A 51,753-nucleotide genomic window follows, 5' to 3' on the forward strand; every position below is an offset into this window, starting at 1 on the left:
CCACAGTAGCTCTTATAAAGGAAATCATTTCATAGAGTGGCTTATAGTGCAAAGGCTCAGTCCATTATCATCATGGAATTCCCTCACATTGTAGTTTCATTATCAAAACTTTCTTTGATAAAGAGCCACCTAACATAGATTTTTCAATGATTCAAAAATGTATGTCATGTCATAACATGTTAATTAAAATGACATTGATAATGATCATAGTCCTACAAAAAACTAACTTGAGAAAGTGATATGGTTTATTTGTACAGTGGTCTTTTAGAACCTTTGATCCTCCCAGTGTGTTTGGGGGAAGATGATCTGTATGAAGGATTTATCTCAGCAGCAAACACTCACTTGTCTCATTAGAAACTTCATTTTCTGGGCAGAGGATGCAATCAAAACAACAGGCTGAACTTCCTTCCCACATGAATTTCTTCAGTCCAGGACCACAATCAGCACTGCACACAGAGGGTGGCATCTGAGGCAAATTAGACATACGCTGATAACAGGAGTTTTATCTTCTTCTTCCATAACAAAATTATGTCAGCATGTTTAAATATTAATAGGCTTATGTTATATATACAAAATGAATGACCACATTAAACTTATTATATTTTATAAAGTCAAATATGTAAATGTATGAAAACAATCTGATGTAACTTGAGTAGCTTCCAAATCTTAGAAATTTAGGAAAAGTAATGGGTTGTTTGCTGTAGGCAAACAACATAGAGCTTGCAAACTGATTTTTCTAGTTAATTTTCATCACCTTAACAGAAAGTACATTTAAAAATTTAGAGGGAAGCATAACTAAAATATTTCTCTTCATTGAATTAGCCAGCTGTCATATTATTTATGCATTTTATTAAGAAGTAATTGATGTGAGTCCCCAGTCTACTGTGGGCAGTGATATCCCTAGGCAGGGCTGTAGGAGAAATCAAGCAGAGTACAGCTGTAGACAATGTTCCTTCAGGTTCTGTGCTTTAGTTGAAGGATCCAGATTCCTTCCTTGTCTTCCCCTTTCTGTAACCCATGAGCCTAATCAACTCTTCCTCCTCAGTTTGCATATGGTCAATGTTTAATCATAGCAGCAGTGCAGCAAACCAGGATAAATGGATAGCAGAAACATGGGAAATATCTCTTTAAAGCTCTGGTAGCAAATATGATTTCCAATAAATAGCACTGAAAAGCATGACAAACAGAGTGTAAAGAGAAAAATAACTAAATAGACAGAGCCTGGTGTATTTCTGGTAATGAGGTACTGAACTGATCTGTATTGAACTGGAAGGTGGAATGGTTCCTGAGGTGAAAGTGCCTTAAAATGGCTGCAAATATTTGGGGAACTGGAATAAAATTGAGATTGTTTAAAGTTAATTATAGGATTTCTTAAAGTTTAAAATATAGAAACTTTACATTGTCAAAAACCTAGTGATGGGGTCTATATACTGGTTAACACAGCTGCTGATGGTCAGATATTCACTTTAGATCCTTTGTTGAGTATTGATTTCTGTGTCAAAACCACGGTACCTACTATGCATGGGCTCTTTCATGTTCTCCACAATGTGATCAACTACAAAATTCCTTTTTTATTGTGGTTTTCTTGCAACAGGGTTTCACAATGTATTGCTGGTATATCTCAACTAACTATATATAGTAGGTTAACATAGATTACACAGAAATTTGCATCTCCAGCCTCCCGAATGCTGGAATTAAAGGTGTATGCTGCCAGTGAGAACATTTCTTCCCTTATTTCTGTATTTCAAGTTCACCATGTATTTCTGTAATGGACCCACTTGACAGTGTTACTGCTGTGTGACAGAAATAATTACTGTTAGGTCAGACCCACCTGTCTACTTCCTGTGGACAACTCTATCACATCATCATATAAATGGAGCTGTTGACCATTTGGAAAATGTGGACTAAACTCTCCTATCTTCACCTTAAATCCAAATCCATTTGGGAAATTCCAGATCTGGAAAATGTCATACTCTGCCTGCAGGTTCTCTCTCTGGTTCATATTCACTTTTTCTCCAACAGGATTAGTGAAGTGAGTCTTCCTCAGAAAGGAGTGCAGCTGAAAGAGAGGCAGCATTCTACAGTGTATGTGACCTTTCTTGATGTCAGAAAACATACACTGATTTCTTCTTAAAAGCAATGTTATTGAAGGTGTCCACAGGACAAATATAATAAAAAGTAAGTGGATAAATAAAAGTATCATAACCTTCCTAGAATTTAAGTTCTTTCAGAGGAAACTACCAAACAGAAACACAGACATACATGCAGACACAAAACATTGGTAAGAAAAATACACAACACAAATAAAGAGAGAGATACACACAGAGAGAGACTCACATCCATACAGACAAACATACATAATACAGATATGCAATAAACACACACATATATATGTCAGATACACACATAAAAATAAAGTCAGAAACAGACAGTCATGCTAACCCAAACAGACACACAGAAACAGAAACATGAAAAACACAGAGGCTCACACTAAATGCACATTTATAGACAAATACACACAAGGAGACATACATATATTGAAACACTCAAACGGAAAAACATTGACATATACAAATTTATGCTCACAATCAAAGACAGATTGACAGACAGAGAGAGAGATATTCATACGTGCAAGCAAACACACAAAACACACAGTACTGACATTTATACATATGTACAGAAAAATACACAGGAAGGTATACACAGAAAGAAATACACTAAGACATTGACACAAGAAAAATTTATGCTCAGTTCCACAGATGTAAATGCAGATAGACAGACATACAATATACACAGCAACCGAGATAATTAAGGATACATATAAAATAAGATCATGCTCCCATACATAGTGAGAACTATTCATTCACAAACATAGAGACATATATGTTATGAAATAAATAACACCACCACTGTTTCCTGTGTAATTACTCACTGAGTGTCAAAGAAGGCCCCTTGAGCCTAGAGTAGGGTGCAATCAGTTGAGAATGCTTCTGAAAACCATCTCAATACACTGATTAACATATACTTGACAAATGGAGAACAAGGGCTCATCTTCTCGTCATGGAGAGGATTAATGAGGAAGGGCTGCTACGTCTCCAGTATTAGAAGAGGTGAAATGATAGTCAGGTGCGCTGTAACGTATTCACTGATATTCCTTGATAAATTGAGTCCTCCACTCCATTGCTTTTGCATTAAGATTTATATCACACTCTAGCTTTAAGTCCTTACAAGGAAAAATTTTCAGAAATATTTCTATTTCATTAATATTGGCTAATCCAGTAAATTTGGACTTCTGAAAGACTCTTAAAGACTATGGTATTGATAACATATAATTTCATCTAATAGAAGAAACACTACCTTCAAGCAGTTACCATGGTGTGCATTCCCATTATCCACATGTTGAGGAAGCATCTCATGAACAGCATGGGCTACAGTATACACAGCATTATATATGTCATAACTGTCCTCACTAAAGGCCATGTTAAAAGTCTGTCCCATTAGCCACTGTAATGAGGCATTGGATGAACAATTCTTCAGTGTCTTACACTTAGAAGCTGAGACTTCACAGTTAAAGTTCATCCATCCCAGCCTTGCAAGGTATTCAACTGTGTATTTCAGAGGGTTCAATGTCTGGACAAAAGTTTTAAAACCAGAAATCTCAGAATAATGGCGTGCAAAAGATAGTGTCCCATGGGATGAGCCAACTGTGAGTCTCTCTTACTTGTAGTGACATCCCATTGTGAGGTAGTCACCCATATTCTCTGTATACCTAGGGATTCCCACATTCTAAAGCTCACAGCTAGAGTACTGTCTGCATCACCATAAATGATAACTACATTTGCAGATGATGTTATGATTTGGTTATAATATACTTCAGCTCTTCTAATGTACAAATGTGTATTGACTGGGATTATGCTCACAAAAGCAAAGCAGACTTTACTTCTTTCCATCTCTGTTCTCAAATGTGAGAGAAATTGAGTACCCTGATCACTGTCAGAGATGGCCAGTCCAATCCAGTTCCAGTTGATGTGAAGCATCAAAGAGACCATGGCCAAGGGTAGAGTTGTGTCCTTGGGGGCCATCTGATGTATATAAGGAAATTTTTCATGATCACTCAGGATGGTTTGGAAAGGTCCAAAGGTAAGCTGAAGGATCTAGGACACAGGTAGCAGCATGAGGTAATGTGCACTTCTAAGAACTTGTAAATACACTTTCAGCAAAGAGTTCTATAAAAACTTCTTATCTATTATTTTTCCCTCATCTCAACTTCAAAAAAGGAAGGAAATCCACATCATGTCTCTGAATATTGCTCTTGAACCACACTGTTTCACAATCATTCCACTCACTCTTCTTAGCATCTTGGTATTGTACCAACAGACTCACAATTTCTTGCAAACCCACACCCAAACATCTCACCTGTTGAGATCTGTAGGGCTCCATCAATGTCCCAATCATCACAGATGTTTCCCAGTTTGGTCCTGTCAGCACCATTAAACACATAATCTCTTCATTACATTCATAATTAGGAGGTTTATATTGATTTTCTTCAGATTACGGCATAAAACTGTATAATTTTGACACAGTCCTACAACCACCTTTGGGCCACTGAAATACTAATGACATATTTGGCAAAAGATCAGTGTTCCTATTGACTTCATCCATGGAAAAAGTTAAGGCCAATGGAAACTTGTTGTTTTAAGGTATAATATTTATTATGGACAAAGATCTAAAGGTAATCCTTTGTAGTACATAGAAGGAGCTTCCTGAAATGGATGATATTCTCAAGCAGCCCCAAATACTGAAACAACTGTCCAGTGCTGTGAAGGTGAATTGCCTAGTAAGCTAGATGTGGTGAAATGTGGTAATATTTTATTTGTATGTTAATAAATAAAGTTTGCCTGAAGATCAGAGGAAATATTAAGCAACCCATTTAAGCAATCAGGAAAGTCAGGCAGTGGTAGCACATGCCTTTATTTGATCACTTGGCAGGCAGGGTCTCTCTGTGTTCAAGGCCATACTAGGAAACAGAGCCAACATGGTGACACATGCCTTTAATCCCAGTAGCAACCATAGAGATCTGGAGGCCTGAACAGACAGGCAGTGACCAGGAAGTGCGGTAACAAGGCTAAGAGCCAATGAGAGGGCAGAACAGCAAGGCAATAAAGGTGCAGATAGACAGGAAGTAGCACACAGTTTGGAAGCTGTGGTATGGTGAGGTAAGGTTAGAATGTGGTCCTCCCTATTTGCCTGATGTCTCAGATTTTCACCACTATATTTGGCTCCATGTTTTATATTTAGTAAAACTGCTTAGGAATTCAACTACATTTGGTGTAACAGGAATCTTAAAAGGTCTTATTAATGAAATCAAACCTGAGGCCAGTTATTGGGGTGAATGCTGGACAATCAGAGAAGCGGAACAAGCCACAGTTTCCTCACCTTGCTAGTTCCTCAGGTGATCCTGTTTCCTCAGGCTGGAAGCTTCTCAGTCCTCCTCCACATGAATCTCAGCTGAACTGTGTTGCTCCAAAGCCTGAATGCTTTTCCAGCCAAATGCTTAACTAACAAAATGCTTAACTAACTACATGCTTTACTTACTTAGTTCCTGGTCCTCACACCTTATATACCTTTCTCTTTCTGCCCCTACTCCCTGGGATTAAAGGTTGGGTTTCTGGGATTAAAGGCGTAGGTCAACATGCTTAGCTACATTCTCCGTTAACAACAGAGAGACGTCAGGCTTTAACAGAGCTGATACAGGAGCAGTTATATGCTAGGCATATTGAAGAATCAACCAGATCTTAAAATTCTCCTGTATTTGTTATTTAAAAAGAAATTTGGTAAATGGAGAATGGTAACAGACTAAGAGCAATTAACAAAGTAATTAAACCAATGGGCTCTCTACAATCTGGAATTCCTTTACCTACTCTGTAACCTTAAAGGGGACTTTTGTAGTTACCAATTTAGGAGACTCTTGCTTTTTGATACCCTTACAAGAAAAAGACAGAGAAAGATTTTCCTTCATGGTGCCTACTTATAGTAATTCTCAACTAGTTATAAGATATCAATAGTGGGTTCTCCCACAGAGAATGTGGAATAGCCAAACCCTATGGCAATATTTTGTACAATGGCCAGTAGAACTAATATGTAAATAATTTCCTAAGTCTATAATTTATCACAACATGGACAAAATTTTACTAGCCAATTCAAATGCTGATAATTTAGAAAGAATATTTGAAGAAATAAAGAAAATTTTGCCTAGATGAGGATTACAAATTGCTCCTGAAAGATATAAAGATGAGATTCTATTAATTATTTAGGATATAAAATAGGTCTACAAAAATTTAGACCCACAAAGGTGCAAATTAGGAGAGATCAATTGTGGACTCTACATGGCTTTCAAAAAATAATTCCCATCTATGAACTGTTGTTGAGGAAAAAAATGATGAACTGGGTAATTTTTTCAAAACATTAGAAGGTGACAAGAACATAAGTAGTCCAAGAGAATTCTCAGCTGAAGCTGAGAAAGAATTGGCCTTGGTGGAAAAGAAAGTACAGGAAGAAAATGTGGATCTTGTGCATCCAATGCTTGATTGCATTTTGATTATTTTACACTCTGAGCATTCTCCTACAGGAGTTTTAATCCTGAGGAAAGACATATTGGGATAGATATTTCTACCAAATATACAGAGTAAAAAAATTTCAAACATAGGTAGAAAAGATCTCTGACTTGATTTTAAAAGGAAAATTGAGACTTCATCAATTAGCAGGAATAGTCCTGGCAAAAATATTCTTACCTTTAACTTAAGAACATTGATAAGTCATGGGTAGAAAGTGAACCTTGGTAAAGATCTTGCAATATTTTGGGGGAGAGATTAAGATTAAATATCCCAAAAGTGATAAAATTAAACTTATGAAGAGAGCTGATTCGATTTTGCCTCACATAGTATGGGAAACACCCATCTATGGAGCTAGTACAATTTACTCAGATGCAAACAAACAAGAAAATGGAGGTTACAAATCAAAAAAATTAAGTAAAGTGGTTCAAAGTCCTTATAGTTCCTTAAAAGAATCAAAATTGTGTGCTATTCTGTTGATATTAATGGATTTTTTAGAAACTCTCAACATAGTTACTGACTCTGAGTATGATGAAAGCATGTTATTACATATTGAAACTCCAGAATTTATCCCTGATGAGTCAGAAATAACTTCACTATTTACTCAGTTACAAGATATAATCAGAAAAAAGAAGCATCCTTTACATATAATTCACATCCAATTCCATGTGGGTCTGCCAGACCCTCTAGCACAAGGTAATGAAAGATTAATAAAATATTGATAGGATATGTGCTGGAGGTCTCAGAATTTCATTAAAAAATCATGTCAATATTAAAGGTTTTAAAAAAGAGATTTTTCCATAACGTGGCAACAAGCCAAGGAAAAATTAAGTAAATGTTCTTCTTGTTCTTTTTACAATCAGACTCTGCTACCAGCAGGATGTAACCCAAAGGGTACTCAGAGGAATGAAATCTTGCAGATGGATGTGTTTCATTTTGCAGAATTTGGAAAACTGAAATAGGTACATCACACTATTGATACTTATTCAGGATTTCAATGGGCAACTGCTCTGAGTTCTGAAAAGTCTGATTCGGGAATCAAGTATTTCCTAGTAGTTACAGCCATCACAGGTATACCTACACAATTGAACCTAACAATGCTCCAGCATATGTCTCTGGTAAAATAAAACAGTTTTTTGCTTATTACAATATAAAGCATATTACAGGTATACCACATGATCCTACGTAGCCAAGCAGTCATAGAAGGTCACAACAAATTCTAAAGTATATGCTAAATAAAGAGAAAGAAGTAACAAAAAACACAGAAATAGATTACATAATGCTCTATTAACACTGAATTTTCTTAATGCTAATGAGAAAGGAACAACAGCTGCAGAAAGACATGGGATAATAGAAAAAAAACTACAGAATTAAATCAGCCTATTTACTTTAAGGATGTGCTGGCCTCAGATTGGAAACCAGGATATGTATGATGTTGGGGACAAGGTTTTGCTTTTCTTTCTACAAGAGAAAATACACTCTAGATACCATCAAAATTGATAAAGATTCAGTTTGAACAAGAGAAAACTCTTAATTGCAAGAGGTGATAGTTCAATAATTAGAAGAGGTGATAGTTCATCAACCAGCATGACCATCCAATTTAAACTAACTTGCACCACTAAAAATGCTTTTCATTTAAACAGCTATAATTGACAAAAGAAAACCTCCCAAAAGTTAGGCATGCAGAAGGGTTTTTGTTTTTGTCTTTCAGGAGAATGAAGGCTAAAGAATCTGGAGAACACTGGACAAATGAGACATCTGAAGAAAAAGGACAAATCATCTACAAAAATTTCCCAAGAAAAAGAGTAAATTGGCTTATTGGTATGTCACATATAAAATTTCATAAGTCTTCCCAAATCTTTGTTTCTACTCTTCTCTAATGACATTTAACACAGATGGTTTTTTGTAGTCCCAGTTCAATTAAAAATTAAAGCTAGCTTTGGAATTGGACAATGGCTCTCTCCTTCTCTAATTCCATGCATGTTGTCAAAAGGAAAATGCAAAATCTCTGTACCATTTCAGAAGAAAGAGCCATCTTCTGATATGGGAAAAAAGAAAACATGAACATTAAAGGAGTATTCTATTGCCACTGATCTCAATTCTTTGATTATATTTTGATTCTTTAATCTTTTCTTAAGATATGAATTTCATATCAAAATTTATAATATTTATATTTTTTTCAACTTTTGCTTTGATATTGATGGTCATATAGAGTACTAATTAATTCTAGTAAAAAGGCTTCATATAGGTGCCTATAAATGTTTTTGTGTTTGAGTCTCTATCAGTTTTCAGCAGGGAATAATATCCAAGTCAAATATTGTATATGAAGTCTCCAGAAAGTTGATGGGTCCCCACAACATCAGTTCCATGTGGACAATAATAATACCACTAAGCTGATAAACATCACCCAAAGATCAGCTTTGGACTACAAACTTCTCAGAATGATTTTGAGATGGCTAGCTGAGATGATCCAGCATCACCAACTACTTGAACAAGTACTTCAGATAAGCCCTGCACTTTGCTATTATGCAGAGACTGGACAGCAAATGATACAGCTACATCTCCCAGAACTTGACAATTAATCCAAATGTTTTCTTTTAGCACCCCCTGAAGATACCTTCTCTCACAACAAAAGAAAACAGCAGGAAGCAGTTTTAACAACACAATACCCACATTCCCAAGTGGTGATAGGGGGAGTGTGGTATTTTTGGACTTTCTGTGGTTTTGGGGATTAGGATAGTTGTCATTGATTAGGGGTGTTGGTTACAAGTTGTTGTTAATGGTCAATAAAAGGGCTGAACAAAGGAGATTAGATTTAAGGTTCTTGTTTTTCACAAAAAGAGGATATAGATAAGAGGTAGATATCTAAGGCTTACATCCCTGTGTTTGGCTCCGTGTTTTTTTATTTAATAATACCAGTTATAAATTGGTCTAGAGTTGGAAGCTTAGAAAGGTTTAGCAGTTCTTGAGAGTATGTCATAAAATGAGCCATTAGTACTTTCCACATAGATTAGTATCTATTTTTATTTTTAGAGATTTACTCAGAAGGTAAAGTCAATAGAACAGGCTTTAACCAAACAGCAAACCTGATATATCTTTGCTTAGGGATTATCAAGCAATATGAAAAATCCATGTGATATGTGAACCAATGAGTCTATGGAATTTTCTTATGAAAATAACTGAATTGGCTAAGGCAGCCAAATAATGTCTGGTGAGCACACAATAGTCTGGGAAACATTTGGCTCTTGTCCCTACATATTTTATAATCAATGGATAATATACTTAACACAAACCATCAAATACATCTTTATCTTATTTTTTTATTCTTCTGGTTTATCTGATGAAGGCATAAAATACTTTTTAAAGATTTATTTCCAAATAAATTTAAATACAAAAGATATATTTGGCTGAGATACAAGTAAGTATTCATCTGAGTGTGTGTACAGGATTAATGCTTACATAGGCCATAAATGGGGAAAGGATTACATGGTTTTGAATGATACTTTGCTGTAGTGGAGAATGGCCTCAAATGTGTAGAGAGATAGCTGCTCCAGATTCAGAGAGTAGAGATTAAGGGCATATACTATCTCCCCACTACTGTTCATGTATTTTATGTTTATGCAAGTGTGTTATATATTCACACTTGGAATATCAGGTCAACATAATTATTCTTCTAGAAAACATCTTTTCACTACATTTCCATTTACATTAACATAGAACTGACAGTCTACTGAAATTTGTATATGCCAGTATTACATCTTTTTTAAAATAGAGTGTACATTTTATACTATAAAGTATAAAGTGTCAGAAAAATGTTCATTAGGTTTTTTTGTAATAAAAAATGGGTAACAAGTCAGTTGTAAGTGAATAATACCAGTTTTTATTACTGTTTATGGGAAGAATTATAACTTGTGTTTCTTTCTAGTCATTTCATATCATTTGACCAATATACATCAAATATATACCTTCACTCTGAATGATTCCCTCTGAGTTAAATATACTCTCATTCCCAATTAGAATTTGTACCACTGTGGTATCTTCATTTATAAAAAAAAAAAAGAGAGAGAGAGAGAGAGAGAGAGAGAGAGAGAGAGGGAGAGAGAGAGAGAGAAATTACCCTGTCCATTTTTAAAATAAAAATGATTTTAGATTATTCTGTATAACCATGCAGAAAAATGTCATTGAAAATTTCATATCACTCAACAGGAATTCATAGTAGAATCTATGAAGCTCAAACACTAACTCCTGCACACTAAACATTCAGAAACATCAAGGACCTGAGCAATTAGAATGTCCCAGTGGACTAAAGGGCTGTGTATGAAAACAGCTATCAACAATCCACAGAATGTAATGTGTATTTTTCACAGTTTAGCAAAATATGCAGCTATAATTAGTAAAATTACTGAAAGCAAGCATAAGAGGTAATTGGGATATAAGTGTCAGAGAATAAACAGCTTAGATACAAAGAGAAAAGACAAATGCTTCTTAAATAATGTCAAAGATGAGCTAGTGGGGACCTTCTCTATCCTTGTTCTCATCTATTGTCAACTATCACATGCCACAGATGTCATTCAGGCAAGTGACAAGGGAAGTGACAGCCTCACTTTTCAAAGAATACAAACATATCATTTACAGTTCCACAAACTACTCCTTTACTAAAGAGAGAGTGAAGAACTGGAATTTGAAATCAAAGGCCAGTGGAGAAACAGGAACACTTAAGATTTTCACAAGGGTCAGGTTTCCTACTTCTACTTTTGAAGGATCTTTGGAAGGCATTGCATGATCACATGCAGAGCATCTAAAATAGTAACTGCATGTCTATGTGAAAACTCTCTGAGGCTAGGATTGCCATAAATATTACTTGCCCTAGCAAATGCATTATGTCCTACACACTAATGGAAGGACCATCAGCTGTCTCTACTCTATGGCTATTACTTATACCCACTTAGGATAAAACTAATTGATACAGAATGTGGTTTCACATGATTAGTCATCACCTACTCCTGTGCTATAGAAACTGTGAAGAGGAGGGCTATATGTGATGGAACTGGGTAGAGTCCTTTCTTAACTCAGGTTCCAGCATTTTAAGTTAAAGTTGTACTTGGGAGAAAAACAGAACACTATCTGGGCAAATTAAAATTAGAAAAATAGCATTGAGTCTGTAAAATAATTTTGGGTGTTTGTTGGTGTGCAGATTGGGAAAATGGGGGAGAAGATTCAAAGTTATGTGCTGATCCTCTCCCTGCAGGACTCATGAAATATTCATGATGATATTTCACAGAACACCCAAAGGAACTTATATATAAGTTGTTGAAATTCTCTTTTTCCACTGGCCACTGCACTGTTGCAAGGGCGAAGACACAACTTGTCACCAATTCTCCATCCTTATCTTCTTTCTGCTTTCTTCTCCAGGAGCATCTGGGAAAATGAAACTGGACACAAGAAGTGGAATGCTCACGAGCAAGCAGAGGAAAATCAAAGTGAACATATTTGTCCAGCTGTATGGCTGAGCAGTATCAATTGTGAAATGCCATGCAGACAAGCTCATCAAAAGGGCAGCCATGTATCCCCATCAGCTTTTATTTCTATAGACAAAGAGAAGATACTTGTGCATTTATGTTTCTTTTTGTCTTTGCTGGTGTTTCCTCACCCCTTGTGAAATTTCTGACACTTTCTACTCTGTGGCTCTGCATCTGGTATCTTCAGTACATGTGATTAAATAAAAAGGAAGTGAGTTCAGGAAGATTTATTTCCACTCATCTAGAACATTTCTACTCATTCTACAACAATGGCAGGTACAGAACATTTACCAAATCCTGTGCTTCCATTATCTTGAGATCCAGTAATCAAGGCACATCCAGATATGTCCTGAATTCTGCCTTTCCAAAACTTTCCAGCTCCTAATAAAACCACACTTCTATTACATGCTAAATGTTGATTCAACAAGATCCCAAGAGAATACTAGACTACTATTCCTCATTTCATATACAACATAAGAAACATCAGTTCTTCTCCCAACAAATGATTATTAATGAAAAGACAAGCTGAATATTTGATTTCTAAAACATGATATTGCTCCATGATCCTGAGTTCACAAAGATCAATACACTGTGATGATGCATTTCTTCTGGTTTATCCACATTTCCTACATTTTTTGCTCATTTTACACTCCAATAATGACTGCAAAGACTTTTTTTAATATACTAGAAGCAAATAGAAAGTGAGATGTGGCCTTCTTATAACATTTTCCTAGTAATCTATTTAGTTTGTATTCTAGAATATGTACTGCCATTATGAGAGTGTTCAGATAAGTATGGAATGATGAGCCTCTTTTAGTGAATTTGTAATACACAGAAAGGAGGAATATATTTGGCAACTCTTTGCTTTGGGTCATGACAGGCCAGTGTGAGAGTGTTCTGATGAGCCTCTTTCAGTGTTCATGGACTGCTGGGTAAGTAGGTATATATGGGCAAAGTCTTTCTGTGGGTGTGGTATGTCTTGTATAGTATTTGAGATGAGGCACACAGGACTATTGTTCTCTTCTATATTTTATTGTACATTTGAAAAAAAACATTTAAAAAAATAAAAAGTGGGGATGCCACATATAGTTGGTGCTGATAAAAAGCAACAAATGAGGGTACAAAGATGATAGGTGAAAGATCTCTGGCTTGCATAGTTGATAGGAGCAGATGGTCAGTGAGCAGGCACCTCGGGTTGTTCTGCTGCAGATCTTAGGCTGAGTTGGGGAGATTGGATATGGGGGAAGTATGGGAGGAAAGATTTATGGGAAACCTTTCTGATATTTGGGGAGGAGTGGACTTTGTTTAAGCAATATATTCCTGCTGTATTTGGGTGCTCTAATCCAGCAATCACTGGTAAAAAGCAATGTAATGGTAATTTTAAAAATGTAAATGGTATAAAGACTGGGAAGATCTGTGGGATTCACAGAAAATGGGAACAGTGGGCCTGTGAAGACTGCCACATGACATCTGTTGCAAAACTTATGACAAGAATTTGGTGGTTGGGTCTGAGGGAAAGAAGGAGAAAATAAGGACTGCGGGTATTATAACTTGATATCTGGCAGGCATGGCTTGTTGGTTACCTGGGAATTTTTGTAGGGTTCTTTCTATACTTTGGACAATAGCTTAGGTCAGGTGTGTAGTTGATAAAACCTTTTCCACATTCTGTAAGCTGAATGTTTTGTCTAACTGTATTGTCTGAATAACACCTGGGGTTATTTTTGGGGTCATTTACGTATTGTTTCATAGCATTAGCAAATAATTACTTTAATTCTTCTATTTGAATTTTTCCCCTAATCTCACTCAGCTTTCCTGTAGTTCTAGGTAAGACTTCAAATACTATTTTTAACAAGTATGTAGAGATTAGGCAACTTTGTCATCTTTCTGATTTTAGTGGGAATTCCTTTAGTTTCGTTCCATTTAAGTTGATGTAGGCTACAGGCTTGCTGTAAACTACCATTGTTGTGTAGAGGTATATCCCTTGAATCCCTAATTTTTCCAGGATTTTTGTCATGAAGGGTGTTGGATTTTGTCAAAGGTCTTATCTTCAGCTGATGCAATGAACCTCTGGGTTTTTTAGTTTTGTGAAATACACTTAATGATTTTCATATATTGGAACATCCTGGAAGCTCGGGGAAGGAGCCTACTAAATATAATAGTAAATATTTTTATGTATTCTTACACTTAGTATATTATTTTTGTATCAAAAGGTAAATTAGTATGTAATTCCTTTTAGTTGTTAATGTCTTAATATGATTTGACTTTCACTGTGATGTTGGGCTCATAAGATTAATTGTTCAATGTTCCTTCCTCTCTGGCTTTTGGGATGATTTAGGAGTATTAGCATTTCTAATTTTGAAAGTCTGGAAGAATTTTCTACTAAAATTATTTGGCTCAGTCTTTTTTGATTATGAGAATATTAATGGCTGCTTCTATTTCACTAGTTCTTTAAGTCCTGTGCAAATTATTTATATGAATGCATGAGGAAATTATCCATTTATTTGAATTTGCTCTTTGATGGTGTACAGATTTTTAAAGTATGTCCATATGATTATCTGGATTTTCTCATTGTCTGTTGTTAAGCCCCCTCCACTTACATTTCTGATTTTGTTAATTTGAATATAAACTCTCCTCATTTTACATAATTTTGAATATGTATTGACCATATTGATTTTTCACTTTCTGTCGATTCTTTTTGTATTATTCTCATTGATTGTATTTTACTGGTTTCATCTCTAAGTTTGATTATGACTTTCTTTCTACTACACTTTGGTGTGATTATTTGTTTATGTACTAGAGCTTTCTAGTGTATTGTTAAATAACTAATGGGAAAATACATCTTTTCTTAGGTAGGCACTTAATGTCATAAACTTGTCCCTTACAAAGTCTATCATTATGTCCAATATGTTTGGATATGCTGTGTGTTCAGTTTCATTGAATTCTAGAATTCTTAAATTTCTTCATTTCTATTTTGATCCATTTTTCATTCATTAGAGAATTTTTCAGTTTCCATGCTATTGCAAGCTTCTAGCTGATGCTGTTGTTTTTTTTTTTTGTATCTAGCTTTAATCCACAATGATCTGACAGAATGCAGTGAGGTTTGTTTTTTTTTTTTTAATTTTCTTGTATGTACTGTGACTTGCTATATGTCTAAGTATATGGTCAATTTTGAAGAAAGATCTCTAAGGTGCAAAATAGACTTTATATTTTTTGTTTGTGTGAAATGTTCTGTAAATATCTGTTATTTCTATTTGGTTTACAAAATCTGTTAGCTCCATTATTTTATGAGCCTGACCTGGCCATTGGTGCAAGTAGGTTATTGAAACCTCCCACTAAAAGTATGTGAGGATCAATATGTGAAACTATAGTAGCAATTACTTTGCAAACATAAATACCCTTGTTTTGAGGGTATATATGTTAAAAATTGAAATGTCATCTTCATAGGTATTTACTCTGATGAGTCTATAGCATCCTCCTCTATTTCTTCAGATTAGTTCTTATTTGAATACTATTTTTTATATTTTGAAGTGAGTAAACAAACATGTTTTCGCTTCATTTTCTAGGAATATATTTTTCCAACCTTCTAAGCTGAGCTAATATCTGTCTTTGACATTGAGGAGTCTTTGTTGGATGCTATAAACAGATGGGTCATATATTCATGACCATTCTATTATACTGAGGCTTTTTATAAGGGATTTGAGACCATTACTATTAATAGATATGAATGAGCATGTGCAAGGTGTGCCATCATAAGTATTGGGCTCCAAAAATCCGGCTCATGCACCAGAGATGTATGTTTTTCTGTTACTTTGATTTTGTAACTTTTTTTTGGTGGCTGTATGTTGCTTGGTAGAAACATTTCTGCTGTCCTGAGAGGCCTGTTCACTGAGGTTCCCATGTAAAACATATTTTTATGTACTGGGAGCTGAGACTGATTAATGAAGAAGTACCATGTAGGGTTATGGGATGGGTTGGTTCCTTTGAAGCAAGGAAATTAGGTTTGTCCTCCAGTATGCCTTAGACCCCTGGAATACAATAGAGAGTCAGGAAAGGACAGGGCAGAAAGTCTGTTATAAAAGCGAGGATGGTCATATGTGTGATCAGAATCTGTGTATAGCCAATCTGCTTCTCTGGCCATGGTTTTCTGAGTGTTCCCTAGGTATAGTTGCTCACTTTGCATGACTCTGAAAAAAGCATAGAGTATGGAGAAGGAAGTTTGGTGAGGAGGATCTGTGTGATTCACTGGAGCATTTGATGTGACTGGCTGAAGCAGGTGACCTGCAGCAGAACTGGGTATATGACATGGCATTGTTTTTTTTTTTTTTTTTTGGTTTCTTTTTTTTTTCTGGAGCTGAGGGCCGAACCCAGGGCCTTGCACTTGCTAGGCAAGCACTCTACCACTGAGCTAAATCCCCAAACCCCTGGCATTGGTTTTTTAAGAAACTGAAGGAGAAATGAACATTTGCAGTTAGGTGTTATGCTTCCCTTCCTAGAGTGAACCAAAAGTGTGCAGGGAATGTCTCCTCGAACTTGGGGCTGTGTTAAAGCAGTGAATGATAGGAGGAAAGTTAGGAAGGGAAGAGTTCTATGTTGCATTTTGGCAACAGGGTCATTGGTAGAGAATTGAGTGCCCAACATGTACCCTGCTACTGATCTGGGGCAGGGATTGTGTGATTGGATTTGTTGGAATGGAGGGAAAGGTAGTGATCTGCAGTTAGTCTATTACCATGCATGATTTAAAGGAAAATTGGTGCAAAGTAAACTTGATGTGTGTTTATAACAGAGGTTGTAACATAATCTCATGATGCAACTTGTATAACAGTGTAAGAAGCATCTGAGTACTTTCACTTTTAATATTTACTTACTTTTTGTAATTGACTGTTCAGAAAAGTTGCACAGTTGTCACATGTGCTTTGACAATTGTGGGTTCTTCGAAGATGAACAAATGACTGTTCACCACAGATAAGGCACCCGAGACAGAGCAAGTCAATGATTCAATCCAAACATACACTTGTCAATCAATTCTCTACCCTGTAACATGTCCGCCAACAAGTCTATGTAGGCCACTTGCATGTGGAACGCTCCAAGTCTCTCTCTTAGTGACAGCCTAGTCTATCCCATTTTCCATACCTGTTTCTACATTATCCCAGACCCAAATGGGGCAGGGTTTCCCATCTCTACCAGAGTCGACAATGGCCACCAGAATTCTAGGTAGGCCACCTATCCTTGAACGACTTCCACTGTTTTTGTCCCCCAAATGCTATCACCCATCCATAACTCTCCAGACCACAATGCCCCAAGGACTCACTGAGAGTGATACTCTGCTCAACTGAAGAACATGCAGAACTATAAGGTATCCACATTGGAGGTCCACTTCGATACTACATCACATTGTGGTGTCCCACTCTATCCACAATCACAAATCCCTGTGTATCAAAGTGTGTCAGCTCCAACCTGGGTAGAGGCCCCCTGATGGGCCAGAACACAATCCCACCACTAGAAATTAAGTGGAGATGCCTTGAAGAGCCTCAGGCCACAATGGAGGGAAAACAGAAATAGGAACAAAACACATCCAAATAAGAACTTATAAATAAGCATCTAGGCTTATATTCACTACAAACTTAGAAGCCTAGACACAAGTGTAAGTATACAATCAACAACAGCTGAGGTACTGTGTCGCTAGCAATGCCAGATATCTTACTACAGCAAGCCCTAACTGTTCCAACATAGCTGAAGTAGAATAAAAAAGACCTTAAAACCAACTCCTTAGAGATGGTTAAGGACCATAAGGAGGAAATGAAAAAATCCCTGAAAGAAATAGAGGAAAGGATGAATGAAAAAGTGTAGGAAATTATTAACTCCTTCAAAGCCAAGCACCAGGCAGAGCTCGAGGAGTCTAATCAAAGAATGAGAAGAAGGATTCTATGAGTAAGAGGCATCATGATCATGATGGGGAAATCTACAGAGACAGGCAAACCAAGGTAAACTTTAGACTAACAACTGTAGATCCTCCATGGGAATCAACTAGGCCCTCTTCATAAGCAAGGCAGTTGTGTACCTTGTCTGTTTAAGGGGCCCCTTTGCAGTAGGATCAGGATCCATCCCCGAAGAATGAACCAGCTTTGTGGAGCCCACCACCTAAAAATTGGACACCTTGCACATCCTTGATGTGAAGGGACGGGCTTGGACTGCCTCAGCTGAATGTACCAAGCTCTGCTTACTCCCTATAGGAGGCCTTAACTTGACAGAGGAGAGAATGGGAGATGGGCTAGAGGAGAATGCTCAGGGGCAGGAAGTGGGAAGAGAGGGCAATCTGTGGGCCAATGGCTTCTGATAAGCAATGGAACAGCAGATGAAACAGTTATTCTTGAAGAATAACTAAGATCACCCCTCTCAATAGTAGACTGGAGTTTAATAGAGGGATGTGGAGAAGAACTGGATGCTGAGATGAAGCCACATATACACAGCCAAGAAAAATTGTCAGCTAAATTGAAAAAAAAACATCAATAATTTCCAGAATTTAAAATCCTGAATCATGGCATGACACTAATGGAATTCAGGTGTTTCTGGTACATGGACTGATCTCACCAAATGTGAGGTCAAACTGTTGACCTTGTATACATCCTAGTTCACAAATGAGTCTGTTCGATACGCTAAGCCTATAGGCTAAAGATGATGCCCCAACACTGTGGAGAAAACTTAGGTGACTGTCCAGGCAGCTGGCTGTTTCTGTCAACTCACATTTTTTTTTTTTTTGGAAGCTGCTTGCATGCACTTCCTGTTTTTATTTTGTATTCGGTAGTATTATTTCCTTCTGGGTTCTCTTAGGGAGTTGAAGATCAGTTAGTTATAGTTATAATTATCTTTGTTAAGGATTTCAAAAAACTCACGAAGAGCTATAATTTGAAAGACGTTATAAGAAATTTCCGTTAGTAATATAAGTTAGGATAGAAAGTGAATCAGGTACATTTTGGACTTACCAAAATAGGATAGATAATGGAATTATTTTCTCTGAATTTGTCAAATGAAAATGGACTAGACATTGTTTAGGTATTTATTGTTTGTATATATGTGTATATATAGTTAATGTACTTTTGTATATAGTTTTTCTTATATTAGTTATAATTTTTTCCTTTTTTTCTTTTTATTAAAATAGAAAAGGGGAAAATAGTGATATTTTATTTGTATTGAAATGTGATTTTATTTGTATGCTAATAAAGTTGCTTTGAGGTCAGAGCAAGCCAGAGGAGAAGCTGGGCAGTAGTGGTGCACGCCTTTAATCCCAGCACCTGGGAGGCAGAGCTAGGTAGATCTCTGTGTGTTCAAGGACACAGCCAGCATGGCAGACACATGCCTTTAATTTCGATACCAACCATGGAAGACCTGGAGGTCTGTACAAACAGGCAGTGACGAAGAGGTCATGTGGCTGGGTTTACAACCAATGAGAAAACAGAACAGAAAGTCTATAAAAAATATAGGACATACAAAAGTAGGTCTCTTGTGGAGAGGAAGGACAGCAGAAGCAGTGAAGGGTAAGGTTTTCCGCTCTTGCTCTGAACGTGAAGGGTAAGGTTTTCCGCTCTTGCTCTGAACTCGTGGATTTTAATTCTGCAACTGGCTCTGTGTTTCTTAGTTAACAAGACAGTTACATCTACATTTGAGAAAATCAACAAACCCAAGTTAAATCAAGATCAGACAGACAATTGAAATGCACCTACATCCCCTAAGGAAATAGAATCACTCTTTTACAGTCTACAAAACAAATAAATCATAGAGCCAGATGGATTCAGGATAGACTTATACAAGATTTTACAGTAGGAGCTAACATCAGTTTTCTTCAAATTATCCCAAAAATATATTAACAGAAGAATGTTTGCCAATTTCACTTTATGAAGCCACAGTCATCTATTACACAAACCACAAATAATCTTCAATGGAAGAAAATTAAAAACAAATTCCTCTTATGAATGTAGATGTAAAATACTCAATCAAATAATTGCAAATTGAATCCAAAAACACATCAATAAGATCATCCACTAAGACCAAATAGACTTTATTCCAAATTAAGGGATGGTACAACATATGAAAATCAATCAATGTAATCCTCCATATAAACAAACTGAAAGAAAAACACCACATGGTAATCTCATTAAATGCTGAAATAGCCTTTGACAAGATCCAACAGCCCCTCATGATAAAAGTTTAGGGGAAAGGACTACAGGGAACATACCTCAACATAATATAGGCAATGGAAAACCATTCTATTGCCAACATTCTAGTCAACAGAAAGAAACTCAAAGCAACCCAACAAAAATCAGAAAGAAGACAAGGATGTCTATTCTCTCTATATCTACTCAATATAATATTTGAAGATTAAGTAAGAGCAATAACATTGTTGAATTAGATCAAGAGGTTATAACTACACACATACACACACATTGCTACACACAGAGATACTCACATCCATACAAAGATACATTCATAATGCAGTAACATACTCATTTACACTCACTCCTATACATGCTAAGACACACAGAGAAACATACTGGTACATATAGACAGAGAGGCATATACACCCAAATAGACACACCAAAAGGGAAACAATCAAAACATGCACAGGCCCACACAAACATGCATGTTCTCAGAAAAAAAATACACACAGGGGGAGATATACAGATACAAACAACCACATTGAGAGACACTGACACAAAAAAATTTATACCCACATCCAAAGACATACCAACACACATACACACACATAAACACCAATACATACATATGTATGTGCAACCACTACACAGAAACATGCAAGATAGCCACATAGGCACATGCAGACACATACACTGACAAATACACACAGACAGATACACAGGTAGATACAAAACTACATATATGTAAAGCAACATAGATACAAAGGAACACACATACATCCATACACAGTGAGAAGCATCCATTCACATACATGAATATGAACATGAATCACAGCACAGTTTCTAGCATAATTACTCTCAGAGTTCTAAGTCAGGTCCCCAAAGCCTAGAGCCATGGTAGAATCAGCTAAGGACACTTGTGAAAATCATCTCCTACACTGATTACAACATATTAGAGAAGTAATAAATGAGGGCTCATCTTTTCAACATGGAGAGCATTAATAACTAAGGACTGATATATTTTTAGTATTAGGATAGCTGATATTATTTGGATGCTTTGTAACATAATCACTAATTTTAATTGATAAATTGTTTCTTCCACATAATTGGCTTTGCAGTAGAGACTTACAGCACTCTTTTGATTAATTTCCTCAGAAAGAAATATATTCAGAAGTTTCTATTTATTGAATATTTCTTAATACACTGTATTTGAGCATCTGAGAATTAATGCTGTTAATAACAGGGTTTTTGCTATTGTCCATTAGCTGATTATCTTCTTCTTAAAGAAGCATCTCATGCAGGGGAAGGGACACAGCATACACAGAACTGTATGCAGTGTTTTTGCCACAACTAAAGGCCATGTCAATAGTCTGGACCATTAGCCATTTCAACGAGGCATTGTATGAGCAGTTTTTCAGTGTCTTACAATTAGATGTCAAGACTTCACAGTTAAATTTCATCCACTGAGCCTTTCCAGGTATTCATCTGAGTGATTAAGATGGATCAATGTCTTGACTAAATTTTAAAACCAAAAATCTCAGCATAGTGGTATGCAAAAGCCAGAGTCCCAAGAGATGAGTCAAGTGTAAATCCTCTCTAACTTATAGTGACATCCCACTGTGAAGTGGTAGCCCATATTCTCTGTATACCTAAAAATTCCAATATTCTAACATTCACAGCTTTAATACTGTTTGATTCACTATAAATGACAACTACATTTAGGAATATGTCATGATTTGTTTATAGCATATATCAGCTCTTGACATGTAAAAATACTTCTTGCCTGGGATCATGATCACAAAGATGAAATAGAATATTTTTTCCATATCTGTTCTCAAATGTGAAAGAAATGGCATAGTCTGATTATTTTCTATATGGACAGTCCAATGAAGAGCCAGTTAAAATGAAACATCAATTAGATCATGGTCTCTCCAAGAGATGTGATTTTGGGAGGCATCTGATACAGATGGGGAAAGTGATTATGATCGTCCAAGATAGGAATGAAAGGTCCATATGTAAGCTAAATGAACAAGGACACAGGAAGCAGCATGAGGTATCATGCACTCCTAAAAACTTGTAAGCACACTTTTGCTGAGTATTCTAGAAAATCCCCTTACTTGTTACTTTTTCCATCATCTCTGTTTCACACAAGGAAATGTGGAAGCACCATCAAGTCTCAGAATTGTACCCTTGAACTACACAATTGGAGATGACTGTGAGGCCAGTCTCCTCCTCACTCTCTCCTTAGCATGTGAGAAAGTTACCAGTGAATACGGGATTTCTTGCAAAATCACCCCAAATAAAACTCACCTGCTGAGATTTGTAGAGTCTAGGAATTTCCCAATGATGACAGATGTTGCCCAGTAAGGTTCTGTAAGCACCACTGCACACCTGAGGTTTTTGTTAGAGACATAATTGGGGGAGTTTCCTGATTTTTGTTCAAAAATATAAAAAAGATTGTATAATTGTGACATGGTATTATTCCATTACCCCCTGTTGGTAATGGAAATAGTAGAATCATATTTTATAAAAGATCAGGGTTCCTGTTAACTTCAACAATAAAAAATAGCCAAGTCCAGAACAAACTGATAGTCTACAGTTGGAGCTCTGTAAATGGGACACCATTTATTTTGAACAGAAATCTAGAGATGATCATTTATAGTCAGGATGAGGCTTATCCTATACTGCATGGTATTCCCAACCATCTACTATGACTGAAACAAATATACTGTGTTGTGAGAAATTGCAAGGACAGAGAAGTTGGAAGCTTGAAAAATCTTTAAAGGTTGATGAGAGTGCATCTAACATAAATAAGATGAGACTTTGCATTTTCCACAGAGTATGCTGGCCGTCTCTAGTTTTGCATGCTTTCTCAGAAGCTAGATACAAGGGCACAGTCTTTGACACAATGGAAAACTTGATCATGAATTCATTTTGAAATTATTGAACAATGTCAAAAATACATATGATGCATGAGCAAACTTTCTGGTCATTTTTATTAAATAAACTCAATTGGATACGGCATTCAAAGCATGGCAGTTTAATGCTCAGTAGTCTTTCAGGGAAAATATTTGGCTTAAGTACTTATAATTCATTATAATTATTTGGTAATATAGTTAACATATTCCCACATGTCTATCTCTATGTTGTTCTTTTTTCTTTCTTGTTTACCTATTGCAGGCACAAGATTTTTTAAAAGATTTATTTTGTAATGATTTTAAATATCAGAGTATATCTGCTAAATCTATGCATCTGTGTGTGTGTGTGTGTATATAACAACTACTCATTTAGATCATAAAGGGGCAATGGATTCCATGGTTTGGTTTTGAGAGACAATTGGCTTTAGACTGGCTTGGAATCAAATGTACAGTGATAACTCTGTTCCATTTCCCAAATACTGATATTGAGGCACGTATTCCAGTATCATTCACCTAGTTTATGTTTTTACATGTATGTTAAATGTAATCATAATTGATATAACTACCAACATAAATCTCTAGTAAAGAGCACATTTTGCAAACATGTTCACTACAAATACACAACACTGGAAATATATTGAAAACTAGGGACATCTGGAAATTGCAGTGAGATTTATTTGTGTCAGCATTACATTTTTGTATACTAAAAAAATAAGATATGCAGCTGGGAGGTGGTGGCGCACGCCTTTAATCCCAGCACATGGGAGACAGAGCCAGGCAGATCTCTGTGAGTTCAAGGCCAGCATGGTCTACCAAGTGAGTTCCAGGAAAGGCACAAAGCTACACAGGGAAACCCTGTCTCAAAAAAACCAAAAAATAAAAAAAAATTCAAAAAAGAATAAGATATGCAATGTATGGAAAATAATTATGAATTTTTAAAATAAATACAATCAGAAAGTTAGTAAGCACAGAATAATATCATTTTGTGCTTATGAGTATTCAAAGAAGAATAACATTCTTGACTTCTAACTCATTTTATATTATCTGACCAATAAGCTTCAAATACAGACATACTTTTTTATTCAGAATGATATTTGCCAGTGAGAATTCATTAAATACAAGTTCAGGAAGATGATTTCTCTCTGATCTTTTGAAGACATTGTCTGTCTACTCATAACAAAATTGTGCAACACTTGGGGATAATGATGCATCCAAGCAGGCCTTCAGTGGAAACCAAGAAGGAGAAATTTCTAAAGCCACAATGACCTTGCCCTTAGTACTATGGTACGCAGGGAGAAAACAACAGGGAGAAACAATAGCATGCTGAATGTCAAGAACTAGACTTCATGTAATGTGTTAGGTAGATATCTGGACAAAAAAACCACAGTGAATCTCCACAGAGCCAGTCAGGCCACGTATCCTAGGACATAGTATAAGCCAGTAACAGAGCACTTGATGCATACCATGATGATGTAGCCATACACAGTTGTGTATTGATATCAACAGAGGGAGGATAAGCTGCTCACCAGACTGCACAGAAAAGAGCTTGTATCAGAGTACAACTAGAAATGAATGTAGTTACGTGCCCCAGAAACCAGAAAGTACCTTATCCTTTTTCCAGAGGCTGTGATTATTAAAGCCATCAGCACAGTCGCTGTTTTGGCCTACACAGTAGAAACAGCTACAGTGAATACAACTGCAAATTTCTGCAGGGTGTAGTAGATGAGTTAGGAGGGTTAATGAAGAGCAAGTGGCACAAAAAACAAAAGATGAGTGACATAAGCAAGATGTAACTGAGTTCCTGGTAGTTGACTTTCACATTGGGAGTGCTTGACAAAGAACCCCAGAACCAGAGCTGAGAATGCATAGAAAACCCAAGTCCATTGAGGAAAGAGCCATGCTCAGGTGGACTTCATAGTTCATCATGATCTCAGCTTCATGATTGCATTGGTTTTGCTCTGTACTGACATACTGTTCCTCTGGACACTTCACACACTGATCCACAACTCAAGAAGAAGAGAAAGTTTGATTAGTGTACATTCAGCTTTGATATTTTCAGGAAATTTCAATTAAGTGTGTTGAAGAAGCATTGCAATATCTGCATTTTGTTGTTGAGGATGTAATTGAGGGATACTGTTGCAATAGCAATCCTTCCTTTCCATAATGCTCATTATCTGTATGTGGAAAAAAACCAAAGAATCATTTTATGTCTATTTAAGGTTATTGATGAGATAGATCATTGTTGGTGTTTTCAGGAAACACAGACTGTGTAGTGTATTTTGGAGGCTATGATAAAATTATTTATATTGCTGTATTCACAGAAGATATATTCATTAACCATAGTTTTGTGGAGTGCATTTTAAAAATCACAGATCACATGCATTCAGTGTCTCCTGAGGTCTCTGTATCTTTTAGGAATGCTGCCTCTATGAGATATAAAGACTATTTTTTAAAACTGGTACAAGATCCTGATATATTTTCAGTTTCAAATTTGCTAGCCAACTGAAATAGATCACATGCATTCAGTGTCTCCTGAGGTCTCTGTATCTTTTAGGAATGCTGCCTCTATGAAATATAAGGACTGTTTCTGTACTGGGACCAGATCTCTGCTATATTTTCTAATTCAAGTTTGCCAGCCCAAATACATTGAAATAAAAACAACACTTAATGGAATCAGTAAGGTGTATATATCTGTATATGTTTACAGCTTTGTGTACATTTAAAGGTACAAAAGGAACTCATGAACTTGAGTGTGATTGTGTTTTTATGGGTGTAAGCAGGAGGAAGAAAGTCAGAAAAATTTTATGAATATAATATCAATATTTGAGAACTGCAAAGAATTAAAAAATAAATAAACACAGCACTAGATGTGTCCTTCTCTGGTATTAGGGACAGCAACTTGCAAGTCCTTTTCATAAGAAGCAGTAACCCTATCACTGGATGTAGGAAACTTTATAAATACTTAGCAATAAAATATCTCTACATATTCATTCCACAACCTTTGGGAGCATAGAGCACCTTCTTCCTCCCCTAACTTTCAACTTATTGAGCCCCAGCTGCTGTTAATGTGCTCTCAGGTGAAGAAAATACTGATAAACAGCATCATAAAGACAATACAAGAGACATTAAGAAGGAATGGCAACACAGAATCTTAGTATTGAGCAATAGTACCCATAAGTTACTATCATCACCATGTTAACTGGAGGAAACCATAGTGTAATTGCTCTGAATCTTTGCACAATTGCAGAGAGGCATGATATGCTTCCAAGATTTAACATATTTTTATTTAGAAGAAGGTTTTTATGGACAGTTGTAATTGGTTAATTTGTTTAAGGGGCTAGGAATTTTGTTCCTAACTCATCACAAAACAATGGGTGACGAACTTTTTAAATGTTTATAATTAAATGTGAAATAAGATTGAGAAGATAACAGTAGTCCCATTTGTCTCATCTCAAATATTAAATCACCACACACAACAAAGACTTCCTCTATATTTTTCTTACATTCTCTACAGTCCATATCCATTGAGAGAGGCTCTTCATCCCACACTCAGCAGATCATTATCACAGTGGCAGTGCAGGTTCCAGAATGCAAGTGCAGTAGATAAGTAGAAAAATTGTATGAGAAGAATTTATACGTAAAACACTGGGTCACTTACCGTGTTCTATTTGCTTCTAAATACTCAATAAGACTTCTTTGTAGCTACTAATGTATTATAAAATGAGCAAAAACAACATTGGAAACCACAGAAAAAAAGGAACACATGGGTCAACACATGTGAAGACAGAATAATGGAGGATGATCTTAGTTTAGAAATGAAATATTCAACTTATCTACTCATGAATAATGATTGGTTGGGAGGTGGAGTGATATGTCTTGTGTAGTATATGAAATGAGGCATACAGGTCACATGTTTTCTCTGAGCTCTTTGAATATTTAAAAAATCAACATTTAATTTGTAAATGAACTGTGGTTCTTTGATGATCTGGACAGTTCTGGAAGAGCAGGATCCAGAAAGTAAAATGATTTGGAGTGATTAAGGTTTTCAAGACAATGGAATCACTGGCTTTGGTTAGATATTCTGTAACTGCCACTGGTATAGTGTATGCCACACTCTGAATGCTGTGTTTAACTCAAATACCCTAAACATGAAGCTGCTTTTCCATGACATGGACTTTGTGATACAATCCCAGTGTGGATCCATGAATTCTTAACTTATGAGTTTCCCTGAACAAATAATTCATGTGTCACTGTGGATAATCTAACAAAACACACTGACATCATTTCTAAAGCTGTTAATACTAACAAAATGCTGAAGCAGTCATTGGAACAAACTTTCCCAAAATGTCATTTTCCCTGGGGCTCTACTTTCCAAAAAGATGAATGATGTCATGAAACTAGCTGAACTATCATACTATATATTTATCATCCAAATTGTATGTCATGGACTATGGAGAGCAGATGAAGAGCCCCAGGGAAGAGAGATTCAGAGTATTCTCAATAGGTGAGGAAACAACTGTACAAATAAAGAAAATGAATCATGATACATAAGTAGCCTCTTATTTGGTCACAGAAATAAAAGCGAGTGGAGATATCTGGGTGCCCATTTGATGTTCTGATAAGCATGCAAAATCACAATTCAAATGTCTCATGGTTATAGCAGAAAAAAAAATGTTCGCTTTGATTTTACTCTTCTTGCTCCTGAACATTCCACTCCACGTGTCAATTTCTATTCATCCTAGTTGCTTTTGGACAATGAAGCAGAATGAAGACAAGGATGGAATATTTCAGTCATGTGCCTTCCTAATTGAGGCAGTACATGGGCCAGTAGAGATAACAGAGTCCATACAGCCATTCAAAGAAAGGTAAGTGCCTTATACTTTCTACATAGATGTCATCATATATATTTCATGACGTGTCAGAGGATGAGGATCAGAGCAATGCCTTGAAACTTCTGCCTCATTTTCCCAACCTGCACATCAATAAACATCTCCAAATTCTTTTAAAAATTCAGTGTCATTTTTCTACTTGTAAATTGTCCAGATAGTCTTTTGTTTTTCTTCCAGTTACCCTCAAACTTCCAATCCTAGATGCTGAGTGAAGAAAGGACTCCATACATTGTGGAATCACATATGGTCTGACTGTTCAGTTTCCATATCACAATATCTGGTCATGTCTCATCAAAAGGAACCCCATTCTAATTCAATGAATTTCACCCTAATTGGGTATAAACAAATGGCCATAGAGTGGAGTCAGTTGATGAACATGCCATCAATATGTAGTTTTTAACACATTGCTAGGGCAAATGATATTTTTGGCACACAAGCTACAGAAAAATTTCACATAGATGTTCAGTTACTCTCTCAGATGATCTGCATGTGGTCACACTGTGCCTTCTAAAGATGCACCAAAATGGTAGTAGGAAACCTATGCACTTTGAAATTCATGTATTTTCCCATTTCTCCATACTTCACTTGTATGCATGTATAATCACTTGCCTTTAATTTCAAAGTCCATTTATTCACTCTTTCTTTAGAGCAAAGAAGGATTGTATGGACTGTAAATGATATGTTTGCATTCTCTGAGATCTGTGGCTGCCCCTAATAGTGGTGACTGCTACCTTCCCTAGTCATCTGCCTGAGAGACAGCAGTAACAAGTGATAATTGGTAACAGTTGACAGTAGGGATAGAGGTGTTGCCATTAGCTCACCTTTACCATTATTTCATAAGCTGAGTCTTCTCTCTACATATGTCCAATCTGTTTATTCTCTTACACTTACATCCCATTTACCACTTTAGTTTTTTTAAGTAATTTTATTCATTATATCTGTTTATTTTACCAGTTTCAAGACTATCAAAATTTTGATTTTGTATTTATTTGATCTTTATTGGTTAGATGGTATGGAATGACTAGAAAGAAACAGAAGTTTTTATTCTTCCCATAGACATAAACACAACTGGTATCATTCTCTTCCATCTGACCTGTCACCAATTTTTTTTACATAAAACTCCATAAACTTTTTTCATACATTTTACATTTTAGACTATTCTATTTTACAAACATGTAATACTGGCACATACAAATTTCAGTAGGATGTGTTATTGTAACTGAGAATGTATTCAAACTATGTTTTCCACAAGAAAAATTATGTTGGTGAGCTAAACCCAGTATGAATATATGGCATGGCAGTGTAATCGTAAAATAAGTGAACATTACTAAAGAGGTAGTACATGCCCTTAGTCTCTGCACTCAGGACCTAAAGGAAGTATATCCCTGTGCATTTAATGTCCATTTAGTCTACAGTTGAAATCCATTCCCTACTAATGGACAAATGAGCATTAATATTATCCATACTCACAGATGAATACAGACATACAATTTTTATCAAATCCACCTCTGGTATTTGAATTTATTTAAAAGTAAATTCTTAAAAAAGATTTTGTGGCCACAAAAGATAAACCAGAAAGAAGAAAGATAAAGAGTGTCAGGATGGCATATGACAGCTTTATTTTCCACTGATTATGAAGAATTGGAAGTAACACAGCCAAATGTTGCCCCAACTATTGTGCATAATCTGACATTTGAGATTGTCTTACCCTATTCAGATAATTTCATAAGAAAATACTATAAACTCAATGGCTCAGCCATCATGTGTATTTTACATAATGATCAGTAATTTAAAAATGAAATCACAATCAGGTTTACTGTTTGGTCAAAGCCTTGGGCCTTGTCTTTACCTTTTGAGAAAACACTCAAAAATCAGAGATGGACAAGGCTCTCTGTGGTAGATGCTGATGGCTCATCATAGGTATAGGAACTGTATTCACATAAACCTTTAAATGTTTTTGTAATCTTCCATCTTCTTATGTTATCTCATAATCCCAACATAGAAAATTTGTGTTAGTCTTTGGGGGTGCTTGGAAATATCATCCAATAGAGGATAGTCCTTGTATTGATTACAAAGGATTATCTGTACATCTCTGTCACTATTAATTGCTGTAACCTTTTCAGAGGAGGAAATGACAACAATCAGTTTGCACTGGCCTTAGCTTTTTCAGTGGATCAAGTCAACAGGAACCCTGATCTTTTACCAAATATGTCTTTATCATTTGGATTTCTAGCAAATGATTGTAAATTCATGTCAAAAGCATACAATATCATTCAATCTTCTGTAAAACATCATTATAATGCACCTAATTATAACTGTATTAATCTGGACATATGTTCAGTGGTGCTTTCAGGACCAAACTTGGCAGAATCTTTAGTAGTTGGGAAAGCAATGAACCTCTACCATTCCCCGCAGGTAAGATGTTGTGTGATAGTTTTGCAAGAAATCCTGTCTCTACTGGTGCCATTCCAAGATGCTAAGAAGAGTGTGAGGGACAAACTGACCTTACACTTATGTAAAACTACATAGTTCAAGGGTACTATTCAGAGACTTTAGGGGCCTTTCATATTTCTCTTTTTAAAGTATAGATAAGGGAATAAGTAATAGGTAAAGGGGTATTTAAGATGTCTTAGCAGAAAAGTATGTTGAACAACTTGTTTTAATGCCTGGTACCTCATGGTCATCCCTGTGTCCCAGGTCATTCAACTTACCTTTGGACCCTTCCATCCTATCTTGAGTGATCATGAACAATTTCCTTATTTGTATCAGATGGGCCCCATGGACACAACTCTAGCCCTGGCTATGATCTCTCTCATGATTCACTTCAGCTGGAACTGGATTGGGCTGGCTATCTCAGACAATGATCATGGTATCCAGTTTCTCTCATATTTGAGAAGACAGATGGAAGAAAATACAGTCTGCTTTGCCTTTGTGAACATGATTCCAGTCAACATGCATTTATATGTGTCTAGAGCTGAAAAATATTATAAGCAAATCATGACATCATCCTCAAATGTTGTTATCATTTATGGTGAAACAGATGGCACTCTAGCTTTGAGCTATAAAATGTGGGAATCTCGAGGTATACAGAAAATATGGGTCACCACCTCACAGTGGGATGTCTCTACAAGTAAGAGTGACTTTACACTTGACTCATCTCAAAGGACTCTAGTTTTTTCACACCATCATGCTGAGATTTCTGGTTTTAAACATTTTCTCCAGACATTGAGCCCTCTCACCCCAGTTGAATACCTGGCAAGTCTGGAGTGGATGAACTTTAACTGTGAAGTCTCAGGGTTTAATTGGAAGACACTGAAGAATTGCTCATCCAATGCCTCATTGGAATGGCTAATGGGACAGACTTTTGACATGGCTTTTAATGATGGCAATTATGATATATATGATGCTGTGCATATTGTGGCCCATTTCTTCCAGGAGAAGCTTCTTCAGACAATGGATAAAGTGAAAGGACAACAATTTAATTGCTTGAAGGTACTGTTTCTTCTATTGGATGATATTAGGTGTCATCAATGTCAGATGCTTTAATGGTCTCTTTGATGCCTCACTCCAGTTGATTAGGAAATATTTTACCAAATATAAAGCTTTCTCTACATTTATTCCTCCCAAGAAAGTAAATCTAGAGGTTGGTATAAATTTCAATTGCAAAGGCAGTAGAGTGGGACACACAATTTATCAAGGTAAATCAGTGATTTTTTTTAAAGAGCACCTGAATATCATCACCCCTCTTCTAATACTGGAAACGTAAGACTCCTTCTTCATTAATCCTCTCCCTGATGGGAAGATAAGCTTTTGTTCATTGGTTGTCAAATAAGTGGTGATTCTGTCCTGAATCTTGGCATTGGAAAACACTCAGAAAATAATGATAGGATCCTGTTCAGTACATTTATATGTATCCATATGTGTGGATGGATTGCTATCATTGTTTTTTGAATGTGTTTGTTTGTTTCTGTGTATCTAGGTGTATATCTTTGTTGATGTGAATATATGTGTTTCTATCTATCTGCATATCTGTGTGTTTGTAGAACTGAATGTTAATTTGACTTACATCAATGTTTTTCCTGTAGGTGTGTATTTCTGTGTGTATCTTCCTGTGTATATTTGTCAGTGCATGTTTCTACATGTGTCTACGTGTGTTATTTGTGTGTATTTTTGGATTCACCTATGTTCATGAATATCTCTGTTTCAGTGTATCTGTATGGGGTCTGTCTGTCTTTGGATTTGAACGTAAATTTGTCCACATCAATGTCTCCCTGTGTGTTAGTATCTATCTATCTATCTATCTATCTATCTATCTATCTATCTATCTATCTATCTATCTGATTTTGGGAGTGTCTGTGTGTGAGCCTGTGTATGTTTTTGTGGGTTTCTTTTTCTGTGTGTCTGTTTGGGTGCATATGTGTGATTTTGTGTGTCTGTATGTTCACATGTGTGTCTTGGCTTGCAACTGTGTATGTGAGAACATAGTATGTGGCTGTATTGTATATGTAGCTCTGTATGGATATGAACCTGTGTGTGTGTGTGTGTGTGTGTGTGTGTGTGTGTATTTAATATTTATGCTTGGTATCTGCATGCATGTCTGTATCTTTGTTTGGTAGTTTCCTCTGAGAGAACTGCAGTTCTAGGGACATTATGATAATTTAATTAATCCACTTGCTTCCATTGAGATTTCTCAAATGTGTACCTTCAATAAAGTTGTATTTATGATGAAATCAGAATACATTTTCTGACTTCAAGCAAGGAAACAAACACTATAGAATGTTGACTGTCTTTCACCTGCACTCCATTCTTAGGAAGACCCACTTCACCTATACTGTTGGGGACAATGTGATAATGAAACAGAAAGAAAAACTGCAGGCCGAGTATGACATTTTTCAGATTTGGAATTTCCCAAATGGTCTTGGAATTAAGGTGAAGATTGGAAAGTTTAGCCCTTATTTTCCACTTGGTCAACAGCTACATTTATATGAAGACATTATAGAGTGGGCCACAGGAAGTAGAGAGGTGGGTCTGACCTAACTGTTCTGATTTCCATTACACTGCATTTATATTTCTGATCCCTTGTAAATTAGTGAAATTAAATAGATTATCACATTAGGGACCATTCTTTAGCCTCCTTTAGTATGACTCTCCTTTTCACTTCTTGATATGATGTTTAATTCTTTGAAGATATCAGACATGAACACAGTGAATATTTATCATACTAGAACATGTTTCTGTATGTAATATAAATATAAAAATGCTTGTTAGCACTTTTTAATATTATTTCCAGTAAAGTGAAATTCTCTCGGCACTCTGAGTACTACACAAAGATTTTCCTCTTTTCTGCTGAACCTCTGACACCAGTGCTGAAAAAGTAAGGCTAATTGTAAATGAGGATAAAATTACACATATGCAAGTCATCATTTTTATCACAGATTGAGTTCAAGAATAACCAGGGCTACAATGAGAATCCTTGTGTCTAAAAACAATACCAAAAATAAAGAAATGGACAGAAAGAAGGAAAGAAAGAAAAGGAACACATGCTGTTAATTAAGATCATCACTTAATTATTTTATATAAAACAAAATTTTATTCATTTTACATACCAAACACAGATCCCCCTCTCCTCCCTGCTCCTGCACCCCTGATCCTTGCCTAACCCCCTGAGCCTCCCTTCATCCCCTCCTCTAAAAATGTAAGTTCTCCCATGGAGGAATAGCAAAGCCTGGTACATTCAGTAGTGGTAGATCCAAGCTCCTAACCCCCTTCCTCAAGTGTGAACAAGGTGTCCAACCACAGGTAATGGGATCCAAAAAGCCAGCTTATATACCAGAGATATATCCTAATCACTTTCCCAGGGGTCCCTCAAATATATTCCAGCTACACAACTGTCTCCCATATGCAGAGGATCTAGTCTGGCTCAGTGCAGGTTCCACAGCTGTCAGTTTAAAGTTTGTGTGTTCCTATGTTCTTGGTTGAGCTGGCTCTGTAGATTTCCCCAGCATGATAGTGACCCCCCTTGTTCATATAATCCCTCTTCCCTCTCTTTGATTGAACTCCAAGAGCTTGACCTGGTGCTTGGTTGTTTATCTCTGTATCTGCTTCTATCAGTTACTGGATGAAGGCTCTATGATGACAGTTAGGTTATTCACCAATCTGATTACCATGGTAATCCTTTTCAGGAACCCTAAACACTACTGCTAGTTATCTAATCTTGGTATATCCTTGAGGATTCCTAGGAATTTCCCTAGCACCAGGTTTCTCTCTAACTTTATAATGTCTCCCTCTATCAAGGTATCTCTTTCATTGCTCTCCCACTCCATCACTCCCCCAGGTAAACTACCCCATCCATCATATCATCATCCTCCATATCCACCACTAAATTGCCCCTCCATAGCCCCAGTTCACTCCTGGAAATCTCTGTTTCCCCTTCCCAAGGTGATTCTTATGTCCTTCTTAGGGTCTGCCTTGTGTCTTAGCTTCTGTGAAAATGTGGGTTGTAGTCTGATTATTCTCTAGTTTACATCTAGTATCCACTTACCATGTTTGTGTTTCTGAGTCTGGGTTACTTCAGTCAGAGTATTTTCTAGTTCCATCTATTTATCTACAAATTTCATAATGTCATTTTTTTCTCTACTGAGTATACTACATTGTGTATATGTACCACATTTCTTTATCCATTTTTCAGTTGAGGTGCATCTAGATTGTTTCCAAGTTCTGGCTTTTATGTATATTACTGACATGAACATAGGTGAGCAAGTGTCCTATGAGTATGATTGAGCATCCATTGGGTATATGCCTAAGAGTGGTATAGCTGGGTCTTGATGTAAATTGATTTCCAGTTTCTCAGAAGTCCCCATACTGATTTTTGGAATGGTTGTACAAATTAGCACACCCACCAGCATGTCCCTTCCTTAGAGAAGGTTCTCAGTTTCAGGATATTCCATTTATCAATTGTTGCTCTCAGTTTCTGTGCTGCTGATGTTATATTTTAGAAGGGGTTTCCTATGCCAGTTCAATCTAAGCTACTTCCTACTTTGCCCTCTTTCAGGTTCAGAGTAGCTGAATTTATTTGAGGTCTTTGATACACATTGATTTGAGTTTTGTGCATAGTGATAGATACGGATTTGTTTGCAGTCTTCTACATGTTGACTCACAGTTATCCTAGCACCATTTCTTGAAGATGCCTTTTTTCCCTTGAACAATTTTTGTTTCTTTGTAAAAAAAAATCTTGTGTGCATAGGTGTGTGGATTAATGTCAGTATCTTCACTTTGATTCCATTTGTCCACATGTCGGGTTTTTTATCCCAATATCAATCTTATTTTTTACTATAGATCTATAGTAGAGCTCTAAGTCAGGGATGATAATGCCTCCAGAAGTAGCTGGGTTGTACTGGATTGTTTTAGCTATATTAGGTTTTCTGTTTGTCCATGTGAAGTTAAGTATTGTTTCTATCGAGGTCAGTGAAGAATTGTGTTGGGATTTTGGTGAGGATTGAATTGAATATCTAAATTTATTTTGATAAGATTTCCAGTTTTATTATGTTGATTATACCTGTCCATGAGCATGGAGAACTTTTTTTATTTTCTGATATCTTCTTGAATTTCCTTCTTCAAGGACTAAAAGTTCTTTCATATAGGTCCTTCATTTGTTAGGTCAGAGTTCCCCCGGGTATTTTATATTATTTGTGGCTATTGTAAAGGGTAATGTTTTTCTGATTCTTTTTCAGCCTGTTTATCATTTGTGTATAGGAGAGATATTGATTTTTTTAAATTAATGTTGTATACAGCCACCTTCCTGATGGTACTTCTCAGTTGTAGGATTTCACTGGTTGGATTATGTGTGATTTTGTGTGTCTGTATGTTCACATGTGTGTCTTGGCTTGCAACTGTGTATGTGAAACATAGTATGTGGCTGTATTGTATATGTAGCTCTGTATGGATATGAACCTGTGTGTGTGTGTGTGTGTGTGTGTGTGTGTGTGTATTTAATATTTTATGCTTGGTATCTGCATGCATGTCTGTATCTTTGTTTGTAGTTTCCTCTGAGAGAACTGCAGTTCTAGGGACATTATGATAATTTAATTAATCCACTTGCTTCCATTGAGATTTCTCAAATGTGTACCTTCAATAAAGTTGTATTTATGATGAAATCAGAATACATTTTCTGACTTCAAGCAAGGAACAAAACCTATAGAATGTTGACTGTCTTTCACCTGCACTCCATTCTTAGGAAGACCCACTTCACCTATACTGTTGGGGACAATGTGATAATGAAACAGAAAGAAAAACTGCAGGCCGAGTATGACATTTTTCAGATTTGGAATTTCCCAAATGGTCTTGGAATTAAGGTGAAGATTGGAAAGTTTAGCCCTTATTTTCCACTTGGTCAACAGCTACATTTATATGAAGACATTATAGAGTGGGCCAAAGGAAGTAGAGAGGTGGGTCTGACCTAACTGTTCTGATTTCCATTACACTGCATTTATATTTCTGATCCCTTGTAAATTAGTGAAATTAAATAGATTATCACATTAGGGACCATTCTTTAGCCTCCTTTAGTATGACTCTCCTTTTCACTTCTTGATATGATGTTTAATTCTTTTGAGATATCAGACATGAACACAGTGAATATTTATCATACTAGAACATGTTTCTGTATGTAATATAAATATAAAAATGCTTGTTAGCACTTTTTAATATTATTTCCAGTAAAGTGAAATTTCTCTCGGCACTCTGAGTACTACACAAAGATTTTTCCATGGCTCATCTGAGTTATAGGACCTGTATTCTCATGAAACTTTAAATGTTTTTGTAATCTTCCATCTTCTTATGTTATCTCATAATCCCAACATAGAAAATTTGTGTTAGTCTTTGGGGGTGCTTGGAAATATCATCCAATAGAGGATAGACCTTGTATTGATTACATCCGATTATCTGTAAATCTCTGTCTCTATTAATCACTGTATCCTTTTACAGAGGAGGAAATGTCAACAATCAGTTTGCACTGGCCTTAGCTTTTTCAGTGGATCAAGTCAACAAGAACCCTGATATTTTACCAAATATGCCTTTATCATTTGGATTTCTAGCAAATGATTGTAAATTCATGTCAAAAGCATACAAAATCACTCAATCTTCTGTAAAACATCATTATAATGCACCTAATTATAACTGTATTAATCTGGACATATGTTCAGTGGTGCTTTCAGGACCAAACTTGGCAGAATCTTTAGTAGTTGGGAAAGCAATGAACCTCTACCATTCCCCGCAGGTAAGATGTTTGTGTGATAGTTTTGCAAGAAATCCTGTCTCTACTGGTGCCATTCCAAGATGCTAAGAAGAGTGTGAGGGACAAACTGACCTTACACTTATTTAAAACTACATAGTTCAAGGGTACTATTCAGAGACTTTAGGGGCCTTTCATATTTCTCTTTTACAGTATAGATTAGGGAATAAGTAATAGGTAAATGGGTATTTAAGATCTCTTTGCAGAAAAGTGTGTTTAACAACTTATTTTAATGCTTGGTACCTCATTGTCCTCCATGTGTCCCAGATTGTTCAACTTACATTTGGACCCTTCCATCCTATCCTGAGTGATCATGAACAGTTTCCTTATTTGTATCAGATGGGCCCCCAAGGACACATCTCTAGCCCGGGCCATGATCTCTCTCATGATTCACTTCAACTGGAACTGGATTGGGTTGACAATCTCAGACAATGATCATGGTATCCAGTTTCTCTCATATTTGAGAAGAGAGATGGAAGAAAATACAGTCTGCTTTGCCTTTGTGAACATGATTCCAGTCAACATGCACTTATATGTGTCAAGAGCTGAAACATGTTATAAGCAAATCATGACATCATCCTCAAATGTTGTTATCATTTATGGTGAAACAGATGGCACTCTAGCTTTGAGCTATAATATGTGGGAATCTCGAGGTATACAGAAAGTATGGGTCACCACCTCACAGTGGGATGTCTCTACAAGTAAGAGTGACTTTACACTTGACTCATCTCAAAGGACTCTAGTTTTTTCACACCATCATGCTGAGATTTCTGGTTTTAAACATTTTCTCCAGACATTGAGCCCTCTCACCCCAGTTGAATACCTGGCAAGTCTGGAGTGGATGAACTTTAACTGTGAAGTCTCAGGGTCTAATTGGAAGACACTGAAGAATTGCTCATCCAATGCCTCATTGGAATGGCTAATGGGACAGACTTTTGACATGGCTTTTAATGATGGCAATTATGATATATATGATGCTGTGCATATTGTGGCCCATTTCTTTCAGACGAAGCTTCTTCAGACAATGGATAAAGTGAAAGGACAACAATATAATTGCTTGAAGGTAGTGTTTCTTCTATCGGATGATATTTGGTGTCATCAATGTCAGAGTCTTTAATAGTCTCTCTGATGCCTCATTCTAATTGATTAGGAAATATTTTGCCAAATATAAATCTTTCTGAACATTTTTCCTCCTGAGAAAGTAAATCTAAAGGTTTCTGTAAATCTCAGTTGCAAAGGTATCAGAATAGGACACACAATTTATTAAGGCAAATCAGTGATTTTCTTACAGAGCACCTAAATATCATCACCCCTGTTCTAATACTGGAAACATAGTAGTCCTTCCTCATTAATCGTCTCCATGATAGGAAGATAATCTTTTGATCGATAGTTGTCAAATAAGTGGTAATCAGTGTAGAGGATCACTTTCTACAGTGTTACTAGGTGATTCTGGCCCAAATCTAGGCATTGGAAAACACACAGAAAATAATGATAGGATTCTGTTCAGTACATACATGTGTATCCATGTATCCATGTGTGTGGATAGATGGCTATCATTGTTTATGGATGTGTTTGTTTCTGTGTATGTGTGTGTATATCTGGGTTGGTGTTAATATATGTGTTTCTGTCTATCTGCATATCTGTCTGTTTGTAGAACTTAGCTTTAATTTATCTGACATCAATATTTTCATGTAGGTGTTTGTTTCTGTATGAATCTTAAAGTATATATTTGACAGTTCATGTGTCTACATGTGCACAAGTAAGTTATTTGTGTGTATTTTTGGATTAACCTATGTTCATGAATATCTGTGTTTCAGTGTATCTGTATGGGGTCTGTCTGTCTTTGGATTTGAACGTAAATTTGTCCACATCAATGTCTCCCTGTGTGTTAGTATCTATCTATCTATCTATCTATCTATCTATCTATCTATCTATCTATCTATCTATCTGATTTTGGGAGTGTCTGTGTGTGAGCTGTGTATTTTTGTGGGTTTCTTTTTCTGTGTGTCTGTTTTTGTGCATAAGTGTGATTTTCTATGTCTGTGTGTTCACATGTGTGTCTTGGCTTGCAACTGTGTATGTGAGAACATAGTATGTGGCTGTATTGTATATGTAGCTCTGTATGGATATGAACTTGTGTGTGTGTGTGTGTGTGTGTGTGTGTGTGTATTTAATATTTATGTTTGGTATCCACATGTATGTCTGCATTTGTGTTTGGTAGTTTTCTCTGTGAGAATTGCATTTCTAGGGTTATTATGATAATTTAATTAATCCACTTGCTTTCATTGGGATTTCTCAACTGTGCACCTTTAACACAGTTGTATTTATGATGAAATCAGCATATATTTTCTGACTTCAAGGAAGGGAGGGCACAAACACTATAGAATGTTTACTGTCTTTCAGCTGCACTCCATTCTTAGGAAGACCCACTTCACATATACTGTTGGGGACAAAGTGATAATGAAAGAGAAAGCAAAACTGCAGGCAGAGTATGACATTTTCCAGGTTTGGAATTTCCCAAATGGTCTTGGACTTAAGATGAAGATTGGAAATTTTAGCCCATATTTTCCACCTGGTCAACAGCTCAGTTTATATGAAGATATAATAGAGTGGGCCACAGGAAGTAGAGAGGTGGGTCTGACCTAACTATTCTGATTTCCATTGAATTGCTTCCATTTGTTATTCCTTGTAACTTATCAAAATGAAATCGATTGGTATATTAGGGATCATTCTATAGCTTCCTTCAGTATGCCTCTCTGTTTCAATGTTTGATATGATGTTTTATTAATTCTTGTATTATTTCAGACATTCATACATTGAACATTTATCATACAAGAACACATTTCTGTCTTTTAATATAAATATAAAAATGCTTGTTAGCACTGTTTAATGTTATTTCTACTAAAGTGAAATTCTCTTGGACCACTCTGAGTACTACCCAAAGATTTACCTTTTTTCTGGCTGAACCTCTGACACCAGTGCTGAAAAACTGAGGCTAATTGTAATGAGGATAAAATTACACATATGTAGCCATTATTTTTATTACAGATTGAGTTCAAGAATAACCAGGGATACAAAGAGAATCCTTGTCTCTAAAAACAATACCAAAAATAAAGAAAAAAGGGCAGAAAGAAGGAAAAAAGGACGAAAAGTCTTTAGTCAAGTTTACCTCTTTATTTAAAACAAAAATTTTATTCATTTTACATACAAAACACAGATCCCTGTCTCATCCCTGCTCCTGCAGCCCCCATCTCTGCCTAACCCCCTCCCTTAACAATACTTCATCCCCTCCTCTATAAAAGTAAGTTTTCTCCATGGTGAGACAGCAAAGCCTAGTGCATTCAGTATAGGTAGAACCAAGACCATAACCCCTGCCTCACGTGTGAACAAGGTGCCCAGCCATAGGTAATGGGATTGACAAAGTCAGCTCATGCACCAGAGATATATCCTGATCACACTGCCAGGGAGTCCCTCAAACAGACCCAGGTGCACAACTGTCTACCCAATTCAAAGGTTCTAGTGTAGCACCATGCAGGTTCCACAGCTGTCAGTCTAAAGTTCCTAAGTCCCCATGTGCTTGGTTGAGTTGTTTCTGCAGATTTCCCCATCATGACCTTGACCCCACTTTGTTCATCTAATCCCTCTTCTCTTGCTTCAACCTGACTCCCAGAGCTTGGCCTTGTCCTTGGTTGTGTATCTCTGCATGTGCTTCTATCAGTACCTGGACAGAGGCTCTATGGTGACAGTTAGGGTAGTCACCAATCTGATTACCAGGGGTAAGCCAGGTCAGGAGCCCTAAACACTACTGCTAGTTATCTAATCTTGGTATATCCTTGAGGATTCCTAGGAATTTCCCTAGCACCAGGTTTCTCTCTAACTTTATAATGTCTCCCTCTATCAAGGTATCTCTTTCATTGCTCTCCCACTCCATCACTCCCCCAGGTAAACTACCCCATCCATCATATCATCATCCTCCATATCCACCACTAAATTGCCCCTCCATAGCCCCAGTTCACTCCTGGAAATCTCTGTTTCCCCTTCCCAAGGTGATTCTTATGTCCTTCTTAGGGTCTGCCTTGTGTCTTAGCTTCTGTGAAAATGTGGGTTGTAGTCTGATTATTCTCTAGTTTACATCTAGTATCCACTTACCATGTTTGTGTTTCTGAGTCTGGGTTACTTCAGTCAGAGTATTTTCTAGTTCCATCTATTTATCTACAAATTTCATAATGTCATTTTTTTCTCTACTGAGTATACTACATTGTGTATATGTACCACATTTCTTTATCCATTTTTCAGTTGAGGTGCATCTAGATTGTTTCCAAGTTCTGGCTTTTATGTATATTACTGACATGAACATAGGTGAGCAAGTGTCCTATGAGTATGATTGAGCATCCATTGGGTATATGCCTAAGAGTGGTATAGCTGGGTCTTGATGTAAATTGATTTCCAGTTTCTCAGAAGTCCCCATACTGATTTTTGGAATGGTTGTACAAATTAGCACACCCACCAGCATGTCCCTTCCTTAGAGAAGGTTCTCAGTTTCAGGATATTCCATTTATCAATTGTTGCTCTCAGTTTCTGTGCTGCTGATGTTATATTTTAGAAGGGGTTTCCTATGCCAGTTCAATCTAAGCTACTTCCTACTTTGCCCTCTTTCAGGTTCAGAGTAGCTGAATTTATTTGAGGTCTTTGATACACATTGATTTGAGTTTTGTGCATAGTGATAGATACGGATTTGTTTGCAGTCTTCTACATGTTGACTCACAGTTATCCTAGCACCATTTCTTGAAGATGCCTTTTTTCCCTTGAACAATTTTTGTTTCTTTGTAAAAAAAAATCTTGTGTGCATAGGTGTGTGGATTAATGTCAGTATCTTCACTTTGATTCCATTTGTCCACATGTCGGGTTTTTATCCCAATATCAATCTTATTTTTTACTATAGATCTATAGTAGAGCTCTAAGTCAGGGATGATAATGCCTCCAGAAGTAGCTGGGTTGTACTGGATTGTTTTAGCTATATTAGGTTTTCTGTTTGTCCATGTGAAGTTAAGTATTGTTCTATCGAGGTCAGTGAAGAATTGTGTTGGGATTTTGGTGAGGATTGAATTGAATATCTAAATTTATTTTGATAAGATTTCCAGTTTTATTATGTTGATTATACCTGTCCATGAGCATGGGAGAACTTTTTTTATTTTCTGATATCTTCTTGAATTTCCTTCTTCAAGGACTAAAAGTTCTTTCATATAGGTCCTTCATTTGTTAGGTCAGAGTTCCCCCGGGTATTTTATATTATTTGTGGCTATTGTAAAGGGTAATGTTTTTCTGATTCTTTTTCAGCCTGTTTATCATTTGTGTATAGGAGAGATATTGATTTTTTTAAATTAATGTTGTATACAGCCACCTTCCTGATGGTACTTCTCAGTTGTAGGATTTCACTGGTTGGATTTTTGAGGTCATGTATGTAGACTATCATGTCATTTGCAAATAAAGTTTGACTTCTTTCTGTCCAATTTGTATGTTTTTAATATTCTTTTCTTGTCTTATTGCTCTAGGTAGGGCTTTGAGTACTATAATGAATTGATATGGGGAGAGTGTACAGCCTTGTCTTGTTCCTGAATTAAGAGGTATCACCTTGAGTATCTGTCCATTAACTTGATGTTTACTATCAGCTTGCTGTAAATTGCCTTTACTATGTTTAGGTTTATTTCTAGTATTCCTGATTTCTAAAAGAACTTTAAAATGAAGGGATGTTAGATTTTGTCAAAGGATTTATCAGTATCTATTGGGACAATCATGTAGGTTTTTTTTCTTTCAGTTTGTTTATATGATGGATTACATGGATAGGTTTTCGTATGTTGAACCATCCCTGTATCTCTGGGATGAAGTGTACTTCATCATTGTTGATGATATATTGATATGTTGTTGAATTTGGTTTGCCAGTAATTTATTGAGTATTTTTGCATCAATGTTCATGAGGGCAATTGTTCTGTAATTCTCTTCCTTTTGCATCTTCTGTGACTATCAGGGTAACTGTAGCCTAATATAAATAATTTGGCAATGTTTCTTGTGTTTCTATTGTGTGGAAAAATTTGAGGAGTATTGTATTATTGTATCTTTGAAATTTTGGTAGAATTCTGCACTGAAACCATCTGGTCATTGGCTTTTACTTATGGGTAATAGGTATATTTAAATTGTTTAACTGGTCTTGATTCAATTTTGGTATAGGGCACTTATATACAAAATTTTCCATTTCTTTTAGTTTTCTAATTTTGTGGAGTACAGGTTTTTGAAGTATGACTTGATGATTCCCTGGATTTCCTCATTCTCATATGTTATATCTCCTTTTCATTTATGATGTTGTTAATTTGGACATTCTCTCTCTGCCTTTTAGTCAGTTTGGTTAAGGGTTTTTTCTATCTTGTTGATTATCCCAATGAACCAACTCTCTGTTTCATGGATTCTTTGTACTGTTCTATTTATTTCCATTTTATTGATTTCAGACCTCAATTTGATTGTTTCTTGGTATCTGTTCCTCCTAGGTGAGCTTGCTTCTTTTGCTTCTAAAGCTTTCAGGTATGCTGCTAAGTTGCTAGTGTGAGGTTTCTCCAACTTCTTTATGTAGGTATTTATACGTACAGATTTTTCTCTTAGTACTTCTTTCCTAGTGTCCCAAAAGTTTGGTATGTAGTACATTCATTTCCATTGAAATGTAGGAAGTCTTTAATTTCTTTCTTTATTTCTTCCTTGATACAGTGGTGATTCGGTTGAGCATTATTCAGTTTGCATTAGTTTGTAGGCTTTCTGTAATTTGTATTTCTGTTGAATTCTAACTTTAAGACATGGTGGTTTGACAAAATACAGGGCATTATTCTGTTTACTTTTGTAACTGCTGAGATTTGCTTTGTGAACAAGTTTGTGGTCACATACTTAGAGAAATTTCCATAAGGTGCTGAGAAGAATGTATGTTCTCTTCTGTTTGGTTTGAATGTTCTGTAGACATTTATTAAGTCCATGTGAGTCATAACATCTCTTAGTTCCATGACTTCTCCATTAATTTTCTGTCTGGCAGAACTGTCTGTTGGAGAGGGTGCTGTGTAGAAGTTTCACACTATTAGCATGTAGAGTTTTATGACTGATTTAAGCTTTAGTAATGCTTCTTTTACATCTGTAGGCTCTCTTGTATTTGAAGCAAAAATGTTCAGAATTGAGAACTGTGTTTTTCTTATGGTCATATTTTCTAGGTAGCCTCCCTGGAGTTGTGAGTAGCAGTCTAGTCATTTTTGTTTTACATCTAGTATCCTAGTATGAGTGTTTGTCTTTCTGAGTCTGGGTCACCTCACTCAGGATGATTTTTTTTCTAGATCCATCCATTTGCCTGCAAACCTCGTGATGTCATTGTTTTTCTCTGCTGAGTAGTACAACATTGTGTATATGTACCATATTTTCGTTATCCATTCTTCAGTTGAAGGGCATCTAGGTTGTTTCCAAGTTCTGGCTATTACAAATAATGCTGATATGAACATAGCTGAGCAAATGCCCTTGTGGTATGATTGAGCATTCTTTGGGTATATGCCCAAGAGTGGTATAGCTAGGTCTTGGGGGAGATGGATAGAGAGATAGAGACAAAGAGAAGGAGAGAGAGAGAAGGACAGATTCATGTTATAAGCACTTTTACTCCTGAGAACCCTAACTAGTACAGAGACAGAAAAATGTTCAACAGTGCACATAAATTATAGGAATTCATAAGGATTCTTACAGAGTTATGGAAACAAGAGAAGAACTTCTACACATGGAAAAGTAAGATATATTCAAATCATCAGGTAATAAAAAGATGGCACTAGAACACAGGCCAGAAAAACGACTGTTAGAATAATATCAAATAATGCAGTAAAATAATAAGCCATAATTAAGAAATAATTCTCAAAAACATTTAAATATTTGTCTTCAAATTCTCTAATAAAAAACACAAACATCAACATTAGTTTATAATGTTCAATGAAGAGAATTCTTTTAGCTCAGTTTCCCACTAACTTTTTAATGTAGTTTGTGGTAATATGACATACATTAACTAGAAAAATAAGCTTGCAAGCACCATAGTGTTTGCCTATAACAAACAACCTATTCTTCCTATTTTTTTTAGCAATGTGAAGCTACTCAAATTTATATTAATATTTCCACACATTCAACTAAACGAGATTATATAATATACTAAGTGTAATGTGATACCTCATTTTCTGTACATAAAATAAGCTTATTTCACCATGTACATCTAATGTAGATATGGAAGAAATCAGAAAAACTACTGATAACAGCATGCGTCTAATTTTCCTCAGATGCCGCCCTCTGTGTGCAGTGCTGATTGTGGTCCTGGATTCAGAAAATTCTGGCAGGAAGGAATGACAGTCTGCTGTTTTGGTTGCAACCCCTGCCCAGAAAATGAAGTTTCTAATGAGACCAGTGAGTGTTTGCTGCTAGGTAAATTCTTCCCAATGATCATCCTCTCTAGCCCACACGGGATGATTACAGCATTTAAAAGTCCATTCTACAAATCAAATACATCACTTGATATGTTCATATTTATAGGAATGTGATCAATAACAACATATCTTCAAGTACTAATCTTTGCTATGACTAATTGAAAATTCATTTCATGTGTCATTTTTTTCAAATAAACAGTTTTGATAATCAAACTAGTGTGAGGGAATTCTACAAAAAGTCATTTCTAGTGTGATTATCTCCTCTAAAATTGCAGGTCGATCAAATTCCAATTATGAGTCTTTAATAATATTCATATGTTAAATTTGAACATAAGTTTAAGGCACCATGTATGTGCAGGAGTCAGTGGAGAACAGATGAGAGCATCAGAGCCACAGATCTCTGTTACGTGGCTTCTAGGAATCAAATGAAGTTCCTCTGTAAGATTAGTGGAGATAGGAATAAATACCTGTAAAATTTTCAGAAACTGTTTAGCATGAGACAGAAAACTTCACACAATACCCAGAGATCCCTTTTTAAAGGATCAATGTGTTTTGAAGTCTAGTAAAGTGTGAATAAAAGATGGTACCTGATGTAGAAAATACAGTGTCCTGTGTTCAATATTTTTCTATACATCGCCCATTTCATAATGTCACAAATATAACATGAAAATTGTTTTTTTATGAAAGCAACTTGCCACATTTTTCTAAATAGTGTTGTTGCCTACACAGCTTTTTTTTAATTAAATAATTATTTGATTAGAGTTAGCTCTATGCAAATTGCAGATAGATTATTTTTCTCTTCTATTGCCTCTCATCGTGTACAATGAAATGAAATTCTATAAAGGACACTTATGGCAAGTAATATTGTATAGCAATTAATTCCTCATTATAGGAAGAGGTACCCAACTCCTAGAAGTTTTCTTCTGCCCTCTGTTACTCACAAATATAATATTTACTGAAGTGATTAAATAAAGTCCAGTGAAATTGTTTTAAATGTAAAAACATAAACGAGGAATCGTTATTTACAATGATAAATACAACAAAATAAAAATATTTTATTATTTCTTTAATTATGTGTATGTATGTGAGATGAGTGGTTATGTGTACACAATTGCACATACATGTGAGAGGCATCCAATGTATGTATAGTTAGAGTTAGAGCCAGGTGTGAGACACATGACATGGGAGCTGGCGACTGAAATCAGGGCTTCTCTAAGAGCAGTACATTCCCTTCATAACTAAGACAAATTTCAGTCCCCTAAAAAAATTAACTAATTACATGTGTCTTTATTTTTTTGGTTTTTCTAGACTGGGTTTCTCTGTGTAGCTTTGTGCCTTTCCTGGATCTCGATTTCTAGACCAGGCTGGCCTCGGACTCACAGAGATCCACCTGCATCTGACTCCCAAGAGCTGGGATTAAAGGTGTGTGCCACCACTGCCAGGCTACATGTGTCTTTAAATGCATTATTCCAGATAAAAAAAGACTTAAAATCTAGAAGCACATCATGGCTCCTCGGTAATCCTCTGATTCAGAGCAATTGTAATCACACTTACTTATTCTACCAGGTTATAGATACACTTAAGCCACATCAGTAAGTCAGTTTATCACTGTTGATCAAACATGTATAATTCTAAGGTACTTTTACAGCAGCCGGTCAGCCTGCATGCCATCATGACCAACCATGATGATAACGAACGAAACCTCTGAATTATAAGACACCCAATTGAATGTTTTTCTTTATAAGAGTCACCAAGGTGATGGTTTCCATTCCCAGCAATAGAAATACTACTTAAGACATTTACATTTCTTTTTGTTTTTTTGTGAAAGGTTTTTTTTTTTGTTTTTGTTTTTGTTTTTTGTTTTTTTTTTTTTTTGGTGTGTGTGTGTGTGTGTGTGTGTGTGTGTGTGTAGCCCTGGCTATCCTGGTACTAGCTTGACCTTGAACTCACAGAATTCTGCCTGCCTCTGCTTCCCTTGTGCTAGGATTAAAGACATAAAACACCACCTATGAGCTGACAATTACATACTTAAAGCTAACCACCAAGGACTGTTCCCTTATTTGGCCACTACCTCCTCCTGGATCTGAATATCAAAGTCCAGCTATCTAAGTGTTGAAGTCAGGATAACAACACCCCCTGTTGCTTTCCTAATAGACTTGACTATCCAATTAAACACTTCATCCCAAGATGAGCTGCCCCTTTTACCTTTATGAACTGCCATTTTCCTAAAGGGCATGTCTGTCTCCTCTCTATCCAGAGAAAGTTCTTTGTATTACAACAAAATATCTGTTACCCATCTCCCATGTTCATTTCCCTTCCCCCTCATCCTCTATATCTCATCTTTATCTCTTATTCACTTGCATTTACCTCTGTGGTATATATGTTGAGAACTTGATCCTAGGGTATCTCTTGCTGACTCTGAGGTTTCCTACTGATTCTGTTTGGTGTTGCTTCTATGTCAATATGTTTGGGCTGACAAATTCACAGTAGAAAATATATCACAGGTCTTGTCCCAGTAGAAGACACATTCTTCACCCATAATGTGGACAGAGTTCATAAAACAGACAGAAAAAAATGAGCAGGCAATGTATCTGTGCTTCTGAGACTTGAAAATATACACTGTGCAAAACAGTGGTTAATGATTTCAGCTTCTATCACTTAAAGACTTTAAGTCAGTTTATCATAGCATCCACAACAGAGCTAAAATGTCTGTGCTTTCCTTAAGATGATAAATGGAATCATTAACACACAGCTGAATACACAATATAATGATGGTTTGGTTTCCTTACACATAAATATAATGAAGGAATATTGTGAAATTGAAGCATTGCCATGCAGCAGTGCCTACACCTAAATCAACAGGAAGAATGTGGACATTGTAAAGCTTCTGCAACACACTTAAATGAAATGTCTGGTCTCTAAATATTCTGAAGCTGCACTAATTATACTTTCCTTTCTTCATCAGATGTGGATCAGTGTGTAAAGTGTCCAGAGGACCAGTATGCCAATATAGACCAGAACCACTGCATTCACAAATCTGTGGTCTTTCTGAGCTATGAAGACCCCTTGGGGATGGCTTTGACTTCAATGGCCATGTGCTTCACTGCATTCACAGCTGTGGTTCTTGGGATCTTTTTGAGCTATCATGACACACCTATTGTGAAGGCCAATAACCGCAGTCTCAGCTACATCTTGCTCATCTCACTCTTCTTTTGTTTCCTGTGTCCCTTTCTCTTTATTGGCCATCTGAATGCAGCTAAATGCATCCTGCAGCAAATCACATTTGGAATTGTATTCACTGTGGCTGTTTCCACTGTGTTGGCCAAAACAGTTACTGTTGTTCTGGCTTTCAAAGTCACAGCCCCCGGAAGAATGAGGAGGTTCTACTTGACTTTAGGGGCTCCCAACTATATTATTGCCATCTGCACCCTAATCCAAATTATTCTCTGTGCAATCTGGCTAGGAGTTTCTCCTCCATCTATTAACATTGATGCACACTCAGAGCTTACACACATCATCATTATGTGTGACAAGGGCTCAGTTACTGCATTCTACTGTCTTGGGGTACCATGGCTCCCTTGCCTTTGGGAGCTTCATTGTGGCCTTCTTATCCAGGAATCTCCCTGACACATTCAATGAAGCCAAGTTGCTGACCTTCAGCATGCTGTTGTTCTGCAGTGTCTGGGTCACTTTTCTCCCTGTCTACCACAGCACCAAGGGCAAGGTCATGGTGGCTGTGGAGGTCTTCTCCATCCTGGCCTCCAGTGTTGGCCTTCTGGGATGCATCTTTTTCCCTAAGTGCTACATAATTTTATTAAGACCAGAGAGAAATTCTCTTCAAAAGTTAAAGGGGAAAGCATCTTTCTGAACTGACATATCCTAAACTGAAACTGACAACTTTAGTGCTGGTACAGAACCACATTTTAGGATTCAATGCAAGACGTATGCATTATCTTTTGTCTCTCACTCTTTCTTAAATGCCAAAGTCTAGAATCTCCATGTTTACTACTTTTCTCTGCATTTTCTCATATAAACTTCCAATCAAACACTTATCCTGTAAGACCTGGCTATTGGACATTATCCCTGTGCAGAGATGTTCTATTCTTTCTCTAGTATACATTAAGATTTGAAATAAATTTTGTTCTTCATTTGATGTCCTAATGAATGTGTGACTTTGTCAGCACATGAATGGTGAAACTTAACACAATATGGTGTTTTCACACTCAACTCCCCCCTACCTACCCTCTATCCAAACTCTACTATGCCACCATTACCCTACCAAAAAGATCATGTTACCAAAAGACAAACACCATGTGTGGCAAAACAATACACAGTAAGACAAGGCAAAAGAAGATGTCTTTAAATGTTTCTCACCAGTTCGAGTTTCCTCTTTAGTGAATTCTGGGAGGCAAAGTCTGTAGGTTAACAAGGATTTTTCTTTACCACTTTCTATACTTTAGATGTTAGCTTCTGTCAGATGCAGAGTTGAAAAAAATTTCCCCTTCTGTCTCTTCTCAAATGTTATATAAGACTTATAACTACCCACATAAAAGACTTGCTCTACATTTGTTATTCTTTCGCTGAAGTCCATATCCACTGAAAGAAGCTCAGCATCTCACACTAATCAGAACACTCTCACACTGTCAGTGAAGATTCTAGAATGAAGGAAGAAATAGATGAATAGAAAATGGTAAAAGAAGAATTTATACATTAAACACCAAGTGACTTCCCATTTTCTATTTGCGTCTAGGATACTCAACAAGATTTCTTCAAAGCCAGTACTGGAGTGTAAAATGAAAAATAAAACATTGCATGAAATCACAGATAAAGCAGAAAAATGGGTCAACACAAGAAATTGATATATGAGAACTGAGGCTTGGGAGATATATCATATTTTAGAAGTCAAATATTCACCCAATCTTCTTATTATGATTGATAGGGAGGAAGAGTGATAAATATTATTTAGTATTTGAAATGTAGCACCCAAGATCTCTATGGATGTTTTTGTATCTATAAAAATGAACATTTTTGTAATGTAAATCTAACAGTGATTTTGTGATGATAGTGGTTTTGGATAGTAGGGGATCATCAGGATTGAGGAAATTTCAGAATTTGGCCTCATTATTGGTTCTCAAGACAGTGAAGAATAGGCTTTAATTTAATATTCTGTAACTGTCACTGGTGTAGCATAGGCTCAGCTGTGAATGCTGTATAGAACTTAGTTGCTCTAAACATGGAGCTGCTTTTCCCTGACAGGGACTTGGTTGTACAATTCCCAGTTGGTAACCACGAATTCTGGCTTTGTGAATCCTTCCTGAACCATTCCTGCATGTCTCCAATTGGATCATCTAACAAAATTTACTGACATCTTTTCTAAAGCCATTAATGTAAATAGAGTTTTCAGGCAATCCTGGGAACATATTTTCCAGAATAGCATCTCAAAGGAGCCTTAATTTCCACATATATGAGTGATGTCCTTAAACTACCTGTACTCCCTCACGTATACTTATCTTCCAAGTTTAATCACATGAACATCAGATTCAGAGACCCACAGAGGAGGGTGTCCAAGATTCTTACAGATATGGGGAACCACCTGGAAAAAAGGAATCATAAATGCATAAGTAAGCTTTCCTTTGGCTACAGAAATAAAGGCATGTGGGTATATATGTGTGTGCACATAACATGCTGATTTAAATAACACTTCACAATACACACTGCTGAGGCTCATAGTAGGACAAAGATGTTCACTTTGCTTTTTCTTTTCTTGCTCCTGAACAGTCCACTTCTTGTGTCCAATTTCATTCATTCCAGATGCTTTGGGAGAATGAAGCAGAATAAAGTCAAGGATGGAGACTTGTTGATGGATTATGTCTTCTTCCTTAGAAGAGTTCAATGGCTGATGG

General features: G+C 36.4%; 2 pseudogenes; one reads left to right on the top strand and one right to left on the bottom strand.

Moving 5' to 3' along the window:
• Positions 1–342: 342 nt before the first annotated feature.
• On the bottom strand, positions 343–12,099 carry LOC118575513 (annotated as a pseudogene).
• A 15,770-nt stretch (positions 12,100–27,869) lies between these two features.
• On the top strand, positions 27,870–49,718 carry LOC118575514 (annotated as a pseudogene).
• The last annotated feature ends 2,035 nt before the right edge of the window (positions 49,719–51,753 follow it).

The sequence above is a fragment of the Onychomys torridus genome, unplaced genomic scaffold (assembly GCF_903995425.1).
Source record: "Onychomys torridus unplaced genomic scaffold, mOncTor1.1, whole genome shotgun sequence".
In the NCBI taxonomy this organism is placed as follows: Eukaryota; Metazoa; Chordata; class Mammalia; order Rodentia; family Cricetidae; genus Onychomys; species Onychomys torridus.